Source organism: Nicotiana tabacum, chromosome 4 (genome assembly GCF_000715075.1).
Source record: "Nicotiana tabacum cultivar K326 chromosome 4, ASM71507v2, whole genome shotgun sequence".
Lineage (NCBI taxonomy): Eukaryota > Viridiplantae > Streptophyta > Magnoliopsida > Solanales > Solanaceae > Nicotiana > Nicotiana tabacum.
This window is the reverse complement of record NC_134083.1, coordinates 140,904,927-140,977,015: the sequence shown is the minus strand read 5'-3', so window position 1 is coordinate 140,977,015 and position 72,089 is coordinate 140,904,927. Positions and strand designations below refer to the sequence as shown.

General features: G+C 37.6%; 2 long non-coding RNA genes, 1 other non-coding gene and 1 pseudogene across 4 annotated transcripts in view; 1 reads left to right on the top strand and 3 right to left on the bottom strand.

Moving 5' to 3' along the window:
• The first annotated feature begins 12,256 nt into the window (after positions 1–12,256).
• Positions 12,257–13,614, top strand: LOC142180234 (NAC domain-containing protein 46-like; annotated as a pseudogene).
• Positions 13,615–29,501: 15,887 nt separating this feature from the next.
• LOC107788010 (uncharacterized) lies at positions 29,502–33,416 on the bottom strand. 2 transcript variants are annotated; one of them, XR_001648519.2, is made up of 4 exons: positions 32,246–33,416; positions 31,244–31,652; positions 30,680–30,810; positions 29,502–30,586 (listed from the first exon to the last, which is right to left on the bottom strand). It is a non-coding gene; the product is annotated as an uncharacterized LOC107788010 (long non-coding RNA). The 2 variants fall into 2 exon arrangements; XR_012708973.1 differs by having other exon boundaries at positions 30,680–31,652.
• A 6,048-nt stretch (positions 33,417–39,464) lies between these two features.
• Positions 39,465–48,345, bottom strand: LOC107761959 (uncharacterized). Its single transcript, XR_012708972.1, has 4 exons — positions 48,251–48,345; positions 46,103–48,145; positions 44,092–44,288; positions 39,465–43,976 (listed from the first exon to the last, which is right to left on the bottom strand). It is a non-coding gene; the product is annotated as an uncharacterized LOC107761959 (transcript).
• An 18,544-nt stretch (positions 48,346–66,889) lies between these two features.
• Positions 66,890–72,089, bottom strand: part of LOC107812481 (uncharacterized) — a 13,067-nt gene continuing 7,867 nt past the window's right edge. Inside the window, exon 2 of the long non-coding RNA XR_001654124.2 lies at positions 66,890–67,298. This is a non-coding gene — a long non-coding RNA (uncharacterized LOC107812481). The remainder of the gene's footprint in view (positions 67,299–72,089) is intronic.

Genomic DNA, 72,089 nt, shown 5'->3' with positions numbered 1-72,089 from the left:
TGTTTATATGTTGATGACATGTTGATAATGAGCAAAAATATGGCAGATATAAATGCTACTAAGCGCATGTTGGCTAGCAAATTCGACATGAAAGACTTAGCAATTGCTGATGTGATCTTAGAAATCAAAATTCATTGAATTTCAAAATTGCCAAGACTCCAATTGACGTGAGTTATGCACTTCAAAAGAATGAAGGTGAAAGTGACTCACAACTGGACTATGCAAGAGTATTGGGAAGTTTGATGTATATCATGAATTGTACGCGACCAGATATAGCATGTGCTATTAGTAAACTGAGTCGGTTTACAAGTAATCCAATCAAATACATTGGATGGAAATGAAACGAGTTTTGGGGTATCTCAAACATACCCAAAAATTACGCTTTGCATTATAACAAATATTCCTCCGTGATCGAGGGATATAGTGATGCAAATTGGATCACCGGATCATCTGAAGTTAAATCCACGAGTGGATATGTTTTCACAATTGGGGGTGGAGCATTGTCTTGGAAATCATCCAAGCAAACGTGCATTGCCCGTTCTACAATGGAATCTGAATTCATAACTTTAGATAAGGCCGGTGAAGAAGCCGAATGGCTCCGGAATTTCTTGGAAGATATTCCATTTTGGCCCAAACCTTTGGCACCTATTTGTATACATTGTGATAGTCAAGCGGCAATAGGCAGGGCAGGGAGCGTTATGTATAACGGAAAATCTCATCATATATGACGGAGACACAATACCGTTAGACAACTACTCTCTAGTGATGTTATCACAATTGACTACGTAAAGTCAAGAGATAAGGCGTCGGATCCACTTACAAAAAGGCCTATCTAGAGAGGCAGTTTAAAGATCATCAAAGGGAATGGGGTTAAGGTCTAGGACAAGTCATCATGGCGGTAACTCTACCTAGCAGACTAGAGATCCTACGAGCTAAGTTCAAAGAGATCAAACAAAGTTATGAATGATGGTTCAACATTGTCAAACAACTCAACTCATTCTCGTGATGAAGGCAATGTTCAGAAATCGAGGTAAAGCATTAAGGCTTTTTGATGAGTCAACAAAGCTTAAAGCTTTTTAATTATTTGCTAAGTCTGGCAGGATATGACCAGATAGTGTGTCTATAGGATTACACGTTTAGAAATCACCTATGTGAGTGTGAAGTGTAAGCCGCTACAAGGTGAATGAAAGTAAAGGCCTATTCTCTAAGCACTCATGAAACCAGGCGGTGTTCATGGCTAAAACGAACACAACCGTGAGAACCATAGATGGTTAAGGGTTAATTGTGTGACTTATGTTGTCTAGGTATACAACAAAACTCGACGGTTCAAAGACATCAAATCTACCGATTGACCGAGTATATCTGATATAAGTTCACTACGGAAAGTTCAAAGGGAAACCTACTTATCCAGATGTAATTAATTCTTGCATGTAAAACACACACGCGTCCGTGCATTCCTTTATTTTATAGCTAGTGGATTATGGTACAGGATCATTGGGCGCTTACCCACCAGTTATGCCGCCACCTCACTGTAAGTTTAAGGGCTCTATCTTAATATCGTCATCAGTTGTTTCTTTGATAATATTGACCCTTTCTTGCGTCTTAGCAAAGAGCTTCATTCTCTCAAATTAATTTGATAATATGTGGAATGTGAAATGTAAAATGTAAAGAGTGCAATTATTTTTAATCTTCTTTTTATTTTCTTTTCAAAAAGGAACTGGCTGTGCCTTTGATTGAAGAGTCAACTTGAAGCGCCTCTTAACTGTAGATTTAGATTTTACTACTCCAGGACTTGTGTGCGCTTAAATGCAGTAGAAAGCTTCTTATTTTAGCTGGGGGGTACAACTGACCCCTATAAGTAAAGCTAGTGTATATTAATTGTTGGTTCGGTGGTGAAGTTCTTGTGAGTTGTTATTATCTGCGTGTGTCAATGTAGATTCCAGACCCTGTCTATTTGTTGCATGACACTCACTAGTTTGAATATATGTGCCTTTTATTTAATGGATTATAACTAAGCTGTCAGAGGATTGGTGGTTTTGATATCAACTAATGCTGTAAGCATAATGTCTACATTCTGAATGCTCCATTTTGGTTTTGTTCCAGTTCTAAATTTAGAGCTAGCCATATTCTTCCCCATAATTAAACTGTTCTTTTTCCAAATTAATGCTATGTTTCATTAATCTATTTAAAATCAGATTTAACAAGGAAAAACTTGAGATTTTTCTAATAAGGAAAAAGGAATGGAAGAGATTCTTTTTATACTCTCTAGCTGATTGACGAGGGTGGAGAGATGTTAATCTTTTGCTATTAGTAAGCATTCCCCTAGTTTGACCTAATGAGCTTTCTTTACGTTGAGTTAATTAACCTGGCAGGTTTGCCTAGATGCTTGGTAAAGAACGAGCTGGTGGGAAAGAGCCGGAGATTATGAAAAATATTTTCACACAAGGAGGCAGGTGACCGGGAAGGTTTGCTTCTAGAATATCGACTACATGGGAAGATTTGATTCTAATTCTTGTTGCCTGCTCAATTTCGAGTAATAAAGGGAGGGCTTGTGGACTCTCGCTAATTGGAAGGAAAAGGAGGGCTTCGATCCATTGTGATTAGAGACGAATCCCAAAATAAAAAAAATTGTTTGTAGTGTTTCAAATTATTGATAATATGGTAATTAAGATCTAATCAGGAAAATTTTTAAGTTCTGATTATTGGATCGCAATCTTCTTTATGAAATGCCATCATGGAACCAACATAGAAGTCGCAGTATTGGGGTTTTATTACTCAAAATCTGTAATCAGAGGCGGATTCAGGAATTGAAGGTGGCGGGTGCCACATTTCCCTTAATGTATACCTTGTTTTGACTATAAATTTTTTAGAAACACATATCCGGTTTGATTCGGTCTCTTCTGATTTTATTCAGATCAATTTAATAGGTTTTGATTTGCAAATATGAAAATTACTTCTCTTATATCAAGAAACAAACAGAATCAATATTTTCAACAAGAAATCACATCTTTATTACTACAACGCAAGTAAAAATAATATTTTCACTAGGGGAATGACATCCTTTCCTATATATTAAACATAAATTTTCACAAGTATAATTAATAGTAATATTTTTTTCTTAGAGAATCATGCCCTCTCTATTAAAAAAACTTTGCACAAGTAAAATAAATCTTTGATAAGGGAACTACACCAATTCAGAATTAGAAAAATGAAAAAAAAAACTTCAATAGCTAAATTACACCCCATAAGAAATTATAGAACTAGATAAACTACAAGTCCCAAAAATCAAACCATAAAGTTATGTTTTCTCTGTGCAATGATAAAGACCTTTTCATTATAACTCAAAGTAAAAAGATTTAGATTAAATACAACCATAGAAAAGCACAAAAATTTATGATATAATAAACAAAAACATTATAAAAATTGAATTTGATCTCAATCTAAAACTCTCATTGAGACCAAGTTTTTCAGTTTTGAAAGAAGGAAACTCACATATTTGAGATTAAGGACAATACTTTATATTTATCATAGCGGGTATTTACATTAAATCGCACTAATTTATCATGGTTAAGTGACAAACTAATATGAGACTGTATATTTATTAATTATATTAATATTAACCATGTTTGTCTATTTGTTGTCATGTTAGTGTGTGGAGTAAATATTTATCTTGGAACATGAGCCTTACACGCAACAAAAGCTTGCTAAACGTCTTGCCGGCCGTGGCACCTTTGTCTAGTTTGAGATTGCGGATGACAAAATTAAATATTTAACCTTATTTAAGAAAATTTTAGCATATCTATATAAAAATTTTGGGACTGCTCCTTTCTCTTTCGTATTTTTTGGTCAGATTTTATATTAATTTTATCTTCTTCTATTTAGCTGACATATAACTACTTTATTGGTTTCATCTGTCACTTTAAATGAGAGCGAGGCTCACACATTAATATTGGTTTTGGAATTATTGAATTTGTGTTTGATAGGTACACTTTAATGGATATTGAAGTGTTTAATAGTAACAAATCTTAGTGGGTGTTTGGATATAAGAATTGTGTTGTCTTTTTTAAGTGGAATTTGGTGCCAAGTTTGTCCATGTATTTGGCCTTTTCTAAATAATACTTTTTATTTGTATCACAAAACATGGAATTAAGTGCTTTAAAGCTACATATATTACTCCTATACAGTAAGATAGACCGATAAGTGGAATTTTCTTTATTATTTCCACATTAAAGTTTTCGTCAACATTAAAAAAAAAATTAAATATCGCATAACGATTTAACAACACTCCTTTTACTATAAGATACATTTAAGTGGTGAAAAATTAGGTCTAATTATCAGTAACTTCCTTTTGTCAAAGAAGATAATACATGAAATTATGAGCCAATCGAGTCACAACTCTTCTCTAACTTTTTTCAAATTAATAATAGCTATGTAGTTTCCTAAAACGAAAAAGGAAAAAAAAGTTTATTAAGTAAAAGGAATCACATGAAGAAATGTTTACCACTTCAGATGTTCTAAAAATATTGAAAAAGAGGAGTCAAGAATACTCTAGCAAGGGATAGTCAACTCATCCAGTTTACGGTAAATTCAATGAGAAAAAAATTAACTCCAATAATTAATATTTATTAAGCTAGAAATAATTAACTCCAGATTACATTTCATTGAACCAAAAATGACTAACTCCAATATTTTGTAAGTTGGATAAATAAACTTCTACCCCGAGGACACACAATAGAACCGTTAACAGTCAAGTAAAATTCAATCGACGAAATAATTTGATCTAATAATAATAATAAATAAGACTAATAAATGAGTTCTTTTTCATTCTGCATCTTCACGTGACTCAATAAGAGAGATTGACATATTTCATACTTCTTCAAATAGCAAAGATTCAACTTATAAGGAATGATTAAAACTATTTATATTTCTTAATTTATTATAGTTCTAGTATAACATCTTTTACAATCCCTGGAGAGATGATTCACTAATAGACCGAGGGATAAGTCATTCGACTCATTCACATTCAGATCATGAATGTTTGGAATTCCTATTATGCAAGGAGACATTAAACACCTCATACCTACCATCTTTCAAGGGGACAACAGATTTCCAAATGAGGGGAGGAAAAATTATTTGCTAAGCAAAGAAAGTTGCAACTCTTTAAGAAGGAACACTGAAGTGATATGTACAAGAATTTCTTCGGACATATAGGAGTTGTATATCATGGGAATAAATGTAGGCATGAGAAATTAACTTGACCCTGAAATTTCACTCTGCAAATAGAAAAAAGGCAGTCCGGTACACTAAGCTCCTGCTATGCTCAGGGTTCGGGAAAGAGCCGGACCACAAGGATTTATTGTACACCGCATTATCCTACATTTCTGCAATAGGTTGTTTCCACGGCTCGAACTCGTGACCTCCTGGTCACGTGACAGCTACAACTTTACCAGTTTCACTCTGCAAGCAGAAAAGATAGGAAATACAACTTACCCTCATCTACAAAGTGACATCAACGAGATCCAATTTTAACGCATATCCATACTCATCTTCATACATTTATTCTAAGTGGATAAAGGAATATACGTGGATACAAGATGTATATATGCAAAACAAGGTTAACAATGACAAAACTTTCCATTTGGATCCTAGAATCAAGGGAATTAATGTCTTCATCCTAGTACCCAAGGTTTAGGATTATTTCCTCCCAGGTTAGAACGGATAACCTCACTGGTGTAGCGGTACTTCAAACCCCAGTGACAACGAACGCAAAAAATAGTAGTAAATCACACTTACTGCTTTCTTTTCTGTTAAAACAATGTAGAAAGAAGAAGGAGAAATCAGAATTTCGTAAGGAAAATCTGAGGGAGAGTTCATGTATTTATAGACAAAAACGTTGGGTTATACTGAAGAGTTACAACTCTTCATGTAAGGTTGCAACTCAAAATGGCTGTTTATAAAACAACCATTTATGCAAACCGCCAAATTTAAATTATAACGGGAAAATTAACACGGAGGATAATTGAATTACCATTATAGAAACAGTCTAATTTGGATTAATTAATGTTGCATTAATATTAAAAAATAAATTTGGTCCAAAAAATTAATCAATCAGATCATTTGACCAAATCCAAATCCGAATCAGCGACAACGAAGACGGCACGAGGCTTGGCTTCTTCTCTACTTTTTAAGAGCTAGAAGAAGTGCAATTGTATATATACTCATCAAAACTCTTTTCCTCCTCCAATATGGGACAATGTCCCTTTGTCAAAGAGGGAAATTCAAAAATTTTATTTTCCCTCCATTTCTCATTCACTCTATTTTAAGCTCTAAGAAGCTTAAACCCAACAATCCTCCATATGAATGGGGAATCACTATATCACGAAAATATGCATGAAAAACTATGTGATTTACAAGCAAGTATTAATCGCATCTGGATAAACAGGTTTCCCTTTGAACTTTCCATAGTGAACTTATGTCGGATATACTCGATCAATCGGTAGATTTGATATCTTTGAACAGTCAAACTTTGGTGTATACCTATACAACCATAAGTCACACAACCAACCCTTAACCATCTTTGGTTCTCATTGTTGTGTTCGTTTCAGCCATGAACACCGCCTGGTTTCATAAGTGCGTAGAACACTGGCCTTGCAAAATTCTCCTTGAAGCGGCCAACATTTCACATTTACATAGGTGATTCCTAAACATGTCATCCTATAGATACACTCTTTGATATATCCCGTATTAAATTTAGAAATTATTAAAAAGCCTTAATGCTTTATCCTTGGTACTGAACATTGTCTCATAACTAGAATGGACCAAAAATTTTAGTTGACAATGTTGAACCGTCATTAATGACTTTGTTTGATCTGCTTGAGACTAGATCTTGGGATCTCCAGTCTTCTAGGTAGAGTTACCGCCACAATGACTTGTTTTCCACCATAGTCCCATTCCCCTCGATGATCTTTCAACTACCTCTCTAGTTAGGCCTTTTGTAAGTGGATCTGACACACTGTCGCTTGACTTTATGCAGTCAATTGTGATGACCCTCTAGAGAGTAGCTGCCTAAGGGTTTTCTGTCTTCGTCATATATGACGAGATTTACCGTTATACATAACGCTCCCAGCCCTTCCAGTTGCCGTTTGACTATCGCAATGTATACATATTGGTGCCAACGGTTTGGGCCAAAATGGAATATCTTCCAAGAAATTCCGAAGCCATTCATCTTTTTCACCGGCTTTATCTAGGGCTATAAACTCAGCCTCCATTGTAGAGCGGACAATACAAGTTTGTTTGGACGACTTCTAAGATACTGCTCCTCCACCAATAGTGAATACATATCCACTTGTGGACTTAGAGTCAGTTGAACCGTGATCCAATTTGCATCACGATATCCCTCAATCACCGCAGGATAATTACTATAGTGCAAAGCAAAGTCTTGGGTATGTTTTAAGTATCCCAAAAATCGTTTCATCCCCATCCAATGAGATTGACCTGGATTACTCGTGTATCGACTCAATTTACTTATAGCACAAGCTATATCTGGTCGAGTACAATTCATGATATACATAAAACATCCCAACACACGAGCATAATCTAATTGTGATATGCTTTGGCCTTTGTTCTTTGCAAGTGCAAGATTCACGTCAATTGGAGTCTTTGCAACTTTAAAATATAAGTACTTGAATTTTTCAAGTACTGTTTTAATGTAATGAGATTGCAACAATGCCAGACCTTGAGGAGGTTTATGGATCTTAATACCCATAATTAAATCGGCAACTCCCAAGTCTTTCATATCAAACTTGCTAGTTAGCATATGCTTAGTCGTATTTATGTTGGTAATGTCATTACTCATTATCAGCATATCATCCACATATAAGCAAACAATGACTATGTGATTTGTAACATTTTTAATGTACACACATTTATCACATTCATTTATCTTAAAATCATTTGACAATATTGTTTGGTCAAATTTCACATGCCATTGTTTGGGTGCTTGTTTTAGTCCGTAAGGCGACTTAACAAGTCTACATACCTTCTTTTCTTTACCTCGAACCACAAACCCTTTAGGTTGTTCCATGTAAATTTCTTCCTCCAAATCTCCATTTAAGAATGCCGTTTTAACGTCCATTTGATGAATTTCAAGACCATATACCACAGCTAATGCTACTAACGTTCGTATGGACGTAATTCTTGTAACTGGAGAATATGTATTATAATAGTCAAGACCTTCTCGTTGTCTATACCCTTTAACCACAAATCTTGCCTTATATTTGTCAATAGTACCATCATCTTTCATTTTCCTCTTAAAAATCCATTTAGAACCCAATGGTTTATTGCCCGGAGGAAGATCAACCAATTCCCATGTATGGTTGTTCGGTATGGATTCTATTTTACTATTGACTGCCTCTTTCCAAAACAATGATTCAGAAGAAGACATATCTTCTTTAAATGTTCGAGGCTCATTTTCTAATAAGAAAGTCACAAAATCTGGTCCAAATGAAGTAGACGTTCTTTGACATTTACTACGTCTTGGATCCTCCTGATTATACGTACTTTCTTTTGTTTCTTCCCGAGGTCGTTTAGGTCCTTCACTAATCGACTCACATTCCTTTTATACGGATATATATTTTCAAAAAATTCAGAATTATCTGATTCTATAAGCGTATTATTATGAATGTCGGGATTTTCTGATTTGTGAACCAGAAATCGATATGCTTTACTATTTGTTACATATCCTATGAAAACATAATCAACGATTTTTGGTCCTATATTTCAGGTTTAGGATTTGCACTTTTCCCAAACACCCCCACACTTTAAAATAATTCAAGTTGGGCTACTTTCCCTTCCTTTTTTCATATGGAATAGATTTCGTTTTGCAATGGGGTACTCGGTTTAGTATCCGGTCAGCCGTAAGAATTGCTTCCCTCCACAAGTTCTGTGGCAAACCAGAACTTATCAACAAAGCGTTCATCATATCCTTTAATGATCGATTCTTTCTTTCCGCAATCCCATTGGATTGGGGCGTGTAAGAGACCGTTGTTTGATGAATAATTCCATATTCTAAACATATCTCTTCAAAAGAAGATTCGTATTCACCACCCCTATCACTTCTTATCATTTTGATTTTCTTGTTAAGTTGCATTTCAACTTCATTTTTGTATTGCTTGAATGCATCTATTTCTTCATCTTTACTGTTAAGTAAGTAAACATAGCAGTATCGAGTATTGTCGTCAATAAAAGTTATGGAATACATCTTTCCACCGTGAGATGGTATTGACTTCATGTCGCAAATATCTGTGTGAATTAAGTCTAAAGGATTTGAATTCCTTTCAACTGGCTCATAAGGATGTTTAACATACTTAGATTCCACACATATTTAACATTTTGATTTTTCGTATTCAAACTTAGGCAATACTTCCAAATTAATTATTTTTCGCAAGGTTTTATAATTGACGTGTCCCAAACGTATATGTCATAAATCATTTGACTCAAGTAAGTAAGAAGAAACTGAAATTTTATTATTTTAACATTACATTCACCTTAAAAGGGCCCTCAGTAAGGTAACCTTTTCCTAAGTACATCTCGTTCTTACTTATTAAAACTTTGTATGAAACAAAAACACACTTAAACCCGTTCTTGACGAGAAGTGAAATAGAAACTAAGTTCTTCCGTATTTTATGAACATGACAAACGTTATTCAGAGTCACCACCTTGTCAGAGGTCATCTTCAAGAATATCTTTTCATAACCTTCAATTTTGGCCGTTGCAGAATTTTCCATAAAAATGGTCTCGTCGGGTCCAGCGGGAGCATATGAAGAAAATGCTTCTCTAACAGCACAAATACGGCGGGTGGCACCAGAATCAATCCACCACTTCTTAGAATTTCTCACTAAGTTGCATTCAGACAACATAGTGCACAAGTCATCAATATCATCATCTGTTTCAACCATATTTGCTTAACCCTTTTTCTTTTCTTTCTTTGGAGCACGACATTCTGTAGCTTTGTGTCCAACCTTTCCACAGTTGTGGCAGTTTCCCTTGAATTTCTTCTTGCTGGGATAGTTGTTTGGTCCAGAAGACTTCTTCCGCTTTTCGGATTAGTTGGAGCAGTTTCAACAATATTTGGTCCCATAATTGTTGAGTTCCCACGTGTCTTCTTTTCTGCAGTTTTTTTGTCCTCTTCGATCCCCAATCGAACGATGAGATCTTAGAGTTTCATCTCCTTGCGCTTGTGTTTCTAGTAGTTCTTAGTGTCCCTTCATAAAGGAGGCAACATCTCAATCAATGCTGCAACTTGAAATGCCTCATTTATGACCAAGCCTTCAATAAAAAATTCGTAATTAGTAACAAACTTAATTCTTTCAACAAAAGCATTAATTCGGATTATACCTTCAGCAAGGAGATCATGAATTATAACTTGCAGCTTTTGAACTTAGATAATGACAGGCTTGTTGTCCACCATTTTATTGTCCAAAATCTTGTCTGCAACAAACTTCTTCAAACTGGCATCCTCGGTTTTATACTTCTTTTCCAACGCATCCCATAGTTCTTTAGAAGTTTCTGCATTACTATAGACGTTATAAAGATCATCCTCCAGTCCGCTAAGAATGTAATTCTTACACAAGAAATCTGAGTGCTTCCATGCCTCAGTCACAATAAAACGCTCATTATCAGGAGTTGATTCTGGCAGAACTAGAACGTTCTCCTTGATGAACTTTTGTAGACTCAAAGTAGTCAAATAGAAGAATATCTTCTATTGCCCACGTTTGAAATCAATCCCGAAAATTTTTTCGGGCTTTTCTGCCGGAGCCGGTGGTGGCACAGAATGACTGGAAGTAGCAACACTGCTCGTAGAGCCAACCATAAGGGTTACTATTTATGTCATTTCTGTTAACAACAAAATAGAAACAAAATTAATTAACAGTGAAGTATTTAAAATATTCAAACAGAATAACTTTAACAAAAACAGATTAAATACCACAGTGAAGATTTTATTTCTTCAAACCGAATACCGAACAAGACAAAGATTTTAATCTCGTAATGCCAACCAAGGAGTAGAAAATTCGAAGATTTTAGTCTCCAAACTAAGAGTTGAAATCACTAGGATGTAGTCTCCCATAAACAGAATATAAGATGAATACAGAAAAAATAATTAAGTTCCTTAAGCTTTTTAATATTCTGTATTAAAAAATATATATATTCAAAAAACAGAAACAATGTAAAACCAGAAATGCAGAAGAACAGAACTAATCCGTGCCCACTGAGTTCACAGTGTTTCCTTAAGGAACTTAATCCCCTCCTAGTACCTGAGGTTTAGGATAATTTTCTCCTAGGATAAAATGTATAACCTCACTGGTGTAGCGGTACTTCAAACCCCAGTGACAACGAATGCAAAGAACAGTAGTATATCACACTTACTACTTTCTTTTTCGTTAAAACAATGCAGAAAGAAGAAGGAGAAATCAGAATTTCGTAAGGAAAATCTGAGGGAGAGTTCATGTATTTATAGCTAAAAACGTTGGGTTATACTGAAGAGTTACAATTCTTCATGTAAGTTTGCAACTCAAAATAGCTATTTTATAAAACGACCATTTATGCAAACCGCAAAATTCAAATTATAACAGAAACATTAAAACGGAGGAAAATTGAATTACCGTTATAGTAACAGTCTAATTTGGATTAATTAATATTGTGTTAATATTAACAAATAAATTTGGTCCAAATAATTAATTAATCAATCAGATCATTTGACCGAATCCGAAGCCAAAGCCGAGCCGAGGAGCGATGATGACAAACTTGCCTTCTTCTCAACTTTTTAAGAGCTAGAAGAAGTGCAGTTGTAAATATACCCATCAAAACTCTTTTCCTCCTCCAATATGGGACAATGTCCCTTTGTCAAAGAGAAAAATTCAAAAAATTTATTTTCCCTCCATTTCCCATTCACTCTATTTTAAGCTCTAAAAAACTTAAACCCAACATTGAGAAGATGAAACATTAGAGGTATCAATTATTCTTAGGTCTTGAGAAGAGAAAACATTAAAGGGGTCATGTTTTTTAGCTTTATAAAATAATTATTGAGTGTTGAGATACTTACTTGATGCCGCATCGAAAATCTTTATATCTATAACTGTTTTTGGATCCGAAGGAGTGCCTAGATGTTGTTCTTCCTGTAAGGATGGCTGCTTCTCTAGAGTATGAGGGGGTAAAAATGCCGTTCAATTTTTTATGGGTATTTTAGTAAATTTAACGTTACAACTTAGGGTCTATGATTAGTTTCTTAAAAGGAGCCTTAGCTATTTTTTGCGTGTAAAATAACACCTTGTCATAGTTTCCAAAACGGGATCAAGATTCTGTAGTTCAGAATACGCTGTTTCTTCTTCTTGTATGTTCTTCCTAGTTCTGTTTCATTCTCAATCAAGAAAGTTTTTTGTGTCATTCTCACTCATTCAAGAAAGTTTTTGTTTTCAAAGTCTTCAAAGAAAGAACGGAACCCATGGAGAATAATCCTCAATTTCGTCCCTCTGACACTGATCTGATAATGCAATTGTTGAAATTTGTGGCTGGAAAATGCTTACCAACTGAAGAATTGATTGGCTTTGCAGATGTTTACAGCAATGAGCCATGGCAATTAATTGGAGGCATGAGTTCCAAGAAAACCCATTACTTTCTCACCCAATTGAAGAAGAAGAAGCCCACTGATGCCCGATTCAACAGAACTACTGGTAATGGGACTTAGACACAGCAGAATAAAGGCAAAAAAATTCTTGATGAGGATGATAGTCTCATTATTGGGTATAAAATAAGCTTGACTTACAAACACAAGAAAGACTCCTCTTTGAATGGCCGCTGGTTGATGATGGAGTGTTTCTTGGCTGACTATCTTCTTCGGGAGTTGAAATCTGACGAAGCTAAAGAGTTTGTAATCTGTGCGATTAAGAAGAACCCCAGATCAGAAATCAGAGGAAACAGTATTGCTTCTATTGTAGAGTATAAGAGGTTCATTGATCGTGTCTTGCAAGAAGGGGTTCATCTCCAAACCCCTTCAGAACAGAGTACTATGATTTTGTCTAAGTTGGAGAGTACCTCGTCTGATGTTTTCTCTATGGGACAACTAGAATCAAAAGATGGAATGTTGGTTATTATAAATCAGACTGATTCTGATGAATTCTTTGGAATGGTGAACGTGGAAAATCAAGAATGGTATTATCAGGAAGGTGATGAGGAGGAAGTTGATTGGGAATCTATATTGGATTTTGGGGATCATGGTTCAGTGCAGAATGACTTGCTTTACTAATTCTGGAAAATTGAAGCTTGGTAGATTTTTGAAAAGGGTATTTTTATTCTTGAGTTTCTTTGAATTAGGGTATTTTTGATAACTTTTTTAAATTAGGGTACTTTTAACTGGGATATCTGTGAAATCTTAGGAGCATGATTCTGACATTGACTTATTAGATATTTAGATTATGTTGGTCGTAGAATAACAACCAACACATTTTTCATCATCGATTTTGTGCAATGTAGATGATGTTGTCATTTTCTTTGTGACTCTTAGAGTTCATTCTTATTGTTTATAATGAAAAGTTCAATTATGAGAGATGCTCTTTTTTATTTTGCTTTTGCTCACTTGTCGATGTCCTGTTTCTTTGATCTGTTTGACATTTTCTCTTGATGTTCTGTTTTATGTTTTGCTGTTTAAAGAATTATGTTGTTTCACTATTTTTGGGTTGTTGGTAAAGGATCACTCTTCTTATGATCTGTAATATCAAGTTGCTAAAAATAAGACAACAACAGCAAATAAGAGCAAGGCACCATTGCTTTCACTCCAGGTAATTCACCTTTTGTTTCTTTTTGTAGTATTAATTTCAGGCATCTTGCTATCTTTCTACATGTTATGCTATTCTTTCAACCAAAGACTCACCCAGCAAAGACAAAAATACTGTATTCTTTTTTACATCTTTCAAAAATCCTGTACAGCTTTCCCAGTGGAGCAAGCTACAGAACATTGGAAACTCAAAAGAAATAACCAATAGAGAAAGATTTAATGCACTCGCGGTAAGCGCATAGAGTTTTATTGATAATCTCAATGAGCTTGTAACTCAAAAGGCTTAGACATAGAAGAGTTATCTGCTCTTCTGTTTTCTTGTTTTATTTTCTTAATTCCATTGGATATGTGGGCAAATTTATTTACGTTGGATTTATATGTAATGAAGTGGTATTATGCAAAAACAACAGCAAATAAGAGAAGTTGAACTAATTTAATGCCTGAAGAAAAAGTTCCATTTGTAGCAATGACAGTAGGAGGCTTGAAGAAGAGTCTAGAGGAGTAAAAACTGAATGTGCTGATTGACTATTGATGTCGAGCCAATGCAATTTTTGGCCTCTGAAAGTAATACTTCCTCAAGTTCACACTCCATTAACAACTCGAATTCAACAGTTGCTCAGTTATGCATGTTGTGTTACCTAAATAAATGGATAAATATGGGATGTTTTCTCTTGTACACTTTATTTATGCACCCTATTTAACCTTATGTTGCCTCGCTGGTAGCTGGTCGCTGTGTATGTGATCACGCCTAACTATGCCTTGTAAGAAGGACTAAGCGGTCGCTGCAAATATAACCCGGTTCAAGTCCGGAGTCAAATCTCACAGGGAACTAACCTATTTACTACAACCTTAAATAATGCTAATGATAAGCTCAGACAACTTCCGGATGCAATAATTTTATGAATAATCAGTGGAATTTATTTAGCCAAGGAAAAATGACAATAAAATTAGCAATAATCAAGACTAAAATTGAATTCAAGGGTAAAAGGATCTAGGGCTATTGATTTCCCCAATTGTCGGATTAATTCTCAACTCTTTAGCTATAATCTCGCCGTAATAATCTATGAGGATTATGAGTTCGAGGCTACCGTAATTACCTTTCGATCAATTACGATAATGTACTAGAAGCATTCTCTCGAACTACTCTAGTTAACAATTTATGCAACTCAGAATTATCCCACCAAAGCTTCGTTATTTCTAACTCCACTTTTAAATTCAAGTAATTAATCTCTTAACTTCCCCAAAAGTGGTGTTGTTTAACAACAATATAACCAAGTATTCTTTCTCAAGCAACACAAGGTGAATAGACACGATTAATCGAGGGCCCTTTCAATTAACCACAATACAATACGTAATTGAACAGTCATAGAACAAACACGGCTCAATTATAACAAAATAGAGTCAAGACTTCATTCAATAATTGGTTCCATCAACCCTAGATAATAGATTTAGCTACTCATACTAATGAAAAACAAATCACTAAAATAATTGATAATCAACAAATAGAAGTATGAAGAAGAAGATGAAAATTATTAGGAATTTATCCGTCTTCTCTCCCTCGTTCTTGCCTCTAAAATCTTCTAAAAACAGCTATCCCCCACTTCTGGGCGAGTTTAGGTTTCATATAGATTTAGGTTAGTCGCCTAGAAAATTACATAATTAACCCTGCATGTTTGGCTTTCGTCCGCCCGTCCGCGGCCATGGATTCGACCACGGATTTGGACTGCCTCACTGCCTTGAGTTCGCGGACCAGTTCACATCCCACTCCGCGGCCGTGCACCTGGATGGGTCGTTTCGCTTGCTTTTCTCGCTCCTTTTCGACCGGGCTAACCTTCGATTTCCCTTTCACATTCCATGTTGACTCCAAAACACTCGTTAGCTCCCTCCTAGCTTGGAGTAGCTCCTGCAAAGCATCAAATTCTTAATTAGAGCATTTTGTTATCTTTTAGTATTCAAATATCAATAAAGTGCGGCTAAATTAGAGTGTAAGTAGTGTCTAATTGCATAAATATAGCCTACTATCAACACCCCACACTTAAACTATTGCTCATCCCCGAGCAATCAAACCACATTCTAAGAGGCCTAACTTCACTGAGCGACTTCCCTACTCGTCACACCAAGAATATTTCACATAAATTGAGTACATTAGTGCAATATCTACACCTCAAGAGTTGACTCCCTCTAGCCACGCAATGTTCCTAACCAGCTTACTTACTCAATATCAAAGGTCCAGACTTACCTCTCCTCCATGAATCAAGTGCCTGCTCACAACAAAAGAGACTCATTTCACAATCAGTAAAATTCACACACACTGAGGAACTTTAAAAGGAGCAGAATTCACTCAGCCTCAGAAATGACATTCTTGTGCCACAGAAAATGCACTATAGGCTTGCCCGTAGTGTACGACTCTACTAATTTAGCTCACTCAGTCTAGGATCAAGTAGGACTTTATTTGGATGTAATGTAGGCTGTAGGTTGGGTAGAATATATTTGGATATATAATAGTGACTACACCTCCCTAAGCACTTTAATACATTTATTTTACAATCAAGTCCACACCTAAGTTAAACCAATATTTTCATTTTTTTAACACCACATATACCACCCCACACTTCTTCTTTGAGAACAATCACCTTAAAAGCCACCAAAGATTTATTACCAAACAACATGATACACTATTAACAATGTTCTTCTCTTTTTTCTTTTTTTTTCACAAGTGGCCTTTTCTAACAAGATATACCGTTCTCCTTATTTCCTAGTTTCACTCAAAAGCTCCATAAACTACCCCACACTTTATCCTTTGTAAATTCATAGTATTTCTAGTGCTTACGAGAGGTAAAGGATTCAAAAAGATGGTCAATTCAAACAAGGGATAGGGCTTGTAATGTGGTTGCCAAGAAAACAAGATTACAGGCTAAACGGGGTTAACTATGGTACCTAGAAAATAGGTGGGTGAAGTATGTATATATATGGTTTAACAAAAAAATGCCTATATAAATTCCCAGACTAAATAAGACTACCATTTCGCTTTGCAGACACACAGGGCAAGTTCTAGGCGTTAAATGTCGTGCACAGAATATAACAAGCCTCCCACACACATGGCACATGACTCATTCTAAATTAAATCATCAAACATTCAGATCAGAGTACTTCAGCCAAATTAAAAACATACATTTTAAGGCCTTCTTACAAGAGTCAACAAATGAGCCTAAGCGTCACACTAAAGTAATCGCTATATTCAAGGCATTACGAAATCAAACAAGACTTCCTATTTTAATTCTTCCCATAGCCCATAAGTTCCTAACTAAAAAATAAAAAGCTAACTACACCCGGTTCAAACAAAACCTTTGGAAAAGAACCGTGGTTTGAAGAAAAACCAAGGTGGAATTGATACACTACTACAAAAGAAAATCTTTTTTGTTTTTTTTTCTTTCGACTTTAGTCCCTCAAAAAACCCGTTGAATGATATCCACCATTGGGCCAAGTCAAAATTGATTTATACAAATAAACTACGAAACTATCTACATACAACAAAGTATCCCCCACCCCACACTTAAAAATATGGCATGTCCCCATGTCATACAAAGTAAGGTAATGTGAGGTAAAGGAACTTCCATGGTGGATCAGTCTTGATCGGAGACAGTGTCAGGGTCGAGATGACATGCTCCCCAGCGCACGCAGCCATCTCATGATTTTCTTTTCTGACTTCGCATTTTGGGTTGCCAAAGCATCAACTCTGGTCCCCAATTCCGTGACAGAAGTGCGCAGTCCTACCATGTCTTGTTCTAGGCTTGTCATTCGCGTGCTCCATCTGCCCTGGGATGGTTCTTCAGCCACTGCAGCTTGTTCCTATGCGGGTGAGGCAGGTTCAACCTCCTCCTGCCCTTTATCGCCCTCTTCCGACGCATTAGAATCGTCACTATGAGTTGCTCCTGGTGCCACCGGGTCTTTCCCGATGGTCACTTTGTCTGCCCGGAACTTTGCTTCTTTCTTTACCATGCCATCCGCATTTGGGTTCTCAGGCATCCTTGCTGCCTGGCACAATCTAGTGATTAGAGAGGGGAAAAAGAACCCATACCTCTTCTGTGTTGAACGGACGAACATCTCAGACTGAAGAACCTTGGCCACATCAAAGTCGTGCCCATTCACGAAGCACCATATCAAGGCAACTCTCGGACCATTTACCTCCGTGGTGTTGTGGGACGGTAGTAAGCGACTATTGATGATGTACAACCAGCATTTTCCTTCAAAAGTGAGTGAGGAAGAGTGTAGCTTCGATCCCGGCACAACCCACACTACCTGTTTGTATGGTGCACAGATAGTTCTGAAAAACCTGTTCCATGTGATGGGTTCTCTCCTGTAAGTATCATAGAAATCCTCCTCCCCATTGAATTCAGGCAATCGATACACTCTCCTGATGACTTCTAACGAGGCATCCACCCTCGTGTCTCGCATAGTGCATATTCTATCCTCATGTTCGGGGCAGTTGGCATAGAACTCCCGAACAAGCATCAAGTTACCCTCCTCCGGCTCTTTAAAAAGCTGTCCAATCTGTGCCTGATCAACTCCCGATACATATTAGGGCATTCATCCTGGAGGGACGCCCTGTCAATACCCCTTTTCGGTACAAGTTTTTTAGTGGCCTTCAAACTGAAACGGTCTTGGGCAGCTCTGGAGACAAACCTGGTACGATCAAACTGAGCTGCACTGGTCGGTGCCCGTCCCCGAGATGAGCCTCCATGACCACTTGATGAGGCCCCGGTAGCGCGTCTCTTCCTTGAAGGTTGCATGTTACCTACACAATAAATACTACTATCAGCGGAGAGAGGAATATGTGTCCCAATGGCGGTTACTCAGACTTCACTCGCACAATTGGTCACAATTTATCTTCAACACTCATTAAGGCAAATCAACAAACAGGTAGTGTGCATATATACCCCCAAGTCACCCAAAGACCTAATCAAACCCAACAATGTCTTCCTCCAAATCATTCAATTCAAATAGCCTCCATATACCACATATAAACCACAATCCAAATCCCAGACAAAAGTACCTATGATTTTACTACCCTATACAGAAAAGGAAAAAACAAATACTAAGAAAGAGGAATAAAATCATGTACTTAATTGGAGATCTTGAGAAGAACGGAGGTTGGAGATCGGTTGAGTGGAGAAGAGAAGGAAGGAGAAGAGTCTTGTGTTAAAAGGAAAATATGGGGAAGGGAGGAGTTTGGGTTCTTGAAGTTAGGGAGGGAAGAAGAGAAGTGGGGGGAAGTGAGGGGTTTGGGTTCTTGGAGTTAGGAAGGGAAGAAGAGAAGTGGGGGGGGGGAGTGAGGGGTTTGGGTTCTTGAAGTTAGGGAGGGAAGAAGAGAAGTGGGGGGAAGTGAGGGGTTTGGGTTCTTGGAGTTAGGAAGGGAAGAAGAGAAGTGGGGGAAGTGAGGGTTTGGGTTAAGGAAAAGAAGGGGGTGGGGGATTAAAAATAAAAAACTTACCTCGACACGCCCGCGCTTTCGCGCCCCAATCCGCGGCCGCTGATTCTGGGCAGAGGGGGTCCCAAAATCCGCGCCCCAATCCGTGACCGCAGATGGGGGGTAGAACACAGGCCAAAATCCGCGGCCCAATCCGCGGCCCAATCCGCGGCCGCGGATCTCCGTCTCCAACCAATATTTGTGTTTGCCGCATTATTTACCTAGTCTTGGGTTAATTTCGACCCCCAAATCCTTCTGATGTACATGATATTTGCCCTGCACACTAGTAGGTCGGTCAAAGTCATTCAAAATCAATTACAACAAACAAAGTAAGAAACATAATGGGTTGCCTCCCAAAAAGCGCCTAAATTAACATCGCGGCACGATGATTTACAACAAACCATGGGTTGCCTCCCAGGTAGAGCCTGATTTAACACCACGGCATAATGCATGCTTTCATTATCACTCCTCATTCGCGTACTGGGGCTCTTCCAAAGTTATCACCACTCTATCCCTTTTCTCTTCGACCATTCCAAGGTAATGTTTCAACATTTGCCCATTTACCATGAACTTATTTGTCCCATCTTCGGATTCAATCTCCACAACTCCGCTTGAGAACACTTGCACCACTCTGAAGGGTCCTGACCATCTGGACTTCAACTTACCCGAAAACAACCTCAATCTCGAGTTGTATAACAACACTAGATCTCCGGGCTTGAAGTTCCAATCTAAGATGTGCTTATCATGGATCATTTTCATCTTTTCTTTGTATAATATAGCATTTTCAAATGCATGGAACCTGAATTCCTCGAGCTCATGTAACTCAGTGACTCTACTGGTGCCTGCGGTCTCTATATCCAGATTCAGCTACCGCAGTGCCCTAAGTGCTTTATGTTCGAGCTCTACTGGAAGGTGGCATGCCTTTCCAAATACCAACTTGTATGGTGACATACCAATTGGAGTTTTGAATGCTGTGAGGTATGCCCATAATGCATCATCTAGCTTCTTCGCCCAATTGGTCCTTGTTGCATTCACTGTCTTTGTCAGGACACTTTTAATTTCTCTATTGGACACTTCAACTTGCCCGCTCGTCTGTGGGTGGTACGGTGTGGCTACTTTGTGGCGAACTCCATACTTTTCTAACAGACGTGCGAACGCTATATTGCAAAAATGGGTTCCACCATCACTGATTATAGCTCTCAGGGTGCCAAAACATGTAAAGATGTTTTTCTTTAGGAAACTTGTTACCCCTTTTGCATCATTGGTTGGGAGAGACACCGCTTCGACCTACATGGAGACATAGTCAACCACTACCAATATATATTTGTTACCATATGAGGTGACGAACGACCGCATAAAGTCGATCCCCCACATGTCAAAAACCTCCACCTCTTGAATTGTGGTCATCAACATCTCGTGACGGCGAGATATGTTGCCTGTCCTTTGGCATTCATCGCAACTTTTGACCCAAGCATGGGCATCCTTGAACAGAGTAGGACAATACAATCCCGATTCTAACACTTTTGCTACTGTCCGGATTCCTCCAAAGTGTCCACCATATGCTGAAGCATGGCAAGCCTGCAAAACAGAAGGTTGATCTTTCATGAGGATACACCTCCGGATCATGTTATCTACACATATTTTAAACAATAGAGGTTCGTCCCAATAAAAGGCTCGACAGTCGCGGAAGAACTTTTTTTTTTTATTGAGGAGAGTTCATAAGGTACAATACCGCTTGCTAAATAGTTAGCAATATCAGCATACCATGGCGTCTCCTCCATTATCACAGCAAGTAACTATTTATCCGGGAATGTCTCTGTTATGTCTTCAACCTTCATTCTCTTTTCAGCTCCTTCTAATATTGAGAGGTGGTCTGCCACTTGATTATCCATCCCCTTTCTGTCACGAATTTCCAGATCGAATTCTTGTAGCAAAAGAACCAGCGAATCAAGCGTGGCTTTGACTCCTTCTTTGCTATCAAGTACCTAATTGCTACATGGTTAGTATAAATAATAACTTTTGAACCAATTAAGTACGACCTGAATTTGTCGAAGGCAAACATTACAGCCAGCATTTCCTTTTTTGTTACAGTGTAATTGAGTTGTGCACCGCTGAGCGTCCTGCTTGCATAGTAAATCGGGTGCATCATCTTGTCTTTTCGCTGTCCCAAGACTGCTCCTATAGCATAATCACTGGCTTCGCACATGAGCTCGAATGGTTGCTCCCAGTTGGGTGCAACAATGATGGGTGCAATTATCAGTCTCTTCTTCAGCTCCTCAAATGCCAACCTGTAATCATTAGAAAACACAAAGGGCTGATCCTTTTCAAGAAGTTTAAATAAATGGTTAGCAATCTTGGAAAAATCTTTTATGAATCGCCTGTAGAACCCGACGTGCCTAAGGAAACTTCTCACTGCCTTGAACGAAGTGGGCGGTGGCAATTTCTCAATCACATCAACTTTAGCATGGTCTACCTCAATTCCCTTACTGGACACTCGATGCCCCAAAACTATTCCTTCTTGTACCATAAAATGGTACTTTCCCCAATTCAGTACCAAATTTGTCACCACACATCTTTTGAGAACTCTTTTTAAATTGCGAAGACAATCTTCGAATGAATCCCCCACCACAGAGAAATCATCCATAAACACGTCCATAATATCCTCCACCATGTCAGTGAAAATGGCTAACATGCACCGCTGGAATGTAGCCGGTGCATTGTAAAGTCCAAAGGGCATTCTCCGAAAGTCAAAGATGTCATATGGACAAGTAAAGGATGTTTTCTCTCAGTCTTCCGGGGCTATTGAGATCTAGTTATACCCCAAATATCCATCCAAGAAATAGAAGTGGGACCGCCCAGCTAACCTGCCCAATATTTGGTCAATGAAAGGGAATGGGAAATGGTCCTTTCGAGTGGCTATGTTCAGTTTCCGATAGTCCATGCAAATCCGCCACCCCGTGACTATACGAGTCGAGATTAACTCGTTATTCTCATTTTGTATGACCATCATTCCTCCCTTTTTCGGCACACATTGGACAGGACTGACCTAGTTGCTGTCTGAGATGGGGAACATGATACCCGCATCCAGCCACTTGATCACTTCCTTCTTTATTACTTCCTTCATATTTGGGTTCAGACGTAGTTGATGTTCCCTGGAAGGTTTGTGCCCCTCTTCCAGAAGAATCTTGTGCATGCAAAAGGCTGGGCTGATACCCTTTATGTCTGCCATGGTCCAACCAATGACAATCTTACATTCTTGTAATACCTTCAATAGTTGCTCTACCTGCTCAGCTAGCAAACCAAATGATATAATAACATGCAAAGTATAATTAGGCCCCAAAAAAGAGTACCTGAGGTGGGTTGGAAGCGGTTTCAAGTCCAGCTGTGGTGGCTCCTCTATTGATGGTTTTGCAGGTGGTGTTGCTCTCTCTTCTAAGCGTAGGGGCTCGAACTGAGGTTCCCTTTTCCAGAAACCTTGACCTTCGAGAGCCATGACCCACTCTGCCAACCCTTCACCGTCCATCTCTTCCAAATTCATCAAGCAGGCTTCTAGTGGATCCTTGACATTAAGGGTCTCGTCCTCTTCTTGCAGTATCACATCTATGGCCTCCACTAGTGAGCAGTTTGCAAATTTACTGGGTCTCCTCATTGATTGTTGAACGTTGAATATTATTTCTTCATTGTTGAACCTCATTTTCAACTCTCCAGTCTCACAATCAATTAATGCTCTCCTAGTGGCTAAGAATGGCCTTCCCAGAATGATGGGTATCTCTTCATCCACCTGACAATCAAGAATAACAAAGTCTGCAGGAAATACAAATTTTCCCACTTGCACAAACACATCATCAAGAATTCCTGTCGGTCTTTTGACTGTGCGATCAACCAGTTGCAAAAACATTGAGGTCGGTCTAGCTCTGCCAATGCCCAGTTTCGTATAGATTGCCAAGGGCATCAAGTTTATGCTGTCTCCCAAGTCACACAATGCTTTAGCAAAAGCATAACTCCCAATAGTGCATGGGATAGTGAAGCTACCTGGATCAAACACCTTTTGGGCCATAAGTCTTGTCACTACCGCGCTGCAGGTCTGTGTCAGAGTTACAGTGGACAGGGAAGTCAAATTTCTGCGACATCAGGTCCTTCATCATTTTTGCATACCCTGGAATTTCCCTCAAAGCATCCACCAGTGGAATATTCAATTGAATCTGTCGAAGCAATTCCATGAATTTTCTGTATTGATCATCTTTCTTTTGTTTTGCCAATCTCTGAGGGAATGGTGTAGGAGTCAATCTCTATCCATTATTTGATGTCTTTTCTTTGTTGGAAGCTTCTGGCATAAGAGGTGCCACCTGTTCTGAGACTTGTTCACCATCCTTCTCCTTACCCTTGCCAACCTGTGCTTGTTCAATTACAACCTCGGTGAGCTCTGCTGACTCATCTGCCTCTAATGTAGCTGGAGTAGTTGGCGTAGTCTCTCTCCTAAATTGAGCAACTTTTTGAGTAACTTCTTGTTTGTATCTGCAGGCAATGTTCCTTGGGTGCGATTGTTCAAGGCCATAGACAGCTGTCCCAGTTGAGTTTCAATGCCTTTGATTGCTGAATCTATTTGGAAATAGGTAAAAACAGTATGAATACAAAATAGGAAGGTGACTCTGAAGCCTGCGAACGCAGCGGTGGGTTTACCTTGAGTCTCCACAGCAACAGTCCGCACAGCTAGCTAATGATCAATTGACTTCGAAATACCTGGATCTGCACAAAAATATACAGAAGTGTAGTATGAGTACACCACGGTGGTACCCAGTAAGTATCAAGACTAACCTCAGTAGAGTAGTGACGAGGAACAGTCAAGACACCTACTGGACTAAATAACCTGAACAAAGTATAAGTATAGAAATAATAGAGTATAATATCTATATAAAGACTACGCAATATGACTAACAATATAGTAATTGCAGTAGGAAAGGACAACAACAAGTATCAGCGGAATACCATAATAATGACATAGAAGGGTGAATGTAAACACAACCTAAATCTGAAATCACATATACAACAAGGACAATTAATAACTCAGCAACAACGACCGCTTTGACATCAGGTTTTAGTCAACAAACTCCACGAGGTACCGAACCTCGGACAAATAACAACTCACGGGTCTCAATACCTGAACCTTAACACTTGGCATCTTGTGCCCTCATTACACCTCATAACCGCACTGACAACTCGCGTGCCAAATAGAGACATTCTCATATAGAAGGCAAGTAAGCAAGGGTATACATCTATACTCAACAATATCAAGAAAATCTCTTATCCAATAATAGTGCTTAACTACGTGTATGCTTGTGCAAGTGTCCTAACATAGTTCATACCAGCTAGTGAGCATAAGGAAAAAGAACGGACAGCACGTAGAATATTTTCTCATAACTTTCACAAGATAAAGCTCACACAGGTAAGTGTACCACTACACAAATATCAACAACAAGAATGCCCCCAGGCCATCACAAATCATCACAAATCAATCCTTGACATAGCCCACCTTGTCTCGCCACGTGTGCAATAGTAAAATAAATGCCCGCCTTATCTCGCCACACGTGCATAATAATGTTCCCACATTGTCTCGCCACATGCGCAACCCACACATATATATCCCGTCTTGTCACGCCGAATGTGCAAATATCAATAGTAACAATAGCACATCAGAAATCTCGTGCAACCCCATAACACTCGCACGGCAGAAACCTCGTGCATTACAATAACAACAACCGCACGGCAGAAACCTCGTGCATCACAATAACAACAACCACATGGAAGAAACCTCGTACATCACAACAACAAGTATAACAGCAACAATGACAATAATACAAGGGTACGACAAATAAGTCAACTCAGAGATTTCAAAATTTAAAGAAATGGAGGAACCAATTCACAAGGAGTAGCCACAATCGGGGAATGCTAGTCATAATAAGAACATCTCAACAAGAAAGGAAATACTATATAACAATGGTCCACAATATACAGTACGACAACGAGGAAGTTAACACAAGTCGAATAATTCCAAATAAGGATAAGTCAACCAAAATATAGGGTATCTAACTTCTTTTAAGGTTGGGCAATTGGGAAAGAGATACAACAAATTCAGCTAAGAAGAAGCAGCGGAAAGGTAACCATAACCTCAATTAAGGCTGAACAATTACATAAGAGATAGTAATAATTTTAATTAAAGATAAGCAGTTAGGGAAAGGATAACATGGCAATAGAAAGGTAACAATTTCAGTTAAGGCACATATGAATTAAATAAGTAATAAGAGTGAATCATGAAGCAATTAATTCTAATCAAGCAAGTAGAGGTGAAACTAGCAATTAAGAAGCGCAATCATAACAAGAACAACTGCATATTCAGTGAATACAAGGGCCTAAGGACCCTAAAAGGCCAATTTTCCACAAATAAGTCTGAGCACGTACTCGTCACCTCGCGTACGCGGACTACAATTAGCCTAGAAGACTCAAATCCTAAAGGGTAGTTACCCCACACGAAGTTAGGCAAGATACTTACCACAAAGAAGACAGACCGATACTCAAAAATGAACTTCTCGGTGAAATGACCTCCGGACGGCTCAAATCTAATCAAAATAACTTCAAAGCACAAATAAAACTCATAAGAAACTATTCCGGATCATAAAGCTCAATCTTTATCAAATCTAAAAATAGACCCAAAAGTCGACCCCCGGGCCCGCACCTCGAAACCAGACAAATTTCACAAAACCCGAATACCCATTCCGATACGAGTTTAACCATACTAAAATTTTTAAATTCTGATACCAATTCGTCCCTCAAATCATGATTTTTTATTTTGAAAGTTTTCTTCAACCCATTTTCCTCAACTCAAAACACAAATTAAATGATAAAAAATAAAGATACAATCATGGAATATAATAAATTCTAGGTGAAGAACACTTACCCAATCGATTTGCTTGAAAATCCCACAAAGAATCGCTCAAAATCGAGATCCACAAGTAAAGATATGATAAAAAATGGCCTAACCCTCGATTTGAAAAATATATTCTGCTGCTCAGGTGTTAAAGCATCGCGAATGCGGAAGACTACTCGCGTTCGCAAAGAAGGAAAAATGAAGGCTGCCCGGATATGCTTCGCGAACGCGAAAGATGGCTCGCGAACGCGGAGAGGAAATTTTGATGGTCCAATGACTGGGCTACGCGAACGCGTGAAGGGGTGCGCGAACGCGGAGGAGGGGGTGGCATACCTTCGCGAACGCGGGAAGAGAGACGCGAACGCGAAGAGTAAAAAGTCTCCAGTACCCAGCTCTTATTTTCTACTATGCGAACGCGATGGAGAGGATGCAAACACGAAGAAGGGGGAGGCAGGCTTCCGCGATCGCAAAAGGAAGCATGCGAATGCGAAGAACAAATATTCCTTCCTCCAAAGTTACTCTTCGCGAACGCAGAAGAACAGACGCGAAAGCGAAAGAGAAAATCAGATGACAGATTCAGCAGTTCAAAAATAGAAGAAAATGGCATGTAGCCCATCCGAAACACACTTGAGGCCCCCGGTACCCCGTCTAAACATACCAACAAGTTTTATAACCTAACACGGACTCGCTCGAGGTCTCAAATCACATCAAACAGCATCAAAACTACGAATCGCACCATGAATCGAACTTATGAACTTTCAATTCTTCCAACTTCTAAACCTCGCGCCGAAACCTATCAATTCAACTCGGAATGACGTCAAATTTTGCAGGCGAATCTCAAATGACATAATGGAGTTGTTCCAACTCTCGGAATCACATTCCGACCCTGATATCAAAAAGTTCACTTCCGGTCAAAATCTCCGAAAATTCGACTTTCGTCATTTCAAGCCTAAATCAACTATAGACCTCAAATTCACCGTCCGAACACGCTCCTAAGTCCAAAATCACCCAACGGAGCTAACAGAACCATCGGAACTCTATTCCGGAGTCATCTTCATATAGTTCCAACTACGGTCAAAATCCTAAGACTTAAGCTTCCATTTTAGGGACTAAGTATCCCAAATCACTCTGAATCATCCGGTAACTGAATTCAACCACGCACGCAAGTCAATACACATAATACCAGGCTGCTCAGGGCCTTATGCCGCCGAACGGGACTTAAATTCTCAAAATGACCGACCGGGTCGTAACAAAATGCTTGTAGAATTAATGATTGATCAAGATGGAATCTGTCAACTCTTGGTAATGAGTTTAAATTGCATGTTGTCATGAATTATAAACGACCAAACTAAGACCTTGGTCAGGGCAATTGAATGAAAGAAGAAAAGAGTTTTTTAGATCACTCAATGGTCGATTATATTTGACATGAACACATAGTTGGCCGCCTTTTAGAATTTGACAGTTGATACATATCCTAGGGTGACCCAGAGCTATAAGGACACAGAAGGAATTACTACATTATTCTTCTACTGATTCTGGAGAGTAAATTGTATACTTCATTCTATCCGGACGTTTGGGAGTGTTGCTAAACGCCACCCTTGATTAGTATATTGATATGATCAATTTACTACCGACTTAGTATTGAATCTATGGGGTCGCACACTAATGAGTGTTCTGATCTTTGCTAAAAGATTAATTACTTTGTTATTTGATAATTAAATTAAAAGTCAAATAAATTTAGTTATTAGTCCAAATAAAATATTATTATATTCTTTGCTAGCACAGATGATATAATTAATATTGTGAACAAATTGAAGTTTTTTATTTGGAATAGAAAATTAAATTATATCTATTGGTTGAAATATATGTGTGATATATATAATATAAAATAGTGCTAATTTATATAAAGGTTATATATAAATATCAATTTATCCTTACCAATTTTGAATTGGAGATGAAAGTCCACAAAGGACTACGGCATGCACGTGATTCCCATTAGGAATGGGATATATATTTTCCATTGGAAACTTTTATAATGTTTAATTTGGAATTGTAAAGTGACGTATAAGTTGAATCCAACATTAAGTTGGATGGACGAGAATCCAACTCTGAGTTGGAGGAATGGATTCGGCAGTCACGTTACGTGATTTTCCAATTTTCCATAAAATTCAATTAAAGTTTATTTTTAGAATAAACTTTTACTCTAAATAAATTATTACCTCAACCAAATAGGAAAAGGGTTGATAGGTGATGCTATATAAAAGGGGTGATGGAGAAAATTTACCTTTTGTGAAAGTGTACTAATTCTTGAGAACCATTTTGTGAAAGTGAGAGTGTAATCAAGAGAGAAAATACAATTACAGAAATAATGTTTCTTGTTCTTCTACCTTTGAGTTGAGATTTTTGAAAAAAATTTCAGTACAATATTTTTCATTCAATTTGTTCGACGGTTTCATTGATCAAAGAGTTGATAGCAAGGGTCGGTTTCGGTCTGGATACGCATATAGTCTTCGCACTATCGAAGAAATTTTGAAACGAAACTCTCTTCACTAGATATGTATTAGATCCAATCTTTGACATGCAAATAAACTGTAAACACGAAAATATCAAACTTTTACTTACTCACTAAGTTGTATCGCAACAGGAGGAACAAAATATAGGCAAAAGACTACAAAGAATAAGATTAACAACGTAACTACTGAAATCCATGCACAACACCTTAGCAAAATAAATCGCCGGTGAGTGAGAGGAAAAGGGGTTCAGTATACATTTTCAGATGGTAAAATAAAATACGGTACGCGTGTTTTATCAAGAGGAAAACATTATATGTTTTACGGAACAGTGCAGTACAGGTGTTTCTATGGAGAGATAGAGGTACCAATTTTACCCCTGAATAGATTCATAGTTTCAAAATTGTCGTGTTCTTCCCAGGTTTACAACACAATTTAAGTTGCTTTTCGCACCAGCGTTCGTCCACTCCAACTCTCACTTATATATAGTAGTAAAGTAATTTGACAATATTTAGCAATGGGAAGAACCTGATCAGTACTTATTGAATTCAACCAAACTTAATTCTTTTCCAGTTTTTCAAGAAACTTGTGACAATTTTGTTCTTCCCCAATAGTTTTAAGTGAGATTAACCAAACCTTTTTTTTTCAAAAAGAAGAAGATTAACTAATTAAAGCTAAGGAAAGAAAATATACAAAACTAAAGTAGTTCAATGTTATAAATAGTAAACAGACATATTTATAGAAAAAAGAAGACACATTAAATTGTACAATGTATACTCACAAACCAAACGTTTAACAAGAAATAATATTTACATTGTAATCCATGTATTATTAATCCCTACGTAACTAATACTTACGTAACTAATCCCTACATAACTAATTCATGTATAACTGATTCTTGCCTAACTAATTCATGCATAACTTATGTTCGAACCGAACGATCCCAAAGGTTTAGAACCATGCTCCATCAATGCAATTTTTAAGAAATATGCTCCATCGGTGTCTGTCTTGTAGTGTCAATAAAAAGGACAAATAAAAAAAAGAAAAATATAAGGTAAAATCACTTTCTTATAAAACTGTATTTTATGGAGAGAATGTAGTCAAATGTTCTTTTACCGAGTACAATCTAAGATATGCAACTAGACGTCTATACTCCAGCTTCTTATAATTAACGTATATTACTTATCAAAGCAATTAACTAGTATCAAACATTAACAATTTTCTTTTAATTTATAAAAGTGCTTAATGAAAATTTACTCATTCTCCACTAAAAAACTAAAAAGATGAAAACAATTAGATATTTACACTATGCATGTCAACCGCTACTTCACCGGAGCATATCTCAAAATAGAAACAAATACATTGTCGTTAAGAAAACATAGTCAAAGTGTCAAGCTTCTATCGAGAAGCGGTTTCGGCGAACCAAATAGTTTTGACCAAAATCCTGTGTTTGTGCTAAGAAACTCAAAGAATATGTATAAATTGTTTATCCAGTAAACCACTTTTTTTTAGAATTCAGAACCTATAAACTAAAGATTCTGGATCCGCAACTGCTTCTACCCACATACATACTTTACCTTTGCCTGTGGCACCAGCAAGTGTTCCAACCATATAAGGATGAGCAGCCAAACACTACGGAACAGTAGGCATATCATCACTTTACAAAGTACACACAACCTTCTTCTCAACCGTAGAAATGATATCGACTCCATTTTTGTCATCATCAATCTTCTTTTCAATGTTATTAATATTGTCATCAATCACCACTAATTTTTTGAGCTTTCCTTTTTCTTTTATGCTTCTGCTTTTCCTGAATCTTGCCAATGTACCCGTATGAGTCATCCCAGCCCCAGATTCCTCTGTTCCAAAAGTGGATTAGATATTTTACAAGAAAATGGCTCTTTAAAAATGTAACACAGTTTTCTTGTGAACTTGAAAAGAATTTATGTTACCTTAATGTTGAAATATATTCACCATTTAGGTTCTTGTCGGGTATCAGGAACTTCTCCTCATAGTTTTCTCCTCCAAATAGACCAATAGTATTTTCCAAGCTGTGTTAAACTTGAAATTACCAACGTAACTACTGATCAAGGAGATACCAAACAGTTGATAGAATCAACACAGGCAGTTTTCTCAAGAAAAGTAAGCAGAAGAACAAAACTGATAAAGAGTGGTTTGATGCTTTTACTATGAAGACCTTTTCCTCTTAAAATTTCCTACAAAAACATCTTCACAAGAATATATATATATATACACTTTCTAAAAGCATTAACAATATTCTTTTGAAGCATTTCACTATCAAATATTTGTTTTGAAAATACTTCTACGATTTGAAGTAATTTTGATATCTAAATTCACTGAATTATCAAATTTCATATGACATACTAGTGAAGTTGAACATTTTATTTTTATTTCCTAAATAAGCAGTTTTTATTCCCTCTTTTCTGTCAAATTCTTAAAGCATTTTCTGTATGTAGGAAATTAGGAATCAAAGGGGCTTCACTAGTAGCACAAACCTTGTTGTTGCAAGAAAACTCCCAAAAGGTGTAAAGCACGCGGAATGAATTGGACCGCCATGTCTAATAGTTGTCAAAGATTTTGGTTGATCTCTGCTAATACTCCTCAAGTCCCACACAGAGAAAGTCCTAGCTACCAAGCTTGTAACTACAATATTAGGATCATCTGGCATGCAATGTATCGTATTGATTCTCTCTTCGTGCAATCCCCATAATGATAATAGTGTGCTAGCCCTTAAATCAAATATTTTTAACACTCCACAACTTCGTCCCCAAAATATAAAAAGTTTACGTCCTCTACTCGATGACATGTGGAATATAATGCATAAATATCCTGATATACCTCTTTCAAAGCCTCCTTTTCAACATCCAGCAACATAATATGTTGATCATAACTTGAAGTAAATATCTGCAAGTACATATGCAAGAAAAGTTGTTGGATGTCAAACTAATTAACTACTATGATCAATAACCACACTAGAGACATGAAGATGATGTTATATATTCCATGAAAATTGAAATAGCTCATATGCTGTACATGAATAGCTTTTCATTTTCACTGTCAGTTCTCACATATTTTGGGTTTTAGTTAGATTATTATTACAATAGTCATCACAATGTTTTAAAGTCCTAAAAAGATTTAAAGAGGAAAAGTAATATCGAACTTTAAAGGCTTTATGCCAAGCATTACTATGAAATTATATGTCACTAAAAAAACAGGAATTAGCTATGAAAGTTATCGCAGCAACAATTCAACTTCCTACAAGGCGCCTACTTATGTGTAAATATACAGATAGTCCCCACATATATTTCATTTCTAACAGACGTAGTGCAATTCTTTTTCTTTCTTTTGGGTACTTACAAAAACACTATAAAGTTAAAGCTTGTTCGCACCAATTACTAGTTAGCAGAGAAATCTGAAGATTAATATAATCTGACAGACAATAGTATGAATCTTAATTAAGTACTCATAAAAATAGAAAAGCAAAACAGAGTTATCACCTTCAACATGGAGAATGGCTCAATTGAAATTCCAGATATTTTGGAATGGTGAGGTTGAAACAGATAAATTTCAATGTCCCCGTTCTCCTCTTCAAAATCCACGTTTCATAGCCCAAAATAGCCAAGCTCATCGCCTACAACAATTACTTTCATATTCGCTGCGGAAGAAACTTCACAGCTGAAATGGCACCTTTCACTATTTGTGTTTTGTTGCGTAAGCCGAATATATAGAGAGTGATTAAATCACAACTACTATATCTAAAGGTAGCTAATAAATAGTAAATGAGACAATAATAAAATGAACACCAGAAATTAACGAGGTTCGGCAAAATTTGATTTTTGCCTAGTCCTCGGACACAATCAACTCAAATTTATTTCACTCCAAAAATACAAGTGAAATACTACAAGAGAGAAAGAAGATTCAAATGCCTTAGGAGATAAGAAGGCAAGTGAGAGATGTTTACAAATGAACAAAACCCTTGCTATTTATAGAAAAGAAATGGCCTTAATAATGTCATGCATGACATCATATTAAGTGTGAACATGCAATGTAAATGCATGAAAAATGCATCTACCAATTTCTTCCTAAAAGGAGGCTTCAAATGTTCACACTAGTTCACATTAATCTTGTCAAAATTCAACAAATCTCCACCTTGGCAAGATTCTACTTTTGCAATTTTCTCTTACTGATAAATTTTGATTGTGTCTTCAACTCCAATCTTCAAAGTTCAACAATGTTGATCAAGTTCAAACAATGTTGAAACTTAATCGCAGTCACTACTTTTGTTAGCATATCGGCAGGGTTGTCTGTAGTCCGAATTTTCTGCACCATGACTCCACCTTCTTCTATAATATCTCGTACAAAGTGATATCGAATATCAATGTGCTTCGTCCTTGCATGATAAACTTGGTTCTTTGCTAATTGGACAGCACTCTAACTATCACAAAATAGTGTGATGTTTTCTTGACCAATACCAAGATCTCTAAGCAACCCTTGAAGCCAAATTGCCTCCTTTACAGCCTCCGTAATTGCCATGTACTCTGCCTCAGTAGTAGACAAAGCAACGGTTGATTGCAAAGTAGACTTCCAACTAACTAGTGCATTTGCAATAGTGAAAACATAACCAGTAGTTGATCTACGCTTGTCCAAATTACCCGCATAATTCGAGTCACAATAGCAACCAGCAAGCCAAAAAGAACAATAAACATGTTCGTCTCATAGAGAGGGTGGCTTGTGCAGCCTCAATTGTAGCTGATGGTGTTCCTACCACTTATAAAGACGCAGTCCAAAGTTCAGAAGAAGATAAGTGGAGGATTGCCATGAATGAAGAAATGCAGTCCCTTCATCAGAATTGCACATGGAAATTGGCCAATCTCCCGAAAGGCAAGAAAGCAATTGGGTGCAAATGGGTATTTGCAAAGAAAGAAGGATTTCCTAACCAAGAAGATGTTCGCTACAAAGCAAGATTGGTGGCCAAAGGGTACGCTCAAAAGGAGGGAATTGATTACAATGAGGTATTTTTTCCAGTCGTGAAACACTCCTCCATTAGAGTTTTGTTGGCTTTGGTAGCACGGTTGAATTTGGAACTAGTTCAGTTAGATGTAAAAACTGCATTTTTACATGGAGACTTGGAAGAGGAAATCTATATGACTCAACCAGAAGGATTCAAAGTTGCTGAAAAGGAAAATATGGTGTGCAAACTTGAAAAATCGTTGTACGGATTGAAACAATCTTCTAGACAATGGTACAAACGATTTGATAAGTTTATGTTGCGGCAGAAGTACAAAAGAAGCAAATACGATCATTGTGTGTATTTGCGCAAGCTTGAAGATAGATCCTTCATATATCTTCTCCTATACGTTGATGATATGTTGATAGCTTCCAAAAGTCAAGAGGAAATTGAGAAGTTGAAGATTCAACTAAGAAAGGAGTTTGAGATGAAGGATTTAGGTGAGGCGAAGAAAATTCTTGGCATAGAGATAAAAAGAGATAGACATTTAAAGAAACTCTATCTATCTCAGAAAGAATACTTGAAGAAAGTAATAGATCGATTTGGCATGAATGAGAACACGAATTTGGTTAGCACTCCTCTTGCTCCTCACTTTAAGCTTAGTGCTGCTATGTCGCCGAAGAATGAAGCTGAACAAGAGTATATGTCAAGAGTGCCATATGTGAATGTCGTTGGTAGCTTGATGTATGCAATGGTTTGCACAAGACCTGATATTTCACATGCTATCGGAGTTGTAAGCAGGTATATGCATGATCCAGGAAAGGAGCATTGGCAAGCTGTGAAATGGATTCTACGGTATATTTGTAATACTGTAGATGTTTGATTGATTTTTGAGCAGGAAGATAGTCTGGCTTGCTGGTTGCTATTGATTCAAGTTGTTGTTGGGGTTCCTGAGTTGGAATCTCCCCTTCCACTGACTCTTTTTCCAGGGGAAAATCTTCTATTATTTCCTCGTTTTCTTCCTGTGTTGGGAAAATTAATTTTTCCTCAAACTCCACCTGCTTTGAAGCACCATCAGTTTGTTTGACATCTTCAAATGTCACTTTATCTATTATAGCAGATTCATCAAAGGTAACATCTCTGCTGAATATAACTTTTCGTCTCTGGACACCATAATCGGTATCCTTTGACTCCAGAAGTAATCCCCATAAATATAGCTTTCTTTGCCCTCGGATCCAATTTTGACTCTTTCACATGATAATATGCAATTGAGCCAAACACATGTAAAAAATTATAATCTTCAGTAGGTTTTCCATACCATTTTTCAAATGGTGTCTTGCCTCCAATAGCGGCAGATGGTAGACGATTAATGAGGTGGCATGCATATGTTATTGCCTCAGCCCAAAATTCTTTGCCCAAGCCAGCATTGGACAACATACACCGAACCTTCTCCAGCAAAGTCCGGTTCATGCGTTCTGCCACTCCATTCTGTTGTGGTGTATTTCTGACGGTGAAATGTCTCAAAATGCCATCATCTTCACAAATCTTATAGTAAAGATCATTTTTGTATTCTCCACCGTTATCTGTGCGAAGACACTTTATCTTTCTGCCTGTTTGAGTCTCTATCATCGCCTTCCATTTGAGAAAAATTCTCAACACCTCATCTTTGGTTTTCATAGTATACACCCACACTCTCCGGGAAAAGTCATCAATAAAGGTTACAAAATAGTGTTTCCCACCTAATGAAGGTGTTTTGGAAGCACCCCAAACATCAGAGTGAACATAATCCAAAATACTTTTAGTATTATGGATTGTTGTTCCAAATTTAACCCTTGTTTGTTTCCCCTTGACACAGTGTTCACAAAACTCCAAATTGCAAGTCTTTACTCCTTTTAACAATCCTTGATCTGATAAAATCTTTAAGGATTTTCCTCCAGCATGTCCCAAGCGCATGTGCCATAGCTTGGTTGCTTCTGCCTCCTTGTCATCACTGGATGTCACTGTTGCTGTCCCAATAACTGTACTACCGCGATAGTGGTACATGTTATTATTTCGCCGGATTCCCTTCATTACCACTAGTGCACCAGAGCATATTCTCATTACCCCATTTTCTGCAACGACTTTGAGCCCCTTTGACTCTAGGGCTCCTACAGAAATGAGATTTTTCTTCAATTCCGGTACGTATCGAACATTGTTAATGTTCTGATCAATCCATCATGGTTCCTTAATCGGATTGAACCAATACCATATGCGGTAAGAGGATTGTTATTTGCTGTGTGAATAACTCCACATTCTCCTTCTTGAAAATCAACAAACCAGTCCTTGTTGGGACACATATGATCAGTGTTGTAAATAGCGAGCGCTACAGCGCTAATAGCGTGTAGCGACGCGAGGCGAGACAGCATCGCTATTTTGGTCTGTTGCGTTGCGAGGAAGAAAAGGCGAGCGCCTCTGCATGTGTAGCGAGAGGCGCTGCGAGGCGAGAGGCGCTGCGAGGCGTCGCTTTTTGAATAAAACGGAAGAAAAGGCAGCATTAATATTAAAACACAAAATTAGGGCTTGGGTTTCACTTTTCTCCTTCAGCGGCGAGCAGCGACCTTCTTGTTCTCCTTCAGCGACCTTCGATCTTCTTCTTCTTCTTCTTCCATCATCAGCCATCATCACCAGGTATGTTACTTTCTTTTCTTTTCTTCTTCTTCTCCTTTTTTCTTCTACTTTCTTCTTCCTCTATTTCAGCAGCGACTTCTTCTTCTTTTTTCTTTTTCTTCTTCTTTCTTCTTTCTTCAATCATTCAATGATCAGCTCTTTCTTCATTTTTCTTCTTCTTTCTTTGCTGATTTCCAGAGGCAGTAACCTTTTTTTTTGCTCTGTTTTTCTTCTTCTTTCTTAGCTGTTAGTTTCTTCTTCTTTCTTTGCTGTTTTCCAGAGGCAGTAGCCTTTTTTTTTTGCTCTGTTTTTCTTCTTATTATTAATATATTATTGTTATTGAGTTTTAGTTATATGTATATAATATTTTATGTTTTTGTATAAATTGTCGCTTCACATCAAAAAGGCAAGTGAATAACTCCACATTCTCCTTCTTGAAAATCAACGAACTAGTCCTTGTTGGGACACATATGATAGCTACAAGCTGAATCCATCAGCCATATGTCAGATGGTTTGAATGGCTCAGTTGTAACTAGCGAGAAATCAGAGTCGTCACAATCAGCTACATTTGAATCCATGACAGCCTTTCCATTGTTAGGTTTGGCCTTGTTTTTCAACTTTGGACAGTCTTTCTTCCAATGCCCATTTTCTCGCGGCAAAAAGCACATTCATCTTTGCTGGGTCTGGATCTTGACTTGGATCTTCCTTTCTTTGTTCTCATATGATTTTGAGAACGATCTCTCACGACCAGTGCTTCTCCTTCTCCACTCTTTTGTTTTTCTCTCTTTCTTTGTTCATAACTGTACAAGGCAGAACAAACTTCTTTGAGAGACACTTCATCATTCCCATGAAGTAGAGTAGTTTCGAGGTGCTCGTACTCATCGGGAAGTGAACTTAATAACATTAAGGCCATATCTCCATCACTAAAAGTCACGTCCATATTCTGCAAATCTGTCGCCAACTTATTAAAGCTGGTGATATGATCATTCATTGTAGTACCAGGAACATATGTGAAGCGTAACAGTCTTTTTTCATGTAAAGTTTATTTTGACTGTTTTTCTTCAAGAATTTATCCTCTAATGCATTTCACAATTTACTTGCAGAAGTTTTTTTTGTGTATGGATACTTCTATTCTCTTGCGAGGTAAGATCGAATGGTACCACAAGCAACGCGGTTGATAATCTTCCAATCTCCTTCTCCGATATTGTCTGGTTTATTTTCTTCTATGGCAATATCTAGCCCTTGTTGAAAAAGGACATCAAGAACCTCAGCTTGCCACATCCCGAAATGTCCTGACCCGTCAAAAATTTCAACTGCAAATTTCGCATTTGACATAATTCTTGTCATAAGCGAAGATGCCAACGACGTATTACTGACACCCGATGTGGACTCTTCATTTTTATTATCTCCCATTTTGCTATAGATACTATTTATTTGCTGACAGTACAGAACACCAAAGTAATTCTTTTCTGATGTGGAAGTTCAGACTAAGCTGCAACCACAGAGCATACTAAGATAGAACCTTGGCTCTGATACCAATTGTTGCGGAAGCCGAATATATAGAGAGTGATTAAATCACACCTACTATATCTAAAGGTAGCTAATAAATAGTAAATGAGACAATAATAAAATGAACACCAGAAATTAACGAGGTTCGGCAAAATTTGATTTTTGACTAGTCCTCGGACACAATCAACTCAAATTTATTTCACTCCAAAAATACAAGTGAAATACTACAAGAGAGAAAGAAGATTCAAATGTCTTAGGAGATAAGAAGGCAAGTGAGACATGTTTACAAATGAACAAAACCCTTGCTATTTATAGAAGAGAAATGGCCTTAATAATGTCATGCATGACATCATATTAAGTGTGAACATGCAATGTAAATGCATGAAAAATGCATCTACCAATTTCTTCCTAAAAGGAGGCTTCAAATGTTCGCACTAGTTCACATTAATCTTGTCAAAATTCAACATGTTCTTCCATTGGGGTTCAACTCTAACCTTTCCAGATCAACTTGCCGATCAATAAGTGTTGTATCCAATAGGATCATTTCTTCTCAAACTTCTTATTGTTTTAACCATACCATCGCACGAAAACTCCTCACAAGTAGAAGACTTTTTAGATAATTTCCTTGCGTCAATTTTATCACTGAGGCCATCACTCAATTCTGGTGGCATTCCTTGACTTCTACGAGATATGCGGCGAATAATACTTGTCGCTTCAACTTCATCTCTACAATCGAATTCATCATACACATAAAATTAATCAGAACTGGAAAATGATATGCATGTCTATCTACTGGTTCGGGGTACTGAATAATTAAGAGTTTAATAGTACAACAATGCAAACAGTACCGATTGATGTTAATTATTTTGAGAAAGAACGAGATATATAGAACCTTTTGCTTCTTTGCCGCTTGGAAGCTGCTCTTTCGTTATCTGTCATTGCTAATGATTAAGTGAACACGAGAAAAGGTCACTCGACAAACAAAGGAGGAGAGATGCAGGAGTTGAAAGGAGAGGAGTAATTAATATGCCGTAAAAGATCAAAAGTTTGTAGGAGAGTATACAAAAGTCACTTGATTAATTGTCTGGATCTTAATCAATTCCTATCATGCTTCCCAAAGAAGTTCACGAATGAATGAACATAAAGCAATTCCTCTTGGGAACAAATTAGCTCGTTACATTTATATTAAAAACCTTTTCTACTTGTTAAAGCATACAACGGAAAAGGCACTTGAACAAACTGCCTGCCAAGTTTGCCTGATTGAGCATAGCATATTCGTCATGCTTCCCCAGAACAATAAATGCTATGCTCAATCTGCTGTTAAGGCTGGCCTGTACAAGCACATTCTTCATCTTTCCCTAGATCCGCTGTTCAGAATTTTGAGGAATTGGGTCTTCTTCCACATTCAGATGGGAGTTGGAAACTACTTCCCCGAAGGTATTCCGAGCTTGCCTTCAGAAAACCACAAAAATAAGAAACAGAAGCAAAAGCTATTGAAAGCTCTATCTCCGATCAACGTGTAAATCTTTCCCATTTCCATCGTACTTAATTTCACATATATTGTCCAGAGCTTCACCTCGAGAGAACCCTAAGATTAGTGCAGATTAATAGTATTTTATATGCTAATTTGATTTCTATGAGAGGTTTATTAACTCATTTTCCTCTCTAGTTCGATATAGGTGCTTGGAGATGTTATTGAGTCCCTTGCTGGGTCGATCTTCATTTCAGAGCATACAAACTCTTCTGGAACCATTGATACACCTCATATAAATAAACATATAAAAAACCAGTCACTGACTAAGAAACAGCAAGTTTTATCTTATGAACTCCAACACCAAAATTCCCTTAGGTCAATATGCAAAGTCGCCAATCATGTATATATATAACATCTCCCAAAGGCAAAAACAAAGCCTTCAATTATCAAAGCTAATATCATCACAGGAGGTGAGAACTGCTTTGCTTACCGTCTAAAATGCAGCTTCAATATAGATATAAAGTCTTCAGATAAGTACCTCTGCAAGGGTTGGCAACATCGCTTTCATCCTTGAAATTCTTCACTTCAGCTGTAGCTCAAAAATGATTTGACTGAAGTAACCGCATGTAATCTTTATCATTCACATATATCAGCCAATTCAATGTCATACTAGAGCCATGAGTCTGGCGGTACTGGAGGCCTAGCCTATTTCCCAAAGCTGCATCGACAAAAGGCATGAACACAGAAACTTTTTGAGCGTTGGAATCACAACAAGGAAGTCTAAATGATGTGCATTTTCAGCAAGGACTTGTATATAACCCAAATATGGTGGAACAATGAGTCTTCCCTTTTCACCAACAGGCAAACCTGAACAACTTGTAAGGTTATAGTTTAGCAACGCCTAAGGGACAGTAGAATAGAGTGCTTAAGATATAAAGGAAATAGTTTCAGTCTATGAAAATGATTACCTTCAATGACAATGTTCATTGTTCAATACCTTTACCATTTTCTTGTCACCTGATCAAAGACAGGCAAAATAAATTTAAAGAGATATTTATGTACAGATATCAAAAGTTTTCAGATGGGGCTTACCTTGCCACTTCTTACATTCTTGAAATCATTTATACCTCTCAAGAAGAAAATTTAAAAAACAATTTTGCCTCTTCAGATTCATCTTTGCACTATCCACTTTCCTCCTCCTCGTTGTAGTTTATTCTCTGCTATTACAAAATCTACCAGACCCTTCTTTTCATTTCCTGCTTAGAATGTAACCTGACCATTCTTTTTTGACGGAACCAAGGAGGTGGATTATTGATGCAAATCAAAAGAAAGCAACTCAACCTTGATTTGGGTTCTTCTAATATTCTCCACTCTTAATGAAAGTATAAAGTTTAGGCAAATTCAATTATTGACGTCTGTCCTTTATTCTTCTTTTGATTGTTTTCAGGCTTGAGAACTTAAACTCTCTTATCTCGTGGATACTGGTCATTGTTCAGAAGGCTTCTTATAGTCTGTCCATTAAGATTTATTGCACTGCTATGATTTATGTGATCATTCTGGTTATCCTGTGTCTATGAACTCACAGGAAGCAAAAAAAGGTATTAACCAAAAGGATGTTCTACAAATTAAGGGCCAAAAACGAAGAATATAACAACCTAGAATGACAAAAACGGACAAAAACTTCCAAAAAGAAATGGCACAACAGAATGAAACGAAGAACAGAAGGAAAAGGCCCAGCAATAGTAATCAACCCGAGTAATAGTTACTCTCAGCTGACAGGATTACAACATTTCATATCATTACCCTCCCTTAACTTCGAGCGGGAAAGGGATGATAGTGATAAAAGTATTTCAGTGCAAAGGTTACCACAACAATGAGGACCAATATTGGTAAGAACAAGCATCAGTCGAAATGGGAGTTGGCTTATAGTAATTCTAGTCAAGGAATGAGTCATCCCCAGAGAAATAATGAAAGCGATAAATTGAGCCAAATTTACCAGCCAGATAGTGCTTTGAAAAGCCTTACCTTTCTTTTGTCCTTACTGGTGGAACCATTCTTGCAAACATCTAGCATATAATTAAAGCTCTAAGCGAATGAGAACTCCACTTGTTCATCATGGCGCAAATAGTGCACAGCGAGAGGAAACAAAAGATGAATGTTGGATAATATGGATGGTTAAGGATTGCTGTAAGAGGATAATCTTGACAAGTGCAAATAAAAGGAACCTTTTCTGTAAGCTTCAAATCCCCCATAGTACCTTTTCAAGATCTGATGGTATGAACATATCTATGTACCTTTAACTCACACAAACAATGCCCAATCAAATATACTGAGACAACAAAAGTGCATCACAGTCATTGTATCAAAATAAGAGCATTTAGTAAAAGCTCAAACAGAACATGACTAACAATTTAAAAATTGTTATTTGAGTTCAGGAGCAAAACACATTCATTTGCTATAGAAGTAAATGAGCGCGCGCTAATCTAATAAGACTTACTTAAGAAACATACAGAATCTCCAGAATTTATTTGCAAACTTAAGTAAATACAAGCCTTTAGTGTATGGATGATGTGAATGTTCCTGTCTCCTTAGAACTCGACGATATAGTACAAGCCTATAGAACAGAAGGTAAGGTCGTATGAGGTGCACATTCCTGATGCTTCAAAGGACCACCAAGATCCAAACTCTAAGGAAACAATATCCTAAAGGTTCCAAACCTTCCAAAAGTGATAGGTATGTGTTGCTTCTTGACATGAAAGCTCCACAAGCACACAATTAGGGATATCCTAGTTTCCTTATATATAGTTGGCCAAATACATAAAAGCCAGGAAGAGACTATATCTTTTTTCAGCTGAGAAGTTGAATGATGTTGTGGTACATACTAAGATATGATATGCTATGCACAAGGATTTCTTCCTGCTAACATTCTTACAACTATTTTCGTTTACTCTTAAATCAAGCTCTTTCTGACTACAAGTATCATAAGTTCTACAAACTTGATATTTCTACTATCTAAGTCCATGATGGGAGGGAAGGGAGATTGGTAGAGTCAAATCACATAACTGCCCGGAGATACACCAATTATCGACTACGTATAGATCTATCACATGCTTTAAAAACAAGAAGCGAATCTTCAAATCTGAATAAGTTGGTTCACTATCAAAAGATAGGCAACCAGGCTATTGACACTCTGCGTCTTAAAAGTTGATATGCTGCGACGAAATATCTAATAATCTACTCAAGTAGGTTAGTTGATGCATTTCATATAAACAATAGGCTCATGAACCAATATATACCTATATTAACTGTTCAGAAGAATGAGAAGTTCTTCCAACTATTAGAAATATCTACTGCAAACACAGTACCACTTGCAATATGGCTGATAAATTTACCAATTAACTTATAATGCAAAAGCTAAACTGACCATACCTTCTTTTAGCAAATCATAAAGAGTGACCATATCAACACCACGTAGAAAAGGTCCTTCCCACTTAATAATTGATACCATGCCTAATAGATAGAATCATAGGATTCACTAATTATCCAGAAAAGCAACAGCATGAGAAGCCAGATAAAATTATAATCAACTGTTACTTTATGTTAAGCTTGCTAACACAAACCCAATATCTGTACTCCCAAATCCAGTACAGCTTCGCAATCTGACTACTCAAATAGAACAGGTTAGTTTTGGTTGGAGATCCAATCCTTATATCAGAAAAACCCAGATCCCCAAATAACTAAAGTGCATGTTCAACCAATTCAAGAAAAATATCATTTATTAACCTAGAAATACAATTGAGTACTAACTAGTAATTAGACATCCTAAAAAGAGTAACACCAATTTCAAAAAAAAAAAACCAATTCGAAAATTGCACAACAGATAGAAACAAATGTCTGGAGCTAAGAAACAGATAATCGAAGAATTGAGAGCATTTAGCCGCATTGGGTCCGTTGAAAATTGCGGTCCAGGAAGGAGCTTAGCGCTTGACTAATATCACCTTAAACTATTTTTCAATTACATTGCTAATTCGCGCAGAGTTCATAATGGTGTTGGTTTAGAATACACAGTAATTCAATTTTGTTTAAACAATAATTCAAATACATGCTTTCAAGAATCTACTGCTGAATGTGCATGTAAATAACAGGTCCTAATATTAACTTGCATGCACAGAATCAACCAAGAAAATATCAACACACAAAAAAAAAACGTGCTCATCGTACTTCATACTGAAGATTTGGTTAGACGTAACAAAGAAAGAGAAAGAAAAAATCACAAGAAAGTAATTCTATAGAATGTCGGATGGTTTTTTTTGTCACTTCAAAACAAAGTCCCAAAAATTGCATAGTACAACAGCTAAAAAATTAGAATCTCCACAATGCCCCTGCCCCACCCTTTGCCATCCAATATAGTAGTAAAAATTCAAAAGATGTAACTGACCCCCAAAATGTGCCACCTACTACTGAGACCTATTGTCCATAACACTATGCATCGAGCTTTTTGCTATTAACTTATAGTCCATGAATACCTTGAGAAGGAACCATATCTTAAAGTTCATGGAGGGATTCCCAGTATTTGTTTAGCATATGATCATCTGGATGTACTTGATGCCACTTGCCCGTACAAAATATTGCATATGCATCAGCTGCATACCTGGAAAGTTAAGAGAAGCAAAAGAGTTGTCAAGTCGGTTTCTCTTTTGTGATGACAAGTTAAAATCCATTAGTTGTGTGCTACAGTGCAAAGCTCATTGTATATATTCCCTTACTTGCCAATACCATGTAGTTGTGTCACATGAGTCCAACTTTCTCCCAGATATTCTTTAGAGAGATTTTGAATCATCCGTGCTCTCTTTCTATGTATTCCTAAAGGTCGTATCAACTTTTCAATATCCTCCGGAGCAACCTCTGTAGCAGCCGCTGCATTTGGACAGAGTGTGAAAAACTCTGATAGGACTCTGCGAACCTATGTGCGTTGTGGGCAAGTGTTAGTAGGAATCCATATCCAACAAACATCTCTGGGAAGCTGAAACGGAACTCAGATATTCTTTCAAATAATATTCAGTATACTTATAAGTAGAATCCTGGGAACAAAGCAATTACACCAAATTTAAGACTCAATAACTATATAGCTCTCATGCTTCTTCAGGAGTATCTGCGCGGTTCACTTCTAGTCAACAAGCAACCAAATTGCAGAAGAAGGGGAATGCTAAGGTAATCCTATCTTCTTTCCTAAAGCTTTCAACATATTTTTGTGGTTTTATGCTGTTATGGTGTACATTTTTGTAGATAGGTACAACCCAGTCCTCATCTTTTCTACGTCCACATCTTATTAGTCCAAGCATCTTCTCGTCAAGATGAGTTTGACGATAGCTACTTTTCTTCCTTGTTAAACCCTAAAAAGAAGTATTACGTGTGCACTGTAAAATGATTGAAAAATAAGCCAAATGATATCAAAGAGAGAGACTTTCTCTTGCTGCTTTCTTGCTTTCCCTGTCAGAATTTCTTTCTTTTTTTCTTTTAGGAGAAAAAAAGCAGAGAAGAAAAAATATGAATATACCATATATGCCAGCAAGTGTTAAGGTGGATCATGCTCATGTTCTAAACAGTAAGCTACCTTTCAACACAGCTAAGTGTTTATTGGCTGCCCCATACAAAATTGCCTTATTTAGTAAGTTTAAAAACAATCTTTGATCGTGAAATAAATTTCAAAGTTTGGTCAGACGGGGCAAAGCACGTTTGACAATGTTCTTCAAGGAGGACATGCTCCATATTATGTGTGGGCTAAGAAATACTCCCTCTGTCCCCATTTATGGTATACTCTTTACTTTTTAATTTGTCATGTTACTTTTCTATATTTAGAAACAATTTAACTTTAAAAACTCAATTTTACCCTTAATGAGATGATTTATAGCCACACAAATATGAAATGTCTAAGGCTTGTTTTAGACCACAAGTTTCAAAAGTCTTCCTTTCTTTCTTACCCTCCGTGTAAAGTCAAAATGTGCCACATAAATTGAAATGGAGAGAGTAACAAACTTTGTCATGATATTTAATGCTTTTTCATTATAAATAAATTCAATTGGACAAAGTATTTAACTTACACGTTGTTCATGAAATAGGACTTTTAAACTAATGCAAAACAATAAAAAGATCCCAATGATACTTCAGTTTTGATGTTTGGGCCCTATCCTTGCCTATGTTCCATTATGTTGCTGGGACGGTAGTTCCCTCATGGAAAGGCATTCAGAACATCAGAAGCATTTACATTTGTCAAATAGCTGATATTTTGACACAATAATTTTATTAATAAACTGCCTATATATCCCCTTTTTGAGAATGGAAATCTGCCTAAAATACCCTTTTTGGGTCTAAAAATTGTTTGCTTCCTAATTGTCCATTGGATGCTGCTTTCACTGTTTCTAATGTAATTATGAGGAATAAAACGCATTAACATGGCTTATGAGCACAACAATGCCAGAAAAGACCAAGAATACACCTTTTGTTCATGTTCCGTAACTTAATATACAGGAAACTTTATCTAGCCATATAAACCAAACATCTCAAGAATCAGCGACGGCTTAAATTTCAGCTCATCATCTTTCAAACCATAATACCAAATAAATGTGATGCCACACAGAATTCAATCAATTCCTACAATGTGAACAAGACGATGCAAATATTTTACCTCCCTACTTCATGGCAACTTTATTTACGAACAATCATAAGTTTGCTGTCTGCTTAGGAATGATTAAGAAAGGGAACAGTGGCTACAATTACCTGCAAGCCAGTGGTGCAATTTAGAAGCATACAGATAACCAACACCCTCCAAGGATCATGAGCATGGTCTTCTTGCAGCAGACTAAAATGGGATCGGGGAGGTATCCATGTGTTAGCTTCAGTCCTCCTGAAATAAGCCTTGTCTCTCTTCTGGGCAGCAGAGAGATAATTTTTCCGCTTTTTTGAGTCTGTTCCACCTCCTATCGTGCTGATCACTGCATTCTCTTTTTCACAATGTGCATTATGGAAGTAGGGAGAAAACTTTCTCCCAGTGACGCACTTCTTTGAGGGCGACTTTGGTCTATCCTTCCCTACCTTTATTTCTTCTCCTACTTCTGAGTTAGCAAAGTAAGGGGAAACCACTCGAACTTTGGCTCGTGATTTTTTGTCAGTTTTTTCATCTTTTTTCCTCACACGCTTTAGAGTCCTTCCTTTCTTCATTTCGGTTTCTCCATTCTCCAAGAGACAAGGTTTCGGGTTTTTTGAGACAGTTCCACCTCCTACCATGCTGATCACTGCATTCTCTTTTTCACGATGTGCATTAAGAAAGTAGGGAGAAACCTTTTTTCCAGTGATGCAGCTCTTTGAAGGCGAGTTTGGTCTATCCTTCCCTGCCTTTATTTCTTCTCCCACTTCTGAGTTAACAAAGTAAGGGGAAATAACTCGAACTTTGGCTTCTGACTTTTTGTTACATTTTCCATTTCTTTTCGTCACACGTTTTAGGGACCTTCCTTTCTTCATTTCAGTTTCTACGTTCTCTGAGCTCACGAAGTAGGGGGAAACAACTCGTACTTTCTGTTCAACGCATTCATCATTTACCTTGTCACAATTTGAAACACAAACTCTTTTTGTCTCAATTATTGTTTCATCCATCAGATTCTGAGATATGCAGGGTCTGCTACCTTCTTTCCCAAGGACTCTCAGATCCAGTCATAGAGCCAGATATCGAAGCCTTTTGGATTGTTTTCATCCTATGAGAGAAAGGACTACAAACGTGTGACCCAATGGCATTCTTTGTCATCTTCAGTTCTTCTTTTAACAGAACTAAAGTTTCCACTTTTGTATGCAAACTGTGAAAAGAGATCATCAATACTAGTAGCTACAACATTATCACCACGCGTTACCGGCAACGAAGCAACAGTAGTACATCCCTCATCTAAATCACCAGATTGTTTAATATCCTTTTCATTAATATCTTTGCCTGTCATTTCCCACTTGGTATTAGGAGGACCATTCAGGACGGGGTTCACACCCATTTCCCTCTTATCTGGATTTGCATCTGTTTCATAAGTAGAACCAAGTCCATTTCCTGCTCTCGTATCAGCGATACCACGTTTAGCATTTCTCTTTTTCTTCCTTTTGTTACTCTTCTGATGCATTTCCAAAGTAACCTCCACGCACTCAGCCTTGATAGGCTTCACACATAAATCAGAATTAATAGCTTCAACAGATTTACTACTTCCATTCTCCTCACAGTCAGGCACTTTCTTGAAATATGGAGAACACCTTGCCATCTTAACTTCCTCTTCAGGACCTTTAATGTCACAATAATTCTCTCTCTGCTTCTTCCTTTTCAATTTTCTCCTCTTTATTCCTTTATTATTCTGCTCCAGAACCAGCATAACATCATTACTGATACCATCGATACATACATCCTGCATATTATCATTACTGGTTTTTGCTTCAGTAGAAACATATTTATCACAACTCAGAGCCGTATTCCTTTTTCTTCTCGCTTTCCTCCTCTTTTTCCTCTTATTATTATGCTCCATATATACACATACATCCTGCATATCATCATTACTGATTTTTGCTTCTGTAGAAACATTATTATCACAACTCAGAGCCCTACTCTTTTTTCTTCTCCCTTTCCTCCTCTTTTTTGCTGTTGTATTTGAAAATCCGTCACATGATTGATTTACCGAGAATGCCATCCCCAATTTCTCATAATTTATCGTCTTTCTATTTTTAACTTCAATTGTTTGTCCATAAATCGCACAGACACTCTAGGTAGGCTCCATATCTGAGTCTCTATTGCGTTATCTTTTCACCACAAAAAGTTGAAACAAAAATCAAACCCAGTTCTCAAACAAAAAACCCAGTAATTCTAAGGGAAACCCCAGAAAAGGGCTCAGAGAAGAACCTAACCTGCAAAAGTGAACACCGGCGCTTCGGACGGTGGAATTAGGCGCCAAAAACGAAGTGGGTTAGAATATTCTACCGCTTCTCTGATTTTTCTTTTTTCCTAATATATCTTTTTTTGTTTGTCTTTTTCCTAATATATCAAAAGAAAACATAAGTTATGTTATAAAATAAAAAGTATAAAGTAAAGACGAGAGAAACTGATATATTATTCAAATTTTAAACTTATGTACATAATGAACTGAAAACTCCTCTATTTATAGAAGAAAGGAAGCAGCTGTGAGGCTTTTCAGGAAGCAGCTGCAAGGCTTTTCTTTAGCTGCTTGTAAGTTGTCTGCATGAGCTGCTTGCAACCTGCCTGTTTAATAAGAAGCTGCTGCAAATTATTTCATTGAGCTGCTTGCAACCTGCCTGCATCAGCTGCTTGTAGATAAACTTCAACAGAGTACTAAATGGATAATCTTCTTCAGAAAGATTATCTATAGCGGAATAATAAATGGACATCCACAATATAATTATTTTCATAACACTCCCCATTGGATGTTCATTAAAAGGTATTGTATCTCGTTAAAACCTTACTAGGAAAAAATCCTGTGGGAAAAAATTCTAGTGAAGGAAAAAGAGTACACATATTTAGTAATACACATTGCTAGCTGCCTCATTAAAAACCTTATTAGGAAAACCCTGTGGGAAAAAACCTTAGTAAAGAAAAAAAGAGTACATCGCGTATTTTACTCCCCTGATGAAAATCTTGTTTCAAATATTTGAGTCTCCGCATTCCAATCTTGTATATCATCTTCTCAAAAGTTGAAGTTGGTAAAGATTTAGTGAATAAATCTGCCGGATTGTCACTTGAACGGATTTGTTGCACATCAATGTCACCATTTTTCTGAAGATCGTGTGTGTAGAATAATTTTGGTGAAATGTACTTTGTTCTATCTCCTTTTATAAATTCTCCCTTCAATTGGGCTATGCATGCAATATTGTCTTCGTATAAAATTGTGGGTCTTTTCTCACATTCCAAACCACATTTTTCTCGAATAAAATGAATTATTGATCTCAACCATATGCATTCTCTACTTGCTTCATAAATAGCTATTATTTTAGCATGATTTGAAGAAGTAGCAACAATAGATTGCTTTGTGGATCACCATGATATGATAGTACCTCCACATGTAAACACGTACCCGGTTTGAGATCTAGCTTTATGTGGATCAGATAAATAACCTGCATCTGCATAACCAACAAGATCTGCACTATCTTTGTTAGCATAAAATAAACTCATATCAAGAGTTCCCTTTAAATATCGCAACATATGCTTAATCCCGTTCCAATATCTCCGTGTAGGAGAAGAACTATATCTTGCTAGTAAATTAACAAAAAATGCTATGTCGGGCCTTGTAACATTAGCAAGATACATTAGTGCACCAATTGCACTGAGATAGGGTACTTTAGGACTAAGGAGTTCCTCATCCTCTTCTGGAGGTCGGAACAAATCTTTATTCACTTCAAGTGATCGAACAACCATTGGTGTACTCAATGGGTGCGCTTTGTCCATGTAAAAGTATTTTAAGACCCTTTATGTATAGACAGATTGATGGATAAAGATCCCGTCTGCTAAATGTTCAATTTGCAGACCAAGAGAAAGTTTTGTCTTTCCAAGATCTTTCATCTCAAATTCTTTCTTAAGATATTCAATTGCCTTTTAGAGCTCTTCTGAAGTTCCAACAAGATTTATGTCATCAACATAAACATCAAGTATAACAAATTCTGAAGCCACATTCTTTATAAAAATACATGGACAAATAACATTATTTATGTAACCCTCTTTCATCAAATATTCACTGAGGCGATTATACCACATGTGCCCAGATTGCTTTAAACCGTATAAAGATCTTTGTAATCTGATTGAGTACATTTTTCGAGATTTTGAATATACTTCACACATTTTAAATCCTTCAGGGATTTTCATGTAAATTTCATTATCAAGTGACCCGTACAGATAAGCTGTAACCACATCCATTAGATGTATTTCAAGCCTTTCACGTAAGGCTAAACTGATGAGATATCGAAATGTTATGGCATCCATAACTGGTGAATATGTTTCTTCATAATCGACTCTAGGTCGTTGTGAGAATCCTTGTGCAACAAGGCGAGTCTTGTATCTTTCAACTTTATTTTTATCATTCCTTTTTCGCACAAAAACTCATTTATGACCAACTGGCTTTATACCAGCAGGTGTTTGGACTACTGGTCTAAAGACCTCTCTTTTAGCAAGTGACCTCAATTCCGATTGAATTGACTCTTGCCATTTTGTCCAATCAGTTCTTTGTCGACATTCTTCGACAGATTGGGGTTCAAGATTTTCACTATCTTGCATAATGTTAAGTGCAACATTATATGCGAAAATATTATCCACCACTATTTCAGATCGATTTAAATTAATTCCATCACCAGTAGAACTTATTAAAAGTTCCTCACTCACTTGAGTCTCGAGTTCATTGATTTCTTCAGGAATCTCATAATTAATCAGATCTTGGGTCTCTTCAGGAGATCCCTTCATAATATCATTTTGATTATTTGTCGATTTTCTTTTTCTAGGATTTCGATCCTTAGAACCCAAAGGTCTACCACGCTTCAGGCGTGCTTTAGGTTCACTAGCTCTCGTGCTAGTAGATGGTCCTGCTGGGATATCAATTCGAATAGGTACATTCTCTGCAGGGATATGCGACTTAGTTATCCTTTTCAAATCAGTAAATGCGTCTGGCATTTGATTTGCTATATTCTGTAAATGGATGATCTTCTGGACCTCCTGATTACATATAGGGGTACGTGGAGCAAAGTGAGATAATGATGAAACTTTCCACACAATTTCTCTTTTGATTTCCTTTTTCTCTCCCCCTAATTGTGGGAAATTTGTTTCATCAAATCGATAATCTGCAAATCGAGCAGTAAATAAATCTCCCGTCAATGGTTCAAGATAACGAATAATAGAGGGTGATTCAAACCCAATATATATTCATAACCTTCTTTGGGGGCCCATCTTACTACATTGTGGTGGTGCTACTGGCGCATATACAACACATCTAAAAATTCGTAGATGGGCAATATTTGGTTCATGACCAAAAACTAATTATGACGGAGAATATTTATTATAATGTGTTGGTCTGAGACGGATAAGGGATGCTACGTGCAAGATAGCATGGCCCCAAACAGTAGTGGGCAATTTTATTTTCATAAGTAGTGGTCTTGCTATCAATTGTAGTCATTTAATAAATGACTATGCAAGGCCATTTTGAGTATGAACATAAGCTACAGGATGTTCAACTTTTATCCCAACTGATAGACAGTAATCATCAAAAGCTTGAGATGAGAATTCTCCAGCATTATCAAGGCGAATAGCCTTTATAGGATAATTTGGGAATTGTGCCCTTAATCGAATTATTTGGGCTAATAACTTTGCAAACACCAGGTTGCGAGATAATAGTAGGCACACATGAGACCATCTTGAAGATGCATCTATTAGGACCATAAAATATCTAAACAGCCCACTTGGTGGGTGAATAGGTCCACATATATCCACATGTATACGTTCTAAAAAGGCAGGGACTCAATGCCAACCTTCATTGGTGATGGTCTAGTGATCATTTTGCCTTGATAACAAGCATCGCAAGAAAATTCATCATTTGTAAGAATCTTCAGGTTCTTTAATGGATGCCCACTCGAATTTTCAGTAATTCATCTCATCATTATTGATCCAGGATGACCCAAACGGCCATGCCAAAGCACAAAAGTATTTGAATCGGTAAACTTCTGCTTTACGATAGAATGTGTTTCAACTATACTAATCTTTGAATAGTATAAGCCAGAAGATAAAGTTGGTAACTTTTCTACAATGCATTTCTGGCCAGAAAAATTCTTTGTAATACAAAGATATTCTATGTTCATTTCATCTATTGTCTCAACATGATACCCATTTCAGCGGATATCTATAAAACTCAACAAGTTTCTTTGGGACTTGGAGGAGAACAATGCATTGTTGATAATAAGTTTTGTTCCCTTAGACAGAAATACAGTAGCTCTTCCGGAGCCTTCAGTCAAACTTATATTACCAGAAATTGTTGAAATATTTGTTTTTTCCTTATGCAAATAAGAAAAGTATTTCTGATCTTTGAATATGGCATGAGTTGTTCCACTATCAATTACACAAATATCTTCGTGATTGGTCTTTGATCCAAACATAATTTGAGGATTATCCATATTCTTCAAAATGACATAAACAAAATAAATATGATAGTAAACATCATTTTTAAAGCATAAATTTTATTTATGTACAACAATTACATAACCATACTATCTATTACAAACAACAAAAATTAAAATATTTACATTTCTACAGATTCACTACCGATCACATGACTTGTTTCTCCTTCCGGGAGTGCAAAATAATCAGCTACATCCAAATACATGAAGTCTAAATTATCTTCAGAAATAAAATTTGCTTCAGCATTTTTCTCTGTCTTCTTCAGGGAGGCTTGATACAGCTCAACCAGGTGCTTTTGGCGTACGATATGTACGTGACTAGTGCCCTTTTCCTCCACATCTATAGCATGCATTTTCTGGCTTTACTGTTTGCACCGCTTCATACTTTTGTTCCTTCCTTTTCCACTGCTAGTGGTGAGGAGGGTTCTTTGGTGCATTGTTATTACCACGATTAGAGTTTCCTCTCCGACCACGGCCATGACCACGATTGGGGCCACGTCCTCTTCCACGCTTAGCTTGGTGGAAGTTCGTCTCATTCACTTCAGGGAATGGATAAGAACCAGTAGGTCGGCTTTTATGGTTTTTCATTAATAGCCCATTATGTTGCTCGGCTACAAGAAGATGTGAGATAAGTTCAGAATACTTTTTGAATCCCATCTTTCGATATTGCTGCTGCAGGAGCATATTCGAGGCATGAAAAGTGATGAAAGTTTTCTCCAACATATCATGATCAGTAATATTGTCATTACATAGTTTCAATTGGGAAATAATTCTGAACATAGTAGAATTATACTCACTGATAGATTTAAACTCTTGTAACCTTAGATGAGTCCAATAATAACGTGCCTGTGGAAGAACGACTATCTTCAGGTGGTCATATCTATCTTTCAAATTATTCCACAGTATGATTGGATCTTTAACAGTAAAATATTCTATTTTCAGGCCCTCATCAAGGTGATGGCGTAGGAATATCATTGCTTTGGCACGGTCTTGGTTTGATGCCTGTTTTTTATCTTTGATGGTGTCTGCCAGACCTATCGCATTAAGATGAATTTCGGCATCAAGCACCCAAGACATGTAGCTTTTACCCGATATATCCAGGGCTACAAACTCAAGTTTAGAAAGATTTGACATTATTTAGAAAAAGAAAGTTCGTACCTCTGATACTTTCAAAGTATTTTCTCGAGATGGCGGAGTCTCGTGCTGATAACGTGTTATAAAATAAAGACAGTAAAATAAAGACAAGTATAGAGAGAAACTGATATATTATTCAAACTTCAAACTTATGTACATAATGAACTGAAAACTCATCTATTTATAGAAGAAAGGAAGCAGCTGCGAGGCTTTTCAGGAAGCAGCTGCAAGGCTTTTCTTTAGCTGCTTGTAAGCTGTCTGCATGAGCTGCTTGCAACCTGCCTATTTAATAAGAAGCTGCTGCAAATCATTTCATTGAGCTGCTTGCAACCTGCCTGCATCAGCTGCTTGTAGATAAACTTCAACAGAGTACTAAATGGATAATCTTCTTCAGGAAGATTATCTATAGCGGAGTAATAAATGGACATCCACAATATAATTATTTTCATAACAAGTTCATGAAATTATAATCTCTAATTCTTAAAAAACACTTTCAGCTTCCCGAGGCTCATTGTTTAAAGTTCCTATATGGGAACTGGGTTTGATTTTTATATGGGTGTGTACGGGTAAAAGGTTCATGAATTATAATCTCTACACTCTAGGTTATAAGGACTTTGTAGGTTTGTTATTAGGAAAAATTAATTATCGTGTAGTTTTCAAAAACCTTTCAAAGTCAACATTTAAAATTCTCATATTTGATCTTCTCTTCCTTTTATTTATTTATTTATTTATTTATTTATTTATTTATATTCTCTTAACTTATCTAATTCTAGATGATTTATATAAATTCTAGAAGTCCGCTTCCGATTCTCTTTTATAATATGTCTCCTTTTTTTATTTAAAAAATTTAATAGTATTATAAAAACACAAATGATAAGTCTGTGATGGGACTGTTCTATATTTCCACAAAAATGAAGTGTAGAATTGTCACTAATAAAAGAATATTGTCGTTCACTTGTTTCCTAATTATTATACATGCATATAATTTGAATATTGATCTTGTTAAGTGTCCTTTAGTAAGTATTAATTTCTAAACCATGCGCCATTTAGTAAAATTTAAAGCTTCAAACGAAGCGTGATTAATTTAAGCTTCAAATCATATGTTATCAATTTTCAATTATGCTCCTTTTTATTACACTAGGCATAGTTGCTCTTATATAATTGGGGGGGTTTCGTTTTCTTTTCTTTCGTCTTAACGTTTCATTAAAAAAAGGGTAATAAGTCTTTCAGAATTAGAACTGAACTCTAACAAATTTCCATTAATCATAGCAAAATCAAAATTATTAGTTTGATTTTGGTACATAGGGAGCACAAATACTTAAATAGTGGGCTTTAATTTGGTCGACTAAATATTAATCAATTCAAGTTTTTGGTAATTGGGTAGGCCAGCGGAGAGTAGTAGTTTTTCTTTTCCAAAATAAATTAATTAAAAACTATAAATGGTAGTTTCCTTTCACCAAAATAAAAATACCTGCAACTAGACGATACATATTAGGACCGTCAAAATTTGGCCCAAGCCCAAATGACTCGCCCGGCCCATCCAAGGTTGGGTTGGTTATTGACCCACCTATTTATTGAACTTAGCTTATCGGGACTCAATCCATCTTAACCCATTTAAAGCTGTGCCAATTTTTAGCCCAAATTAATCCATAAGTAACTTTGCCAAAATATCTTAGAAATAATTTTTTTTGTTTGATATGTTATAAATGACCATAACAAAAGAAAAAAAGTCTGATTTAGTAATTATACAATTCATAAGAAGACAACACATATTAAGTAAGCTTGAAAAGAGTTGGGCGGGTCGGGCTATGACTCGAATTTTAGCCCATCTTGACCCAACCCCATTTTAACCCAAGTAACTTTTGGGTGGGTCATTTGACCCGCCCAATTATTGATTCAACCCATTTTGATCTGTCCAAAATCGGCTCAACCCGCCCATTTGACACCCCGATACACATGAATTAAGAGCATGGAGACTCCCTAACTAACGACTCTTTAATTCTTTCAATTAATGACGCACGGTTTGTGTATCGCTAAATAAATAATGATCATGAAAATAACAGAAATAAAATTTAAAATAAAGAAGTTACAGAATAAATGAGAAAATACAATATACTCTCCTTTAAACACTCCTTTCTTGCTTTAATTTGCAGTACTTTTTAGTTTTACTTTTATTTATCTGCTTAATTCACCAAAAAATATATGATTAGATTCATCTCCCAACAAAACATGACAATCACCGGAGAGTCAGTGACACTCATATCGAAATTTAGTGGATCATAAGCGCACTCCTTAACATTTCTCTGCTTAAATACCGGTCTTTTGTCTCGTGCTATGTTCTTACATGTTAGACAAAACCCTAAGGGGTCATTTGGTTCGCGAAAAGAGTTATCCCGGGATTAATAATTACAGGATTATTTAGTACTAATATTTTGTTTGGTTCGCTGGATTAAAAATGAGATATACGGTTTATCATCTCAAACTTGTGTTTGGTTTGAAACTAAATAAACTTGAAGAAATCTTTTGTTTTCATTTTAAAACTTGGTTATTTTAGTGACTTAGATATATGTGATTTTTTTTAAAAATAAAGATGGAATTCTCGTCTAAACCAAAAGAGATTTATAACCCTATTGATTAAAATAAAAGTTTTGTAATGTTATAATTCTTGTCATGTAATATTCTAAAATCAAAAGATTGGATCCGAGATGGAAATGTCACGACCCAAAACTCTAACCTGTCGTGATGGTGCCTATCGATGGTACTAGGCAAGCCGACCTTTCAAAATACATCAATATTTCATAAAAAGGATCATTCAAAGCTTTTTCATACTAGAAATTTTTACAAAAACTGGAGTTGAATTCAAAATAAAATGCGAAAAGATAGCCCCAAACATCGGGGTGTCACCAAGTCATGAGCATCTAGATATTCAGTCTAATAAAAATAGTGTCTAAGTATCAATACAGGAAAGAAAGAAAACATAGAAGGAGAGACAAGGTTTGCGGACGCTGACAGCTATCTCGTAGTCTCCGGTACTCGATCGCACACGAACTCAATGACCTCCATGATCAAACACACCTGGATCTGCACATGAAGTGCAGGGTGTAGCATGAGTACAACCAACTCATCAAGTAACAGAAATAAATAAGGAACTGAGAAGAAGTGACGAGCTATACAATTACAGTTCATTTTTAATAATTCCAGCAAAGAATAGACATGCTTTCACATCCGGCAGTTTAAGTCCAATCAGTTTTATACAGTTAAAATTTAGGTAATCCAGACATAGGATCTTTCAGGAATTTCACAACAATGACAAATAGCAACTAAGTGCATCAACAAATGAAAAAGCAAGTACAACTTCTCAGGGAAACAGTCACTCAACTCGTCATAACAGCTCAAATCACTCGGCTCTCAGCCCTCATTACTCACACTCAATAGGTACCTGTGCTCACTGGGGGTGTGCAGACTCCGGAGGGGCTCCTTTAAGCCCAAGCGCTATATCGCTGCGGCGTGCATCCCGACCCAATCATATAAGCAGCCATAAGGCTCGTTGCGGCATGCAACCCGATCCACAGTCCATAAGTAGCCATAAGGCTCATTGCGGTGTGCAACCCGATCCATATACCCTCACATAGCTCACAGCTCGGCACTCAGGCCCTATCTCAGTCACTAACCTCTTCAGCCCCCTCGGGCTTTCACAAATCATACAATTCAGCCAAAAGAGTTAATAACAAGTATCAACAAGAAAAACAAAAGGAAACGGAGATATGACACGCTAGTAGCACTGTGACTGAAATCAAGACAGCAAATAGCAGTTAATCAATAAGAACTCGACCGCTGCGGGTCCCAATAGTGATAACATATGGCATAAGCATGGCTTCTAACACGAATGACAGTCAAATTTCTATAACAAAGGGAGAGCAAATATCTAGCAACAAGTTATTCAACTTCACAGTTTTACAGAATGGACCAAATCCCAATTCCTACGGTGCACGCCCACATGTCCGTCACCTAGTATGTGTGTCACCTCCAAAATACTCACATAATTCAATAATCTGGGGTTTCATACCCCCAGGACCAGATTTAAAACTGTTACTTACCTCAAACCGCGCAAAAATCCTACTCCGTAATGCCTTTGCCCCTCGAATCAATCTCCAAACGCCCCGAATCTAGCCACAACCAGTACGATATAATTAATATGGGCTAAAAGAATCAATTTCACAAGAAAAATACGAAATTGTAAGCCAAAATCCGAAATAGGTTCAACCCGACCCCCGGGATCACGCCTCAAAATCCGACAAAAGTCACAAAATACGAACACTCATTCACTCACGAGTCCAACCATACAAGAATTACTCGAATCCAACCTCAAATCATCTTCCAAAACTAGAAATTTTAGCCTATGAAGTTTCTACCATTTTTTTTCCAAATTTATAACTCAAATCCCTAATTAGATAATGAAAATAGTAATAGATTCATGAAATATAGTCCAATCCGAGTTAGAATCACTTACCCCAAAATTCTTCTCGAAGAAACCTCAAAAAATCGCCTCACACCGAGCTCTCAAAGTCCCAAAATAAAAATAGGACTCAAACCCTCAAAATCTCATTTTCTGCCCAGTAAACTCGCTTCTGCGAGCCTTCAACCGCACCTGCGGAAAATCAATCGCAGGGGCGGAAATGACTTAAATGGCTGGTACCACATGTGAGAGCATTGGGCCGCTCCTGCGGTTCGACTTCCGCATCTGCGACCCTTGCCCAGGCCGCCCATACCGCTCCTGCGACCATTACTCTGCATCTGCGGATGCGCAGATGCGGCTTAGTTCTCGCACATGTGCTCGCAGACCTTCTTGACTAAAAGCACACCTGTGCCCTTCACATCGCACGTGCGATCCCGCACTTGCAGTCTCCCCACCGCAGGTGCTAAACACTAGAAACCAGCAAAGCTTCAACAATTGCAAAAGTCCAATATTTCATCCGCTAAGCACCCGAACACACCTGAGGCCCCGGGGACCTCAACCAAACATACCAACTAGTCCTAAAACACCATACTAACTTAGTTGATCCCTTAAAACACGTCAAACAATAACAAAAATACGAATCACCCTCCAATCCAAATTAATGAACTTCGCAATTTCCAAATTCCTACAACCGATGCCGAAACCTACCAAACCACATCCGATTGACCCCAAATTTTACACACAAGTCATATTCAACATTACGGACTTACTCCAACTTGTGGAATCAGAATCCGACCCCGATATTAAAAAGTCAACCCCCCGGTCAAACTTCCCAAAAATTCGACTTTCGCCATTTCAAGCCTAAATTAGCTACAGACCTCAAATTCACAGTCTGAACACGCTCCTAAGTTCAAAATCATCCAACGGAGCTACTAGAACCGACAAAACTCTATTTCGGAGTCGTCTTCACACAATTCCGACTATGGTCAAAATTTTAAAACTTAAGCTTCCGCTTTAGGGACTAAGTATTCCAAAACACTCCGAAACCAAAAATAAATTTTTTCGGCAAGTCACATAAGCAGAAACATATATGGGGAAAGCAGTAAATAGGGGATCAGGGCTAATACACCTAAAACGACCGGACGAGTCGTTATAGAAAAGAATTTAATCAAGAACTTCCTTGCTAGATCATCCTAGGTTCGGATTGAATTCGCCGGCTCCTTTTGTTTTGCTTCCCCCAAAAGTGAGAAGGGGAACAATGTCAGCCTGACGTAATTCGCAGAGATATTTGGAAAATTGTAAGTATCTGTGATCTCCAGAAAATTCTGAATATGCCTTTTAGGTCCTTACGTGGCAGCCCCACATATTGACCCTGGGAGTGTATCAGTTGCACCATATATTGTTTGAGCTCAAAATGGCCCGTGATGGCCGATTTTTACAATGGCATGTGTCATGTTCGCAAGGCTGGGCCTTGCAGTTGCGATCATTGGTAGTTCTTGGTTGTCTGCCATTTTTACAGGCTCCGGAAGTTCAACAATTGCATGTTGATTTTCTATTCCCTCAACCTGTGCTGCCAATCTAGCTGCTTCCTTAGCCTCTTTGGCTTCTTTTGTTGCTTTCTTGTTTATGTGGAAGAGTCTTTCAGGTTCATTTTCAAAGGGAGTTTATCTTTATCCCCGTCTTCATCCAAGTACCTGAAACATATCATGTAAATCAAACAAGTCAAATTTTGGAAAGAAAACATATAAGAAATTAATTAAATTAAATAATTAATTTCTAATTACTCGACAACGGCACCAAAAACTTGTTGGTTCCCCAAGTACACGCAAATATACATGGTTGTCAAGTAATAAAGTGGCTCGAAAGTCAGATGTCGAATCCACAGAGACTTAGATTAATCGTTAACTAAGGTAATTCAAAATAATTTACTATCTAAGGTAATCAGGAATGTTGTATTTATATCAATCCAGTGTTGCAGGAATGTTGTATTTATATCAATCCAGTGTTGCAAAAATTAAACAAGACATCAACTAAATGAACAGGAACACAGAAGTTTGTTGTTGGATTTTAATAAGAAAAGATGGAGATTCCAGGGTTGTGGTCGGTTTATCAATCCGATTAATTTCAACAACCATATTTGATAATTCAGATTATCTATGATTGCTAATTGACCAGATCGTTTATATGAATAGCATTTTCCCACAATATAACTCGTCTATCCATAATATATCAACCGTATATTCATATGGTATTGAGTCTATCATGAACGAATATAATACGACATTCAATTAAGCGAGATTGTTAGGTATATTCCTATCCAAACGCGAAATCGTTCCCCAAGCTACGGATTCAGAAACAAATTTTTTTTTAATTCTACTCTAATTTAAACACGACTTTTCCAAGCGTAGCGTAGATAGTAGGGTAAATCGGTAGCTACAACAATTCTCAAGTTAAAACTAGAATTAAAGAAACAACCACAAGATGGTAATCCGAATTAACGATGATTTAATTGTAATTAATAAATGTTAATAATCATGTCAACCATAGCCCTAGAAACTATAGTGCTTAGCCACTCATGTTTGTAGTAATAATTTTTCAAGTATTTTGCATAATCAAATTATAAAGAAAGGATGAAAGGGTGAAGAACTCTATGATTATCTCCTCCGAAATTGCTCTACAATGTCTTTTTGCCTCCAAATAATGTCCAACCCTTGCTCAAGTCATTTATTGAGTATTTATATGTTAGGGTCGAGGTCCTTGAGTCCAAATTCGGGTCGGAGTACTTTTAATTCGCGAACAGATGGCCACCGGGCGCCTGACCTCGCGGCGCCAGGCTTGTAGTGCGCTTGGAACCTCGCGAGGCGAGGCTTATCGCGCGATGGAGTGCGCCTTAAAGCTGGAGACGCCTGGCCTGGCGCCAGGCTTGGGTACTTCGTGCCTTTGTGCTCTTTTCTTATATTTTCGTCCTCTTTTCGTGCAACCTTCACTCGTTTTGTCTTCCGATGATCCTACACATAAAACAACATAATTAGCTCAAACGTAGCACAATTAACCACTAAACTAACAAAATGTTAGGCAAGTAATGCACTAAAAGTATAGAATTACGGCCAAACATCACATATCATGCATTTTTATTTTTTATTTTTTTGTGTGGGTCAAAATTAAATTTTATGATACCATGTGGATATTAAATAAGGTGAGCAGTGGGAATGAGAGTCTACTTATGTTTCTAGGACTAAAATTTAGCATTTCTTGGCATTTTTTATATTATATGTGACATATAATTATAGTTGGATTCAAATATTGAATTTATAACTTTAATACAATAAACTAAAAGTGGGAAGATTAGTCGTCCAAAATAATATGAAAAAGACGTTATAAAAAATTTCAGGTCGATCACGGAAAGGAATCCAAATAATGCACCTATTTGACACTTAATATTTCCACCCTTTTCTTGTTCCTGCTTATATGTATTTCGATCGATCATTAAAGAAATACTTATAAACTAAGTTTTGCAAAGCCTAACCCCTTGTTTGGATTGTTGTTACATGCCGTTTCATAATGCATCGTATTGTATCATACTGTATTGTACTGAATACAGTATGATACAATACGATGCATTATGAAACGGCATGTAACAACAATCCAAACAAGGGGTTAGGCTTTGCAAAACTTAGTTTATAAGTATTTCTTTAATGATCGATCGAAATACATATTTTCATGATGTCATGTACCAATAATATGAAGAATAAACTTGCAATATTACTAAAAACAATAGAATACGAAATAGAATTATTATAAAAAAGTAGGGTAAAAGATAATATATGATTATTTAATAATAAGAAGGGGCAAGATGAGAGAAAAAAATAAGGTAACGACGCCACCACACCAAATCCGTGTTTTCATAAAGTGACACTTTTTGTTGTTACGTAACGACGGTTTTAACGATACAATACAATAAAATTTAAGTAACAATCAAAACAAATATTGTATTTAAAAGTAACAATACGTCACAATACAATACGTCCCAACAAACTGTAAAAGCCAAGTATCTGAAAGGCCTCCGCTAAATACTCTCCTCTGTTACTAGTATTCTTGGGTATTTGAGAAAAACTGATTAAAGATATGGAAGATGAGCATGTAGGATCAGAAGCCACTCAAGAAGAAAGGGAGACTACAAAAAGAAAAAGAAAATGACTCAAACAAAATCAACATGGAACTAAAAGACGAAGAGAAACTTCTTCAAATTCCAAAGGTATATATGCATTTGTTGATAAAAACCTTTTCAACTTCTCTTATTTCTTCATTTTCAGTAGTTTTGACTTCCAGAGGATATATGCATTTTTCTTTTTTCTCCTTTTCTTTTTCCGATTTTATTTTGTTACCTTAAAGAAAGGAAGAAAAAAGAATGGAAGAAGAATTGATTGGTTTCCAGTAAAGTTTCATATTCTAAACAGTGTTTTAAAGGGCAGGGGCATGAAGCAGGGCGTTTTACTTATTATGGGGCGAGGCAAAAGCGTAAGCCTATGGATCTTTAAATTTTCTAATTTATAAATTAATAAAATAGCATAATAACACAAAAAATATAAGAAGTACATTAAAATTAATAAAATTGAAAAGAATTAAAGAAACTTATAGAAAATAAAAGTATCTAGCATTTTTACAAATATTAATAATGCAATAGTCTTAAAGTTAATATGAGATACAAATCAATCATACTTAACTTTCAAATAATTAAAAAATTATAATTTTTTAAAAACTATTATCAAACTACACATTTTACCTCTTTAAAAGTAAAATAATTAATAAATACTGTAATTTAAAATATTTTTCCTTCACAATTAGATACAAAATTACTTTCAAATTTGAGAGACATATAACTAATAGCCTGTTTGGCCAAGTTTTTCCAAGGTCAAGAGCACTTTTTTTTCAAAGTTAATGTGTTTGGCCAAACTTTTAAAAGAAAAAAAGTGCTTTTGAGTAGAAACAGAAGCAGTTTTGGAGAAGCAGAAAAAATAGCTTCTCCCCAAAAGCACTTTTCTGAAAAGCACTTTTGAGAAAAATACACTAGTAGGCATTTGGACATAAGTGTAAAGTTCCAAAAAAAAAGCGAAAAAATTGTTCAAGTGAAAATGGTATTGAAAGTTAGAGTTGTGTTTGGACATGAATACAATTTTGGGTAGTTTTTGAATTTTTATAAGTGATTTGAAGTGAAAATTTGAAAAACAACCTTTTGGAGTTTTTCAAATTTTCGAAAAATTACGAAATTCATCTTCAAGTGAAAATTGAAGATTTCATGGCCAAACGCTAATTTCGAAAACACGTAAATTTTTTTTTGAAAAAAAGTGAAAATTTTTGTATGGAGAAACGGCCCCCTTAGAAGCACTTTTTAAAAGATCGCCAAACACTAGTTTCTGCTGAGAAGTGCTTTTCATAGTTAGTCAAACATAAACTGCTTCCCATCAAACGTATTTTTTAGAAAAGCAATTTTTAAAGTAAGCCGATTTTAGAAGTTTGGCCAAACAGCTATAAGACATGAACACCAATGGCAATGAAGATACATATTTTGGCTATCTATTTGCCAAAAAAATATTCAAATGAAATTCACTCTCACGATTTTCAATTAAATAATATGCAATACTATGGCTCGTTCTTTGAGTTACTCTCAATTTTTATATTCCTACACATGAATAGAACTATTGTCATTCATTTGTTATAGAATTGTAAGGGTCAACAAAGCCAAGTAGGGAATTCAACACATGATTTGTGTAAGAACTGTTGGGCGAGGAGCAAGCATTGAGCATTAGGCGTGTTCAAGACGCACAATCGGGCGCTTGGGGCGTAAGCCTCATGGAACTAAGTCCTGCGGTTGAGCCTCATGGAATTTTGATAGTGTCCCGCACAGGGACGAGCCCCGAGCAAGTTCTAAAAAAGCCTTTTAAAACAGAGATTCTAGACCCGGGGGGAATAAACAAAAAGGAAATGGAATGTTCAAACTTGGAAAGTTGTTGCATGTATTATCTCCTTGTGTTGTCTATTTCTCTTATTTTTTGTTCTGCCGTGCTTTCCTCCTGTTCCTTCCATATATGTTTTCAAGAATGGATGTAATGCAGATTCAGATACACCTCCTTTTGTACAAGGAGAAGACCAAACGTTAAACGAAGCGAAACAGCCTCCTAACGAGACTTAGCAAAAGAGTTCAGCTGTTAAATTAAAGAAAAAGCTACAGAAGAAAAAGAAGAGATATAGAGGAGATGACTATGATGAAGTGATTACAGCGACCAGTGAAAATGAGGGAGGAGAAGATGTTTAATTTCCACAAAGAAGAAAAAGAAGGGAAAAGCTCTATGGTTGGTTGATATAGAGACACCATATCGGGATGATGATGGTGAAGTACTGCCTAAGCAAATAGAGGTGGAGGGATCAAGTAAGGAAAACGATGATAAAGTTGAAGCATTTTCAAATACGTGGACTAAGGAAGACGAGATAACAATTCTGAAGGGACTGATAAATTTAAAATTTGTAGAAGGGAATAAATTAAGAAAAATAGATTATGTTGCACTATGTGAGTTGATAAAACAGTCTCTTAGTCACAAATCAGCCACAGTAATTTGCTTGAAAAAGAAAGTGAAGTGTCTTAGGGAGAAATATAATAAGATTGTAAAGAGGAGGAGGACTCTGATCATCCCACACGAGGTGGAGCTATTCAACTTAAGTGACAAAATTTGGGGTGACGGCAACAATGATCGTGAGATTAACCAACAGTTAACTCGCCAGAGTAGTACTTCCTCTTCCTTTAGAGCTTACCAGAGTATGGATCCGCAAGTAGCGGATAAAATTTTTGTGGGAGAACTAGGGCTGGCCTTAAAAGCTATGGCTAGCAATCAGTCTTATCCCAAGCTAGTAGCACTGGAACAATACAAGTTAATTTCTCAAAGTTTGGTTACTAGGAAGAGTTACGCCAGCTGGACATCGGATGTGCTGAGAACCTCGGATAAGGTATAATTTTTTGTTTCTGTTTTCATTCTTTTATGAAGTTTGATTTGCCTTAATTAATGAGCTAATTTGCTTCCCACACACCTTTAGTATCATGTGTGCTAACTACATAACTAGTTTGTTTTAAAGATTGCCTAGACTTTCAAAGTTAAATAGATACTGGAAACCAAGTCTTCAATTCTTTAACTGCAATTTTGTTGTGTGCAATTTTATGATTCATATTTTGCAAAGAAAATATGCTAAGCTAAAACTTCTCTGTCTTGGTACCATTCAAGTGCATGTATTTTCTCTTACGATCAACTATTCTGCAAGGAGGACCCTTGTGGACTAGAGGAGCAAAAGATAGCAAGGAGCTATTATGACATGAAGATACAACATACACGACTAGTTTCAGATGCCTATAATGCTAGCATTGGTTTCGGCAAGCTTGCTAACCAGCTTTCAATATGTATAGGGGTAAATTTATTTTTATATTAAAGTTGATATGTACGTGTTATTGGTTGGAATGATCTGAATCAAAACTCAAAAGCAGTGCTAGTGGTTTGCTTTATCGATGATCTTTTGGTGCTTCCATCTTCAAATTAAGTAGCCTCAGCTGTCTCTTTGTGTGTGCGATTCCAAATTTAGGAACATCTAAGATCAGTTAATATCTGTTGGTACAAAATAGGGTTGTCCACAAGCTTCATCATTGGATCTAAGCCAGGAAGCTTTTCAAAAGTGGCGATTTCCTTTTCACTGTTTTTTCGTCGCCTTGCTCTCTATATGTTCACTTTGTCAAGTTATATGCAAGTACTTGTTCACTAAGAAATTCCAAAAATCCATACCTAATTAACCTTTGAAGGAACATATCACCAAATAATTTTTTTTCTAATGTCATACTTACAGAATATAAGGAAAATAAATTAACATGCTGTCCTCTATATAGTGGTAACTACCTAATAAAGCACAAAGGTAATCTGAGATGTGAAAGACTAAAGTAGCAAAACACTAGAATGCAATAATTGAGACTCTTAACCTTGGTGCATCAGAAACTGAAACTGTTTGTTGTAGTTTGGGAACCTCACTTCATTCAGTAGGGTGGAAGCTTTAGTTACTGAATTGCTTCCCAATGGTTCGTTTAGATCTGATCTAAACTCTCAAGATGTTTCTTAAATAAGACTGCTTAGTTACTGATAAACTTGTTGATTGATCTGAAATTGGATTAGATTGTTGCATTACAAGTATATAAGGCTTCTTTACCTATATTATAATCTTACCTGGAAAAGTTTAATATTAGCACAAACCTGAATACGCTTGCTTGTTACAAGTAGATAGATATTCATGTCCCTTATTTGCCACTCTTACGTTTTTTTGCATGTTTAGTAAAATGATTGGAGTGAATGTATGCTGCTGCAAGTTTCTTTTCTTTCAGAATGTTCTGAACTTAAGAGCTGATATGATTTCTCACTGATATAAGCATATCTAATTTCTGTCAAGTACATCAACGTAAATAAATAGTCCATGTAATCAGGTGGCTATTTAGGTCACTTTGTATTGGACGCAATACTTAATTTGAGCCTCATTTGTCTGCATTTCAATGAATAGCAGGATGTTCATAGATTTTTTTTTAATGGTTCTCAGCTAATCAATTTTACCATTGATGAGTTAAGTTATTTAACACAACATTCACCATGCTCTTGTTCTTGTTATTACTCTTTTTCCCTTTAATGTCCAGTCATCCGCGAAACATCTAAAACTATACATTTGACAATAACCATTATTTTGTTCATCTGCAGGGCCATAGTGGCAAAATGATCTTGGTCAAGAATAGGTTTTGCTATTGAAGTCTGCAAGTTCGTAGGGAGGACTGTCGATAAACCTATAAATAGAAATCAAATTAGCATAGAGAATACTATAAATTTATGTTGACCTTAAAGTACATGTGAAGCTCTCGACAAAGAGATGAGGTTAAGAATGATGGAAGTGGGAATAAATTACACTTTGATCGCGGAAAGAGATCCCGACTTTAATTTCCTGGTTTTCAAATTAGTTATGCCCAACTTTGAGAGCAAGTTTGCAATACCTTCGGGAAAGTAGTTTCAGATTCCCATCCGAATTTGGACACGAGATTCAATTTCTGAATATTCAGAGCAGTACTAACTATCTGCTTCTCCAGATCTTGTGAAGCATGAAGAATGAGCCTGTGCAAGCCAGTCTTCAAAGCAGCTTGAGCATAGCATTCATTATGTACGGAGGCAGACCTCAAATCAATAGAGTCCTCGAGACATTGCATAAGATTCAAAGAAGGCAAGACATAATTCAAATAAAACCTCGTAGAGAAAAATGCAATCAACATCAAGATGGATAACATTTATTTATGATAATAACCTGATAGCATCGTGGAATATCAGTTAGCATGTAAGATCCGTGAGTTAGGGCTTCAACAAGCAGAGAAGGATCATCGAACTTGTAATGTAACAGAGACTCCAAATACTGATATTAACTAGCTTCTCAGCATTCATGGGGAAGTGCAATGGCACAAGTGCCTTTGACCTTTGATTAGACCTGCCGCTTCGGTTCCGATGCCAATCATGATGAGCCATTTTCGGTTTCGGTGCCATGACCTTTATAAATAGAGGTTTTTGAACACAATTTTGGAGTTTTAAGTCTTCTAACACTTCAAAACCCCATACTTTCTCTTGCTCTCTTCTTCTCCGAATTTCTCTTCTCTGTTTCAGCGACTTACATTGTTCTTCATTCCCTTTCGTTTGTTATTCTCCTTCCTTACGTCGAATCATGTCTAACGTACCTTCTGAGGTTGGATAGGGGAGTCGTGTTGCTCCCTTGGCAGTGGTGTTCCCCTCTCATGGGGAGAGAGTTCCTGCCACCGTTGAGGAGGAAACCTTCCCGTCGGTGGAGGAGATAATCCCGCGCAACCCTGATTCTAGATCCGATTTCACCAAATCACCAGTGGTCACACCTGGAGCTTTTCGGTCAGTGATGACGGTGTAGGAATTAACGGAGCTTAAGGCTAAATTCGGCCTTCCCAATCATATCGAGTTGATCCCGACCGAGGGGGATACGGTACAAGCCCACCGTCCTGGGTATTGCGCCCTCTACGCATACCCCTTCCAAGTCGGCTATTCTTTTCCCCTCCTTGCACTGGTGGAAGATTTCTATCGTCACTACGACGTTTGTCCTACTCAACTTTTATAGGGGAACGATGCTGAAGCTTCGGCACCGAGGGGGCAATTGCTTGGTGGTGAAGATGGACGACAAGGCCAGTCGTCAATTCTGGTTTAACTTCTTTTTTGTCAGAACCAAGGATGTTGTAGCCAATGTCAACGGCTTTCCTGAGGCTTGGAATTATACTCGTAAGTACTTTGCTTTCTCTCCTGTGTTCGGTCCTGAATTTTGACTTCCCGTCTTCTTCTTTTGCAGCCAAGAATTCGCCTCCTTCTTTGGACGCTCATATTTCTGACTGGGTTAAGCGGATCCTCCCTCACATCGTAGGGATTCGTGAATGGCCAAGTTTTTTCAAGAAATTCGTGCCCGCTCTCCCTTCGACTAGTAATTTCCTTTTTACCATCAGTGTCTTGATTTCTTTGCTGGTTTTCCTTCGCTGATTTTCCCTTTTCCTGTTTTTCTCTAGCTCTGGCCAGGGGGTCTACGAGGAAGTCGAGAGCTCCTGCGCCCTCATTCTGGAAGAGGAAGGCTACTACGCCCTCGGTTTCTACCCCTATTTCGACCGCAGCTGATCCTATCTTCGTTCTAGTTTCCTTTGTCGCCACGTCCAAATTTGTTCCTGCTTCGGCCGTGGAGACATCGGATTCTCCTATGTATTCTCTCATCGATGAGGATGATGAACCTTTTCCTAGTGATGGACATCTCCTGCCACGAAAGAGGAGGTCCATGGATGTTGGTGACGAAGTCACCCGAGCCGTTGATGCGGCGGAAGTGGACTTTTAGCTACGTGAGACGGTGACCATTCTTGTGGGAGATGATATTGAGCCGAGTCTCGAGGTTTCGAGGTCGGTATGAGACGATGTGGATGTGTCTCTTCCTTCTGCGGTGATGGAAACTGAAGGGACGACTGCTGATGTTCTTGATAGTTCGCGGCGAGAGGAGGCATCGACTTTTCGAACATCTGTAGATAGCTCCTTCCCAGTCAATGAGAGGGGCAAAAGCATCGCTGAGGAGGGCGATGAATCAGGTTCCGACGTTGATGTGGACGACCTCAGGATGATGGAAGAGGGGCTTACCCAGCTTGAGGTAAGGTTCGAGGGGTCTACGAGGACTATCGCGATCCCCATGGATCGTGACTTGTTGGTGAACACCGAGGAGGTAGTCCCTGCCCTCTCTATTCCAAAATAGAGGGTAAGACCCTCAAATAGATAGACGTTGGTGCTTTGTCGAGGAGCATTGCTGGCCTTGCTCTCTGGGTCAGTGTTTGTGTTTCAAACTCTTTTTTTTTTTGTTTTTCAAGCGTCGTTGGTTCTGGCTTCTTTCTTCTCTTTCCTTTTTATGATTGCAGACGGCGATCTTGGAAATCGAGAGCGCCCGGAGGGAGAAGAGGCGTAAAGACATTTTTTGTAAAATTGAAGGATAAATACTTTGAGTATCGTGGAAAGCAATAAGATCTCCGCAAGCGGTTTCGTGAGGGTGGCGACATGCAGGGCCTTCGGGACGAGTTGAAAGAGAAGGACGATGAGCTGGTGCGGGATATCGAGAAGTGTAGCGTCCTCTAGGGGACGTTGAGGAGTAGGGAAGATGAGCTAGAGGTCAGCAGGGGCGTGGAGGCCCAATGTAGTTAACTTCAAGCTCAAGTGATCGAGTTGCAAAGGCAATTAAAAGAGTTCTGACTTCAGCTGGAGACCCTCAATAGTGAGATTGCCGAGAAGCAAAAGGAGCTAGAGAAGGCAGAGTTTTCTCGTTTGGATGCTCGGAGGAAGACAAAGATGCTTGAGTTGGCAAATAGGACTCTCCGAGATGAGCTGCAGAACGATCAATCAACGGCTAGAGCTAAGGAAGATCGACTCGGGGAGAGGGTGGAGAAAGATAACTCTGTTCTTCATGATCGAGTGGCCGCTTTGGAGGCTGAGAAGGCCCAATTACTTACACAGCCGTCCTCCCCCGTATTTCAGATTTTCCCAATGTACCTCGGGAGTTATATGAAGAATGGATTCATTCCGAGGCCCAGTTAGATGTATTTTGAGATTTGTATGCGGCGGGGTCCATCTCTAAGGCTGCCCTTGAAGATGTTCGTGTTAAGGCTCGTAAAGCTCGAGTCTCTTATGGATATGATCCCGCTACGCTCGAGGGTGATGAGGAGGTTGGGGACGAGGGAGTAGACCGACTTTAGGAGAACGCTTGGTATGATACGGGGGCCGGTGGATGTTTGTTCGAGCGAGGTCGAACATAACCTTTCATTAAATCGCGGCAGAGGACCGGTAGGTGTTTGTTCGTGCCTAGTTGAACATAACCTTTTGTTGAATTGCGGCCGAGGGCCGATAGGTGTTTGTTCGAGCCTAGTCGAGCATATCCTTTCGTTAGATCACGGTCGAGGTCCGGTAGGTATTTGTTTGAGCTTAGTCGAACATAACCTTTCGTTGAATCGTGGCCGAGGGCCGATAGGTATTTGTTCGAGCTTAGTCAAACATAAACTTTCGTTAAATCGCAGTCGAGGGCCGGTAGGTGTTTGTTCGAGCGAGGTAGAACATAACCTTGATACGAAAAAGGTGAAAAAAGTGATAAACGTAAGTTTCTTATTACTTTGACGTTGTTGTTTTCGTTACATACTTGGAGAGAGTTACAGATTTTGGTGTTGGCTGGCGTTCCAGTCTCAGTCCTAGTCTACCTAGTCCCTTCATTGTTGGACTTGGAGAGTATCGAGGAGTCGACCAATGAAAATTATAGGTCCCTCCCTCGCGTACTTCGAGTCGTTGTGTTCCCTTTGCCGCCTCATTAAAAACCTCCTTGAAAAAACCCAAATGGGACAAAGCTCAAGCAAGGGAAAAATAGTACGACTTGAGGGACACTTTCTCTCAGAAGTTGAAGTATTTGAGGTGGTTGATGTTCCAATTGTTTGGTAGTTGCTTTCCTTCCATTGTTTCTAGTTGAAGTGAACCGTTGTTTACTTTGGCTGTGATTTTGTACGGACCATCCCAGTTTGTTCCCAGCTTGCCTTCCCGGGGATCTTTTCTCGCTTGAGTTTTGGCTTTCAGTACGTAGTCCCCGACTTTAAGTGGCTGGACCTTTGCTTTCTTGTTGCAATAGCGTTCTGCATGTTATTTTTGGGCGACCATTCTTATGTACGCCAAATCTCTTCGTTCATCGATCTCGTCGAGTTCCTTCATTCTGCTCTCATCGTTATTCACAACGTTTTCGTGTGAGTACCTTAGGCTGGGTTCTCCGATTTCGACCAGTATTACTGCCTCGATCCCATATACCAAAGAGTAGGGCGTTTCTCTTGTGCTCATTTTCGGAGTTGTTTAATAGGCCCATAATACTTCTGGTAGTATTTCCGGCCACAGTCCCTTGGCGTCCTCGAGCTTTTTCTTCATGATGTTTAGTATGGAATTGTTGGAGGACGCTTCTTGCTCGTTACCCGCTGGGTGATATGGGATTGAGAGTATCCTCTTGATATGTCATTTCTCGAAGAATTCAGCGGTTTTCTTTCTCGTGAACTGGGGTCCGTTGTCACAACTGATCTTCTTGGGTAGGCCGAATCGGCAGATGATGTTTCTCCATACAAAGGTGATTACCTCTTGTTCCCGTAATTGGGCGAATGCTCCTGCCCTCTGTTTTAAAAGGCGTTTCTGGGACGAGCCCCGGGGCGAGGCATACCAAAAACGCCCCGGGGCGATGGTGTGGGGCGAAAGTCTCAAGAGGCGTATGCCCGGGCGTTCGGGGCGTACGCCGGGCGTTCAAGGAGCATTTGTTTAGTAAGGAGTAAGACCAGAGATTTTTTCAAATTAAAATAAAATTTGTTGAATTAGTCTTTCATATAATACCTAA